This window comes from Phascolarctos cinereus, unplaced genomic scaffold, assembly GCF_003287225.1.
Source record: "Phascolarctos cinereus isolate Bilbo 61053 unplaced genomic scaffold, phaCin_HiC Scaffold_1;HRSCAF=81, whole genome shotgun sequence".
NCBI lineage: Eukaryota > Metazoa > Chordata > Mammalia > Diprotodontia > Phascolarctidae > Phascolarctos > Phascolarctos cinereus.
The window spans coordinates 41432497-41499423 of NW_027555514.1; the positions used below are offsets into that span (position 1 = coordinate 41432497).

The window sequence follows — 66927 nt, forward strand, 5'->3', positions numbered from 1 at the left end:
CTAAGGAGGGAAGGGGAAGTGTGTCTTATCATCTGTTGTCATTTGTAATTAAGCCGATTCTGGCAGCCTTTTAATGTAGTAAACCTTTTTTTAGCTGCTCTAGAAAAGAAGCATGGGGGGGGGAATGTGTGTGTGGGGTGTGTGTACATGCATTTAAAAAAAAAAACTTCATGTAAGCACTTACTGCTGGGTGGTTTGGCCAGAGTATAATAAGGTTGTTAACAGGTTTTCTGTGTTCTGCCCTTTGTCCCCAGCTGCTACACTGGCTTCCTAGCTGCTCATGCATGAGAGGAATGGGGAACCTGAGGCCTTGAGGCCACATGTGTGGCCTTCTAGGTCCTCAAGTGCCACCCTTTGACCAAGTCCGAGTTTTACAAAACAAATCTTTTTACTAAGGGAATTTGTTCTGGGAGGTCTGGATTCAGTCAAAGGGCTGCACTTGATCTTAGAGGGCCACGTGTGGCCTGGAAGCAGCAGGTTCCCCACCCCAGCCACGACACTCTTCTGGGTTGGTCAGGTGTACATCATTTACATGTGGTTTGCATGTTTTCTCCCCCATTAGATTGTGAGATCCTTGGAAGCAGAACCTTTTTTTTTTTGGTCATTTTTTTACACCCCTAGTGTTTTAGCACAGTGCCTCACACACAGGAGGTGCCTGATAAATGCTTGGTTAATAATGACAGCACATTTTTCTGTGATACCTGCCAAGACCTCTACAATTATTATTCTCATTCGATCCTCACAACTCTGCCAGGTGGGTGCTCTTACCACCTCCATTTTACAGATGAGGAAATTGAGGCAAACAGGGTGACTTGCCCAGGGTCACACAGCTAGCAAGTGTCTGAGGCAGATTTGAACTTGGTTCTCCCTGACTTTGGGATCAGCCCTCTGTCTTGCCTCCCGTACCTTGTTGCCTGTTAACTACTGACTACTCAGGTCCCAGTACCCATAGAAGCCTGCCTGCAGTGGGAGGACTTGTCCCCACTGAGAGACCCTCCCCTCTGTCCCTGGCTGCCCGAGACAAAGGCCCAGCAGCCCTTTCTGTCCTCTTGGCCCCTTGTCAGAACTCCGTGCCTTCATCTGCTGCTGTCACTGAACTGTGTCTTTCATGGGTGTCCCCCTTCCCCCAGGCACAGCTTGAGTTTCTCAGACAGGAACGTCGTCCTCTTTGTATCTCTTGTCCTTGGCACATAGAAGGGCTTCTTTCATTCACTTCACCGTCTCCCTCCTCTACCCACCATCAGACTAAACTTTTGTAAGCTCTTCACTGAGCGCCCCTGTCTTCATTATTTCTCTATTGGAAGAGGCAAATGTAGGCTCGCTGTAAATATTTTCTAACACTTAGGGCTGTAGGCAAAGAAAATGGACTGTGATGGCTGTGACTGGTAGGTTCACTTGACTGGAGATTTCCAAAATTTCTACATACATTGTTGGGCAACAGGGGTCCTCTAGTCTCTTCCAACTCTTGAGAACTTGTGACTCTGTAAACCTTGATGAACACAGAAAGCATTTGTGGGTAACAACATCCAAAGAATTTATATTTTCCCTTGTTTTCTAGATGCTTCATTTCTCTTGATTTTATTTTTTACCTTGAGAATTTCTAGCTCCATTAACAAGCTGTCTTGTGATGTATTCTGCTTACGTCCTGCATTTACTTGGTAATTTAACTGCCTATTTAAGTGCTTTGATCAAGGGAAGAAAAGAGAAAATGAATGAACTGAAATTACTGTTCTTTACTTGTGAGTGGTTCTGGTCAGCAGTATTGTTAGGAAGAAGAATCAGTGAGTGTTAGCCTACAGTTCCTACCTTTAAGGAGTTTATGATATTTTTGTGAAGATCTAAGGCAAGGGAGTGAGAGCGTTATATTTGCACCAGAAAATATAAATTAATTCATGGAAACATGTTTAGGATGTTGTAATTAAAGGTGAGTCAATTGGAATCTGTGATATATAGTTTAATTGCCACTGGATGAAAATGGGGCTGGTAAGTAGCTCTATTCTAACATGTTTGTAGTCAGTAGGGCCTAGTAAGTGGAGAGATGGCCAGAGGACCTGGGTTCAAGCTGTACGCCCCTGTTGTAATGGATGAAATAAATGACAGTCTTTATAAAGAGGCCTGGGTTTGTTGTAAGCTGCCTTTATCTGCTCATTGCCCAGTCCCTTGCTGAATGGTTAACAGGACAGTGAGCGTTTTACCTCCCCAGGTAAGGGCGCCACCTTGTGGCACAATGGGGGACAGTTAGAGACGGCTGAGCAGGCCTTTGTTCAGATGCATCATTTCCACCACATTAGAATGTTCATTTCTGGTATGATTTTTTTCCTGTCCTATCTAACCTATCCTAAAAGGGCCAGCTATAAACTCCTTAAGAGAAGGGACCGCATCCTACACAGCTAGTTTCTCACAGAAGAGCTCTTTCAATGACTTACAACCTACAATATAGTCAGTAGTTGGAAAAGAAAAGCATTAAAACTACAACTTTCTGGGGGGTGGTGTGCTATAGTCTTATAACTTTATAAATTTCTACTAACTTTGCTGAAAATCTTACTAGGATGTGCTAAATTAACTTACCTAACTTAGTGCCTTAAAGAAAATCTCCTTCATCAAACATCAATAACCACTGAATACTAGAGATGTTAAATGAATATGGGATTGAATTAAAACCTGAAGATTATAGCAGATACACAGGACTTATTAATTTGTACAGTTCTCAGCTGTGGCTTAGCTCAGTGCTGATATTTAAATTTCTGATAATTATACTAAAATGAACTATTCTGTTTTTTGCTACTGGTTGCTGCCTGCATTTCTACAAATCCTGACTTAAAACAGTGTTGTATACAGGTATTTTGGTTTCTTCCCTAAAATGAGGCAAATATTTTTGGAAGCGTATATTAATTACAATTTAACATGTTACATCTTTATGCCTTTACTATCAAAACAAATTCCATGTAGAAATAAATATCAGATGAGTCTTCCTGACTCCAAGCCAGGCACTCTATCTACTGTGCCACTTATAAAGTAAAAAAAGAACTTATGTAATAGATTCATGATGGCATATAAAAATGTAGGCCCAATGACTTTGATTATACCTGTTGCTGATGAAACTCAGCACAAGGATAACTAAAAGTTTTATCCAGACTTCTTTTAATCACCACACAAATTCATGAAATTAACATTGCAAATTTTAATTTTCAAAATATTTCACATTAGCTAAAAGAGCAGACCCAAGTTAGTGTATTCTCGGTCGCTTGAATTTATTTATTTCTGTAGGAGTTTTTCTCTTCTGTGATAATCCTGTCCCAGTTTCCTTATTATTTTGGAGAAATGAGACTGCTTCAGGTAGAGAATAATTCTCTAACGATGGAGGAGATTCCTGTAAAACAAAAAATATTCTGTTTTCCCTCCCTAGCTCTCAAAATGCCACACAGTGATTTTCTGATTAGGAAGCATAAAAAAAGGGAAAGATACAAAATTTTTTAAACTCCAGGGAAAAACAGGTTCTTAAATTTTTAACAATGGAAAAGATACTCTGATCTTGGTGAGGGATATTATAAAACTAAATAGAAAAAGACCTCATCAGAAAGATGGAGATGTGTTAGCCCAAGGGTGGAGGCAATCATTCCGATGAGGTATGTATTATAGAAGAGGATATCACTAAGCACTAGAGAGCACGGATAATGCCTTTTTTGAGTAGTTAACTGCAGCAGAAAGCACTAAATCAAAAAACAGTCCCACCAACCTGCATCAGGTAATCTGCAATGTATTCTGGCTTCAAGCAGTTCACTTTCTGGGCAGCAGCTTCTGGTATGTTAACTCTGGTGTCGTCTGGTTTCAGCTTACTGAAGTCAGCAAAAAGGTGTGTGGCTTCTTTGAACAGAGACACAGAATGACCAGGCAGCACCTAGTAGTGAAACAAGCAGGATCACAGTCATTGACTGGGTCAGGGTAGATCAACTCCTGATCACCATCTCAGAAAGCATGAGAAAAAGGTTAATCTCATCCAAAAAAAAAATTCAAGTAAAAAATCTCGGTAAAGCGATTTGATACAATTTAGTTCATCTTGGATCAACAAACCTTTGCTCCTCCAGACTGAAGAAGACGTCGAAATCCTGCTTCTCTGGACTGATCGACATTCAAAATCACCTTCCACCCACTAAAAGCCCCCTACAACAAAAGAAAGGCAAGTGTTTAAATCAATTAGAAAGGAGAATCTTCTCCTTAACCTCAAAACCAGTGCTAGAAACTGACACTGATAATAAAAAAGCACTGTGACCCAGTGTCTTTTTAAGGCAAGAGGTAAATTTTTAAGGGCCTGAGGACCCTTCCCTGTTCTATTTTGGAACTTTCCTAACTATTGCTTAAGAGCTACATGGAACCATGTTCTGAAGGAAAAAATATAGAGGCAAACAATTATTTGGAGAAAATACAAAAATAAATACATTAAGAGGTTTTTCAAAAAGTTGGTTAGTTGAAAACTAAGGAAAGTTAGGTGGAATAAAAAAAAAAGTGGCCACACGCCAAAAGGAATTGTTTGGAGTGATGCAGATATCAACAGGAATTGCTGTCTTTTCACATTACTATCAATTATACTGATTTTATTTAATATTCTAAGAAGACCAAGAACTAAATATATGAAAATGTTCTGTACAAATTAAAAAAGGTGATAGGGAGCACTAGATGCCATGAATACAGAGGAAAATGTAATAATCCCCACCCTTCAGATGCTTAGATTCTACTAGGTTGATAGTATGTACATTATATATGCACATATACTATACACACATGTAGGTATACATATGTGAATAAACGGATATTACTTAATGTTTAACAAAATAAAAGTACAATGTAAAGTAATGTTAATTTGTGGTTTTTTAAGCCATCCTGCAGTCAGCAGTGATGAAGTTGCAAAGGTGCACCAACTTTGACAGAGGTAGCCTATACTGAGAAGATCCCAGGTCTACTAAGTGTATGAATACGTGCTTACGGTTTATTTGTACTAAACATAAATGCATGGACATATGCACACACAAATACATACCTCAACAATGCCCTCCTCTTGTTTTTTCTGAATCCTTTTCCTCCATCTCATTGCAGCAAGTGCTAGTTTCCTCTGCTGTACATTGATTCCAGTCAAAACATCAAGGATGGAACTACTTCCCCATTCATATTCTTCTTCCTAGAAAATGTTAGCCTCAGTAAAGACTCTTTCTGGCTTTTAATAAAATTGTAGCCGGAAATATCTGATTCAGAATCATCAAATAATAACCACCAGGATAAACAGCACTTTTTAAGACTTAAGAACTCAGCACTCATCGCTACCTCTTACTAACTTCTCACACGCCTAAGAGGGTTCTCCTCTTAACTACAAAAAAACAAAACCACCAGGAACCTTTCTTTTCTTTTCTTTCTTTTCTTTTCTTTTCTTTTCTTTTCTTTCTTTCTTTCTTTCCTTCCTTCCTTCCTTTCTTTCTTTCTTTCTTTCTTTCTGGCAACGGGGTGAAGTGACTTGCCCAAGATCACACAGGTAGTAAGTGTCAAGTGTCTGAGTTCAAATTTGAACTCAGGTCTTCCTGACTCCAGGGCCGGTGCTCTATCCTCTGCGCCACCTAGCTGCCTCCTTCCAGGAACCTTTCACAGCCCTATGCTGAAGATGAATTTAGAGGATAGACAAGGAAGTCCTAAATTCTTTATGATATAAGGCAGTTAATGTGAATAATACTTTGCAATCTGAGATTTTTAATTCTTCTAATGAAAGAGAAAGTTTTAAGCTCAATGTCCTACCATAAACCATATCAGTGAGAACTCAAGGCTGGCAAACAAAACATTCACTTTCTAAATATATGGAATACAAATTAATAAAAATCTGTTGTTATACTTTTTTTTTTTTTTAGGCAACTGGGGTTAAGTGACTTGCCCAGGATCACACAGCTAGTTAAGTGTCAACTGTTTGGTCTGAGGTCACATTTGAACTCAGGTCCTCCTGACTTCAGGGCCAGTGCTCTATCCACTGCGCCACCCAGCTGCCCCCTGTTGTTATACTATTAAGCTCTGTTGAATGTATGGAGAACAAAGATATGTTCAAATTCAAGTAATTAAAATTTAAAAAGGCATCTGGTTATTTGAACTCTTCCTATTACTTTGCTTTGCTAAGCTATTAACATTTTTAAACTTCTGGTGCCATGGGATGAGTTGTGATTCAGTGACTTTAGTGAGATGAGCTGTTAGTGTTCTCTTCAGTTCTCTCGTCCTTCTTCATTCTGGATAATGTTAACGTACCTGAAGACCAATAATGACCTTAAGAAAAACTATGACTACATACCTGGACAAAGCGTCCAGCTGCTCTGCAAGCCTCAAGGTAGGAGCGATGAAGTATCCACTTTCCAGCAGCCATTGAAGCCAAATACTTCTCATTCCGAAGAGGATGTCCCACAATGATGTGTGTACAGCTTGGATCAAAGCACTGTTTCTCTAGCACAAGGCCACCTAAAGGAGAGAGTAATTAGTTATACATTTAAAATGGATTCATTTCAAGGCAATTTTTCCTAACAAGAAAATTCTTATTGACTAGAAATCACCCCATATAAAAAAAATCTTATTTTATAAGCTTTTCACTATACAGACTAAACATAACAATGAAAATAGTGAAATAATCACCTGTGATAAAAGACAAATGTAGTCACTAATTGAAAAAGAACTTTTCAGTGTTAAAGAGAAAATTCTTAGAGAATATAAGTAAGCGAAGGTGAAGGAAACAAACCATTACATGGGCTTGAGAGAAGGTAAAGGGAGGAAAAAGCTGAAGCTATCATCATACATTGTTGCTTGTCCTTCATTTTCAAAGACAACGATATGGTGGGGTGAACACCAGAAAACAGTGGATGAGTGAACTGGATTTAAGGGAGGCAGAGCTGTGTGAAGCCGGCAGCCTCACTCTGGTGACAGTCATCTGAAGTCCTGTGGTAAGACCGAAGTCAAGATAGCTGCAGAGGGCCCAGGATGCAGCGGGTGACCTTGGTGTTTTTCAATGTCTCACCAAGGTCTAAGTGCTCCACAGTTTCTGCTCCAGTCATCCCCCTAACTCACCCTCAACCTGTTTCAGCCTGTCTGTCAAGACAGGCTCACCAGGATGTAGCCACTGCGTACGCTACAGCTTCTTGGAGCCACGGGCGAGAGCTGGGTGATGGGTAAATACCACAAGGTGGATGAACAGCCTGAAAAAGGCTGGCAAGCCCTCACACAAGAGGGGCTAGACCTCCTTGAGCACCCATATATCACATACACCTACATGTCAAAGGAAGGACAAAAATTTAGGTGTGGTTGCAAAAGAAGGAAAAATGAAAGCTCCAACTTAAACCATTTCTTTTAGGCTTTATGTGTTAATATGCTTAATGGTCAGTCCTCAGGTTGTATTGTTTAACCTTAAAGATATCAGACCAATCATTCAAAGCTTATGATTTAAACATAATAATAATAGTTAACATTTATATAGCACTACTATGTGCTAAGCACTTTACAATTATAACCTCATCTGATCCTCATTCACTCTGGGAGTTAGGTGCTCTCATTATCCCCATTTTACAGATGAGGAAATTGAGGCAGGGCTTAAGTGATTTGCCCCAAATCACAGTAAGCTTCTGAAGCTGGTCTTCCAGACATACCAGCTCAGATACCAATATGAATATGGTATACTTTCTTTTGTTATATCTCACTCAATAGAGCATACATCAAACACTATTTAAGTGGAATCATAGTGTTAGATCTTGAAAAGGCCTTAAAGATCATCTGGTTACAAATGAGTAAACTGAAGGTCAGAGACATGACTTGGCCATGCATCACAAAACTAAGGACAGACCTAAGACTCAAACCTAGGTCTTCAAAATCCCAATCCAACATTCCTTCCACCACAAAGTCTTCTCCTGGGAATACAATAAAATCTCTGGTCTTTAGAAGATGCTGTCCTTTTGGTAAAGTACTTATTCATTCACTAAGACTAATTTCATTTTCTTCAAATACTATTTTCCAAATTGGGGAGGGAAGGTTGAAGAAGGACATAAGATGGAAAAAATACTTTCTCACAGCTGATATTTGGACTATTTGGGCCTACAAAATGCTATGAATTTGGTCAGATCAGAAAAGAGAAATCTGTGTGGAGATCAGAGATTTAGAAGGTTAGCAAACTACCAAGCACCTCAGCTTCTCTCTATTCCAAAGACGCTTGCGGACTGTGTCAGATCTGCTGACTGTACTTTACAATGTTTTCAAATATGGGAAAGCTTCAAAATGTATGGTTTTGAACAGTGGCATCAAGGTCAAATAGAAATCGATCCCTGGAAGCCCATATTGACCTAGAAAACCACAAGTTAACATTATTTATGTTGTATTTTTATGTCTCTTGTTAAACATTTTCTAATTACATTTAATCTGGCTTGAGCTACACTAGAGAGTTTTGCTGCCTGACACCTCTGGTTTTGAGTATTTCAAGTGTCTCGACAATTCAACAAATTAGGGAGAACTTCAGACGAAACAAGAGCAGCAATCCTGAAGTGTTCTCTACTGGAAATACTTTAGGGTTGCTCTATTTGAAGGCAGCTCTAGAATTTTTTCCCTGTGATATAACAGCTTTCACCCTCTTGTACATCATGGTCTTGGAAACAGGAAACATTAGTTTTGTATGTTGTCCATTATTCTTCCTACTGCTTGCAAATACAGTGTGCATTTAACATAGTATATGCTTTCTGTACAGTGGAGCAACAAACTTGCAAAAAATTAGGTAATTCTGAGGCATAGTAGTCACAACCCAGTTTTTTGGCATTACTGAGCACTATAATCCAATAGACCTATGATTTCCTCAATGTGATTCTATCCTCCAAGGAAACAGTATAAACCATCTTTGTCTGTCCATCCTGTAACTATTGTTTATGTCCTTTAATAAATCCATTACAGGAGGCCAACCCAACAAGCTGGAGACATTCCTTGAATCCCAGTGGAGCCTGTGGCTGTCCCTCACTCTTGCTACAAAACTGGCCCACCCTTTTTTCTGATATCCTTTAAACCACTTCTGATTCATTCTTTGTTTGTAATGTGTCTGCAGGCTCTATGAAGTTTTTCAATTGCCCTTTGGGTGATCCTCAACTTCAGTTCTTCATAGACTGTGGAATTCCAGGACTCGGCCATCTAGCATCACAGAACAAACTACTTTTAGAAATGGGCCTTTGTTTCAGGGAGAAGCTTGAGGTCATTAAAATAGTTTTGCTGTTTGCCAGAGACAATCCAGTCTACTCACCTCCTGTTCCATTCTGGACCACTGATTGTCCACTCACAGTGTGTGTCCGAGATGTATGTACTGACAGAACAGTTCTTCAGGTTATCTGCCCAAATGTGTAACAGTCATTCCTTAAGCACTTGGTTTTTCCTATGTGATTACTTGGTCCTAAGTCTTCTGAATGATCTAAGGTTTGATATAATTAGCTTGTCATTTACAAATGTGAGCATCTGGACCTATAGAGAATTCCTCTAATTTGGACTGTGTATTTGGACCTCTTCCATGATAGTGACAGACATCTTTAGTAAGCATCAATCTCCGTTTTATGCCTTATAATCAGAGGATAAATCTTCCAAGGAATCCTGTATGATTCTGACATTGATGGGCGATCCTTTATTAGAGGAAAATATTTCAGGTGGCATTTTGTTCTACCAAATGAAATCCTTTTTTACAATCAATACTCAGCACAGAGGGATCTTTTATTCTCTATCAGTCAATTCTGTGATGGTAAAGATGTATTTTTTGGTAGAACACTGCTTGTTCTCTTCTGATACTGTCATCAAGGACATAGCATTTCTGTACAGATAAGGAGGTAGACGGGTTCGTATGCATCCTCCTTTCAGTATTAACAAGGTTGGAGATTTTTTTCCAAGTTGCTGCTACAGCCCTACTTCACGTCCCTTGAGAAACGACTCTTTAGTGCCTCATACATGGCAGCCCTCTTCTCTATTTTTGGTGCAGCTCCCATATTTTTTTTCCTTTCAGAGTTATTTCTCTGAGACAGTAGGACATCTGAGACAAAGGTCCCTCCAGGTATCAAACTATGATCCAAAACTGGTCATGTGCCTGGACACAAACGTGACTCCCATACCAATTATGAAGCATAAGATCATAAATTTAGTGCCAGAAGATCACTTAAGAGGCCATCTAGTCCAATATCTCTCATTTTGCAAGCCCAGAAGGGTTAAGTGACTTTTCCATGATAGTAAGTGACAGAAGTGGGATTATCTTGTCCATAAGAATGCAACCAGGCTCATTTTTTGTAATGTTAGTCAGCACTCATCAGATGTGGCACTTCCTAATGCTTTTCAGGATGTACATATATGAGACTTCTACAGAAGTCTACATGCCTTTTGCTTACCCCTAATTTCTGAATATTTTCAAACATCCCCCCCCCACCATTTTCTCCTCTACCCACCTGAAATGATGACAATGAATATGAATACATAAATTCATTTAACTGGAGCATCTTAACAAGCTCTTTGTAGAATTATCTATTTCCTTATCTTCTAATTGGTATTGATGCAATTATTTTTGTGGCAGTTTTTTTTGGGGGGGGCAAGGGGGAGAATGCAAATACTTATCATGAACACTAAAATTTAAGATGATTAAATATCCCATGAAATGTTTCTTGCTGCCTTTGGATGCACAATAAAACCAAGTCAGCCAATTCCTTTATTTGAATCTCCAAGGAGAACCTGTGAATTTACTCCATTTACTGTAATTCCTTTTGTCTTTGGTTTCATTTACAGAAAGAATGACAACATTCAGTTCTTCATGGAGCATGTCTTCTGGATAAAGACCTCACATTTAGAGTGCCAAAAGCTGGGTTCAAAAAGTTAAAAAAGATGGGTTCAGAATAGTGATTTTTAATGTTCTGTGCCACCACTCTGCCACCATGACTACAGAAGCAGAAAAGATCTGCACAAGATTGAGGGATATTGTCTTTTTTCTTTTTTTTAGTTTTGTGGGTTGCCATGGCCAAAGAATTCATTGCTAGCATACTGGGTATGAGTCTTTTCTTCTTTAACAAGGTAGCTCCTTAGAAATCACACAATCCTGTTACCAGAACTGCACCTAAAGACTTTTCAACATGGATTCTTGCATCCAGAGAAAGAACACACGGTGCCCCCCCCCCCCCGATGCTAGCCATCTCAGAGCGGGTAAATTACAACAATTTTTGGTGACTTTGCCAGTGGAACACAAACTCTACCATGCTGTAACTTTATTGTGGATTTAAAAGGAATTAAATAAGAAAAAAAATGCCAAAACCTTTTGGCTTTAAACACTTTTGGTAGGAATCTTCCTAAAATGCACTACAGATTTCCCTACTTATTTCAAAGTGGGATATGGAACAGAGTTTAACTTTTTTATGACTTGAAACTCAACTTGGCACTCACCACTTCAAGACAATCCTTTTATTCCTGTCCCTTAACTGATTCTCTATGCCACTTTCCCCAGAGGTTGTTTCGAACTTGTTTTCTTTAAGTCTTGCGCACCATTCCGTCCCCCAGCTGAAAGCCCCTTGATACTGTCCTTCATTCTTTCTTCCTTTACTCCTGTCTCTGATGAACAGATGAGCCTTCGTGTCACAGCCAATCCTTCTGTGTCTACCAATGGTCCTGTATCCTTTCCTTCCCATTTTAACCAGCAGATTGCACACATTCATTCCCCTTTCCATTTTAATCTGCAGTCTCTCCCTCTTGACTCGTTCCTTTCCTACTGCCTACAGACAAACCTGAGTCCTCCTTATCTCTTTAAGCTGTCACACTATCTCTATCATCCTTTTCCCTGCCAACTCCTAGAAAAAGCTATCTACTCCAGTAGCCTCTATTTCTCTTCTCATCCATTTGCAATCTGACTCTCAACCTTATCACGCAATCAAGACTGCTCTCTCCAAAGTTACTGATATGAACTGCCTGATCTTTAGCTTTTTTAACATCACATCCTCCATGAACTCCCAGTAGCACTCGATGTCACTTCCTCTCTCCTGGATATTCTGTCTTGTGCTGCTGCTCTCTCTTGGTTGTCTTGAGAGCTCAGCAGCCTCCTTTAATCAGCTGATGCCCCGTCACTGTGGGTGTACTCTTAATGTTTTGGCCTGAGCCTTTTTCTCTTCACTTTCCATATATTCTTACTTGTGTTTAATTACACCACCACTATGCAAATCCTTCCCAAATCTATACACCAAGTCTTAGTTTCTCTCCCGAGTCACATACTTCTCACTGCCTCCTGATTATTTCAAAAAAGATGTCTGAGCAGCCATCTCAATCTCAGCAGTTCAAAATAACTCATAATCCTCCCTACCTAAGCTACTCCACCTGTGAATTTACATATTTCTGTTCAGGATAACACTATCCTTCCAATCACCCAGGGTAGTCTTACCTACACTGCTGGTGTTATCCTCTGACTTCTCCCTATCCATCACCCCTCATATCCAATACTTTGCCAGATCTCGTTATTTCTACCTTCACAACATTTTTTACTAACCATCCTTTCCCTTTCTTCTTTACTCACATAGCCACCACCCTAGTTTGGCCCTTATCACCTCTGGCCCTTCCCTGCCTCTCTTCTTCTAAAGTGAACATCTGACCATGTCACTCCTACTCAAAGGCTCCAACCTTTCCTTCAAATATGACCTCTTCTGGCTTTTAAATTCCTTTACAACTAGCCTGCAACCTGCCTTTTCTACCTCACTTTACATTATTTCCCTTCCTACATTGTACAATCCAGCCAAACTGGCCTTCTTGCTGGTCCTTATGTGACCTTTAATCTCCCACCTCTGTATTTTCACAATGGCTGTTCCCCATCCTCTTAACTACAGTCCTACGACTTCACCTTTGCCTCTTGGAATTACTCGTTTCCTTCAAAATCCTATTTAAACACCATCTCCTCCATGAAGTCTTTCTTCATTGCCCATTAGACACTACAGCCCTCCCATTTTTTTTAAAACTTTATGTAAATACATTTGAATGTAACCTCCTGGAAGGCAAGTGCCATTTGATCTTTGTCACTGTACCCTAGAGCCTAGCACGGTGCCTGGCACGTAGTGAGCACTTAACAAAAGCTTCCTGAACGACTCACTCCAGACTGTCACTCTAGACACCATTACTCTAATTCGCAGTTTGCCTCATTGCCTGCTGGTAAGTTTTCAGCTCCTCCCTCAAAAATCAGACTGTCAGCTTTTGCTGTTTCTCTAGTATCACTACCTCCTCCCCCCACTCATTCTACTTTGCAGTTTCTAAACTGATGTGGCCTGGGAGACCTGATGACTAAGCCTGTTCAAGAATTATGTTAAAAACAGTCAAAGTCTAAAGCTTTACTACCGGGACTTTGAAGCTGTTATTTCAAGTTCTCTAGAAAGCTGAGGTTGCTAAGTGGCTATTATTGTAAAATTAAATTAATTAAAAGGTTACTCTACTTCTAGTGAAAGTCTACTTCAACCTCAGTTTTATGCAAGAGTTAAAAACAAGGAACATCCACCAAACACATGAGGTCCGAAAATCTTAAATGTAAACCTTGATAGATTAAATTATTAGTACTTTAACATCATGACCCAGTGGACTAGTTAAATAGATTCTGGTCCTAGCTATGATGTTGACTATATGACATACAGCAAGTTTATTATCACATCCATCCCAGTTTTTCTGGCTAAAAAAGGTTAGCAACATTTAACTACCTAACAAAGCTACTATGTAGGCTTTTACGGTTTAACGAAAAGTATTGTTACCTAATTCCTCAATTAGATGACAATAATCAATTCGCTCCTGAGGATTAAGAGAAGATAGTTGAAATCGGTACTGTTTTTCTAATTCTTCATGTGTCTCCTCTGCCTGTACTGTCTGGAATGAAACAGAATTTCAGATTTAGAAAATATTCACATTTTAAGTATATGTACATTTAGCACATTTCTTTAAAAATGACCGACAGCTTACTCAGTATTTAAAACAAACCACATTATTATACTGGAAACATATTTTTTAGCTTTACCTTTTCTTTGGGGTGAGGAGCAACAGGTGGGTTGGCTAGGGGGAAAGCAATGCTAGGGGCTTGTGGCGTAGGGATGAGATGACTGTCTTTCATCGTACTTTCCAGGTCTTCACAAATGGGCTGTTTTGGTACCTCAGTTACACACACACGTCTAGGATCACAGACAGCTGAGGGGAAATAAAATGCAGCAGCTGGATATTTTAATACAACTAGAAATACACATTCTGAAAAATATATTCAATTTAATACTATGGGGAGCTAAAAATACACGCAAAAGATGTTGTTGCCTTGTCTCAGGGATCAAAAAAAACTGTCCATTTTAAAGGGACATGGTTTCTTTTTTTCTATAAATCTCTTTCATTGTTGTAGAATAATTCCAGTCTGAAAAAAGGGAAAGGAATTTGCACTGAGAACATTAGTATTAAAGAAAAATACTACATATGATATAAAAAAGCATTACAGGAGGAAAATATAAAGCAAAGCTCTTCAGTTAAAGAAACAAACTGAAATCAAGATGATAAAAAAGTAGAGATGACATGAAGAATGTAAAGAGGGTGTTGAGAGATGAATCAATTTGTTTTCATCAATGTAGGAAGTAGAGAATCACCAAGGACTAGGTATCCATCAGACACCAATTTTGGGAGGGAGGATAATTGTGCTTGGGATGTTCTGGGGCTTTAGTAATGACTCAAAACTGAATCTGCATTTGGATATGGTAGCTTCAGGTGGTAACAGCACTTTAATTTTGTCTCTATTGTCAGGATTGTTCTCCAGTTCAGTTTGCCTGAGATTTAGATGAGGCTTTCTGCTCAAGACTCCAGAAATTTATGAATATGTATTTCTTACATGTTATTTGTCAAAAATAAAACCCCTTATTGAAGCAGCTTAACTGGAGCAACACTAAATAATGGCTATCTCCAAATATGATATTTTAGAGCAATTTCAAAAGATAAAAAACCATATTATAATTAGGGATCTTTGTAGCTAATTTTAAACTTTTATATTGTAACAGATAAAAAGAAGCTTAAGTAAAATAAGAATATCAGACAAGGGCATATAATATTGAGAGGAAAGGCAAGGACAAAGATCAAATCAACAAAATGAACTATCATTCTTATGAAATATCTCAAATTTATGAATTATTTCTAAGCTTAAAGCTGCAGAATAAACATAAAAGGCTTTTCATTTCCTTTTAAATTCCATATTACTACCATAAACTGATTTTTTTTGTTTTCTCTAGTGTCTTTTTTTTTTTTTAAGAATTAATTTATTTTTAGTTTTTCAACATTCACTTCCATAAGATTTGGAGTTTTAAATTTTCTCCCTCTCCTTTTTCTCCCCCCTCCCCAAGATGGTGTGCAATCTGATATAGGCTCTACTTATACATTCACATTAAGCATATTTTCCCATTAGTCATGACTATCTGATATTTTTAATAAGCAGAAACCACCCTCATTAAACTAATTAATATATTTCTCTTTCACTACCATGTTCAGCAATTGCAGAATCATGCAAAGATTCCTGGAAGGGCGAGTCTTCCAAATTCTTTACGTTAGTTTGAAGCTCAGAATATTGTGTAGGACAGATGGGCCACTGTAGGTTGCTGGCCAGCCTCGCTCTCTCCTCCCGTGCTGTAGGGTCATCCCAAATGATCTGTTCACTCTGGGAGGGCTCTGTGTTGATATCAGCAAGAGCTTGACGAGACTGCCTAAGGAACACATGGAGAAGGTGATGTTCAAACTACCTTTGTGATAGAGAAACCCATCTTGTCAAAATTCCTAATTCTCATGAAGATTAGCTCCTGTTGGAATTTTATTTCCTGAACTTGTTCTATTCAAATAACAGTATTAAACAAAATTTGTTCCAGTGTCTTAGGAAGAGCTAGTATATGCCCTATAAGTAATTTATTTTTAAAAAAAGCATTTTACTGAGTGTTTAGACTTTACATGACTGACAGGTTTCTTTGTCTTTGGGGAGGGAGGGGGGAAGAGAAGGAGCACCTCTTTCCTTGGTGCACCTCCCCTGCTCCCTTCTCTTGTGACCAAAACACAAAACCCCAAACAATGAAGAAAAAAACCTGTCAGTTATATTGAAATCTGATCACGTCTATAATACTATCTGTCCTAGAAGTGCCCCACAGGTAATTTTTTAGTAAACTGCAGTAGTTACTCTACCAATAATGTTGTGCATTCAGATTACCGGTATAAATTATCTGAACAATAACAATTTAATCCAAGCATTTATGTATTTATTTATTGCTTTTTGGTGAGGCAATCGGGGTTAAATGACTTGCCCAGGGTCACATAGCTAGTACGTGTCAAGTGTTTGGTCCGAGGCTGGATTTGAACTCAGGTCCTCCCGACTCCAGGGCTGGTGCTCTATCCACTGTGTCACCTAGCTGTCCCCCAAGCATTTATTAAGTACCTAGGTGTCAAGGACTGTGCTAGGTACCAGGGACACAGACAAAAAAAGAAATCATTTTTTTCCCTCAAGGAGTTTACGTTCTAGCAAATGAAAAAAACACGTACATGGATAAGTAAAGACAAAATACATTTACTTTTAGGCAGAGGGAAGAGAATAGAAGAGGCTACACTGATAACAACTGGGGAATGAGAAAAGGTCTCTTTCAGGAAGTGGTATTTGAGCAGAACCTTGAGGAGAGCCAGAGAAGAGCATTTCAGGCATGGGGGTAAACTGTCAAAACCAGGCCAGTCTGCGTGGTACACAGAATGGGTGAGGGAGAGCAACACTTATCTTAATGCCATCTGGAGCATCCCACAATGAGAATACTTTATAAATCAAATTGTTACAGGGAATAGCTAAAGCTCCTTGAGGATCCAAGATAGGTTATTCACAACAAAATATACTCTATGGTATTAGAAAGTGGTTTTATTCCTATCTATACCAAAGGTATATTTCCTCTTTAGCTGTTGCACAGTAAGCATAATTTTCTCTAACTACATCTATAGGGTCCTAGATTAAGAAAACTACCATCCATTTACTATGAGTCCTGAAAGTTTTAGTTTTCCTCACAGGCACAGGAATGCTGAGAAGCTATTCATTCTGACTCACCCCACCAGAATAATTATTGAATGGCATTAGAATTAATTTTTAAACAGGACTCGTTCTATTTAGTTTAGCTATCATTATTTAGTCCCTGACATGCCAATCATGATAAGACACTGATAATGCTGACTAGAGTAAATTTTAAAAAATTTCTAAATAATATAACGTTGAACACTAATAATAGTAAATATATATAGTGTTTTAAGTTTTTTGTGTTTAAATGTCTCAAAGTTCTATGATGCTTGCCGCTCTTAATATGCATTATTATCTTATTCTGCCATCAGAACAATCCATTGAAGTAGGTACCATTTTTTACAGATGAAATGGAGGTGAGATGACTTGCCCAGTGTCACACAGATAGTGTCTGAGGCAGTATTCTAACTCAGGTCTTTGCAACTCCGACTCCAACTATTTACTACACCATGCTGCCTCCTTAAAGGTGCTAACACATAAAACAGATGGGGGAAAAAAAAACCAACCAGTGTCTGGGTCTCCTCTGTCCCTTCCCCCCTGGACCTCCCCTCATGAGCCAGATACCGTAATGCTTCCAGGACTCGACTGCGGCCACTGCGTGCAGACCAAGCGTTGTCAGGAGTTGAAGAAGAGCTGTCGCAACCACTTCTGGAAAGGGAATTCCTTTGTCCTTGGAGTTTTACTACTGATGTGGCAGACATTATTTCCTGCAGCTGCTTTTGGAAGCTCTTCCTCATTTCCAGGGTCTGTGTTAGAGCTTGGAATAACAACAGAATCGCCATCTAAGGTTCATGTTTTATTTCCTTTTTTCTTTTTCTCAAATGGGGTTTGGAATGCATTTCCATTCAGGCTCTGGCTAAGCACAAATTCATTTATTCAGCATTTCATCAGCATCCACCTCATAGTATCATAGAATTAAGCCTGGATGAAACCAGGAAGATCATTCTTTTAGCCCCTTCATTTACAGATGCAGAAGCCTGTTCAATGACTGGCTCCACATCACACCAGATTCCAAACCAGGAATGCTCATTTCACTACCATATGGCATTAAGTGCTGGGATAACAAAAGCAGCAGAAACTCTTGCCTTTTGGGGTCTTTACATCCATTGAAAGCACATATAACACATGTGTAATAATCACAACACATAATAAGGTATAGGGATCACTCCCCTTCCTTTGAAATCTCATTCCATTTCTCTCTTCTCTGTTAAATAGGGACATTTCATCCCCCCAGTTCTGTGAAGACAAGAATAATGCTACCTCTAGCACCCAGCATGGCAGCTACTCTATTAAGAATTGTGGGACGGTGTGATGAGAGGATGGATAAATGATAGGTTAGTCCAAAGTAAAGACTGAGGTAACCCAATAATAAGTAGGTGTTAGCCTATTTAAGCCAGGTCATCAACAGTAGGGATCATTATGGATTTAGAGCTGGCAAAGGACTCAAGGTCAACTCATCAAACCCCCTCATCTTCTAACGGGGGAATCTGAGGCTCCAAGAGGTGATGTAACCTGGCCAAACAAGTGGCACAGCCAGGACTTGAACCCATGGCTTCTGACTCTAAATCTAGCATTTTTTCCATTTCTTTTTTCCCCCACTGAATGGACATTTTATTTAATTTTTGTACGTCCCTCAACACTTAAAATTTTTTTTTTTCAATCTGGGCAGGCCCATAGGTAGGTCTAATCTAATCTGTAGGACTAATACAGTACCATGAGGAATGACGCACCTAAAAATGTTTCTTTTTCAAAGTAACTCAAATTTTTAAAAAGAACTTTAAGTTTTGTCTTAAAGTCCTTTCCTCAAAACAACCCTGTGAGGTAGGTAGTACAAAGAGTATTAGCCTCATTCTACAGATGAAGAAACAGGCACTGAGAAGTTAAGTGACTTGACGGTGGAAATAAAGTTAGTTCCTTACAGTGGCATTTGAACCTCAGTACCTTGACTCCAGTACAGCACTGAATCTAATACTCAAACTGTGTCCTCGGTACACATTTGGCCAAAGGTCTGCAGATATATTTGGCAATATGGAGAAAAGATGGCCATTAGGTATTCGTGGAAAGAAGGCACTTTGTATTAAACATTTATATCATCTTTACATTGCTCTAATACTTCAAGGATTTCTGCTTTTCTCTGAGTATTCCCTTCAACAACATAGATCATGGACAGTCTTTTAAAAGTTACTGTGGCCAAAAAATTCATTATCTGGCAGACATCCTGGTAATTCTTTACATAAAAACAAAATAAAAAAGGTGTCTTTGTAAACTTACTTAGCTTTAGGCTATGACTATAGTTGGGAAACATGAAAATTTTACCTCCTTTGGGAATATTTGGTATTTCTCCATTTGTACTTGCCACTTCCTTCTGATCAATGGTCATATCTTCATTGTTTCCTTCCAAAGATAAATGGAGAAGAGGCTATTGGGGGAAAAAATACAATTTCTCAAAAGGGACCATTATTACATATATATATATATATATATCTATATTATATATATATACACACACACACACACACACACACACACACACACACACACACACACACACACTACATTATACATTCATCTTAGGTGTTAAATGTGTAGTCTACATTAAATACCTCATCATCATCTTTTGCCATTTTACTAGTTGATGGTGACCGACTGGTACAAAATCTGCTGTCTGGCACTGCACTTATATCCAGGCTCATTTTTGGATTGTAAGTATGTGGATAAAGAGATTCAGGAAGACGCCTGTATTCTTGGGCACTCTGCAATACAAACACAATCCTAACAATGCTGAAAAATTATATCAGACCCACAATGTTATAGAAGATACGGATAATCTAAATACTTCGTGTCTAAAATTAGAACAAAAAACTTCTACAAGCCTATAGTCTTGAAAGCTTACATGAAAATGTCTCCATGATGAAAGTAAATTTAACTGTTCTTCCTTTTTAAAAGGAAAAGTATACACTTAAGTACTAAATCTAATTCCAATGCTATGTTACTGTCACTGACACGGGAGTGCTTCTCTATATCAAACTAATATGCTGAACCAATTCTCAACAAACTACTAGAGAACAAATTTTTTCATCTGTGCCTCTTTTAATTTGTGAGAAGAACCTCAGGTAAAAGGGAATCTACCACTGAAGAACTAAATATTTAAGAAATAAGATTTAAGCTTATGACTCCATTAAATGAAAGAATAAAATGATTAATAATAATTAATATGCTCATTAAGCATCTACTCTGTGCCAAGCACTGTGCTATAATGCTAGATGAGCTTCAAAACTTAGATAAGAACATGGTTCCTGCTTTCACAGAGTTTATAGTCCACCATAAATACTATGATATATATTGCTATAATATGAACTATAGAATGAAATGCAGAGAATATGAGATCAGGCAAGAAAACTATGGCAGTGTCAGACTGTTGGGACATTAAATGTAAGCAGAACAGCATGTATTTAATCTCAGAGATGCTCAGAGTTGGAGAAGTCAAATTCCAATGAATCATTCCCCCTACAATACTGCCCTCTGTTTTCCCCTCAGTAGTTTCTTGAGAGCAAGAACTGTTTTTTGCCTTTCTTTGGTTCTCCAGCACAGTATGTGGCACACAGCAGGCACTTAACAAATGGCCGTAACTTGATGAATGACAGGGAGGACTCTTTACTTCCTTAGGCAGCCCAACTGACTTCTGGAGAGCCCTAATTGTTAGAAAGCTTTCTTATTACATTGAAGCTTAAATTTGCCTCTTTGAAACATCTACCCTTTGCTTGGAAGAAAATGGGGAACTCCTGATTTTCGTGCACAGAAGATGAATTTATGAATGAAAAAAAAAAAAAGGATGGACTTAAAAATCAGGAAAACTTGTGAAGAGTTTACTACCACACCTCAGGTGGGTGGTCAAGTCTGTAGTGGAGTGGTGGCAATAAGAATCAAAAAGGTGTGAGATGTTGTAGGTGGAGGATGTGCCTGTTTAGGGAAGGGAAGGCAAAGCAAGAGAAGAGTCAAAGAGAACACCAAAGTTACAGACAAGGGACATTGGATGGTCAGTGGCAGCAGGATTAGGGAGAAAGATAAGCTTTCTAGGGGACCAGAGTTTTATAATGTCAAAGAATTGCTCATGATAATCATAAAAGCTTATCATCAAACACATTTATATTTAATTGAAGTTTGCTGTTACTTTGGAACAAGTTTTGTTTATATTTTCATTTAACAGAAAGGGAGAAAAATGTTACCTACTTCTAAAAGCCAGTGCTCTGAAACAATGTGAATTCCTCTTTCTTTAACAGCCTTATATTCTCGATTAGTGTCATTTTGTCGCCCTTGATAGATGAAATGAGTCACAGTTTCATCAAAACTCCATCTATGATACAGGCAAATGAAATATAACTAAAAGAAGATACATAAATCAGTTTAATACCATTGCTGCTTGGAATAAGAATGCTTTTACATTCCAGAAACAAAGAAAATTTAACAACTATATAAAAAAAGTCTCTAAACAACTTAAGTGAATTGACTGCTATTCCCTTTTAACTTCTGACTTGAAGAAAAATCCTTGAAAAGTGTGGCAGGTCTACTTATAAAAGTTCAAATATATCAAAGAAAAAAGAGGGGAACGTTTAAAATTATTGAAAACAAGAAAATTTTTTCCATCACGGATGCCTAATAATAATATTTTCCTTCATTTCCTTTAGGTTTACCTAACAAGGGAACATCCATTAAGTAGCCATTTTTTCCTTAAAAGTTACAGGATTCTCCCTGTAACTTCCATTATAAGTTATCTGCATATTGCATATCAAGATGAAAACACAAATTTAAATTGTTCACACGAGTCACCAAAACAAAAGAATACAATTTGTGTTCTGTAATTGTCTGGAAAATTCACCTCAATTCCTTACCCTACCATTGCAAAAAGAAGGCTGTAGAATCTCTGTTTTAAAGTAGAGATTACTTTCTCAAACATGTCAAACTGTCTCATATGCCTAGAATTCACTCCTTCCTTACCTCTACTTCCTAGAGTCCCTCTCTTCCTTTTGGAAACAGTTCACTCGTCATCTTCTTTATGAAACCCTTTCCTGTTTCCCCAACTACTAATGTTCTCACTTCCAAACTACCTTGAATTTAACTACTTTGTATATATTCATATTTATTAACTTTATATTTATGTTATATATGTTTTAATATATAACTCTTGTCTCCTCCACTAGAACCTAAGCCTCTTGCAAGTAGAAAGTAGAAAGCCCAGTAGCACATTTCAGATACTTAATAAACACCTGTAGATTTGACTGACTGGTTCAAACATTTCCTTGCCTCAAGGCAAGGGTCTGGAGCAGATCATCTCTTACAGCCTCTTCAAATCTATGCTTCTAAATCATAAAATACTACAGAATGTTGGATAGGCAGAGATAGATACGGAAACAATTCTAACTCTTTAAGTGAGTAAACTGCCTATTTTGGGAACTCATAACCAACTTCCATGAAAGGCCCTTTGTCCATATTTCTGTTTAGATATTTTTCTAAGGCTAAGAAAAAACATTATATTAAGTATGACAAAAGCTACCTCAGGAAAACAGGGGACCAAGATGGTACAGTAGAAGGAAATTAAACAAGACTATAACTAAACAACTCATCCATTTGATGATCAGGAAATAAGATATAGATCCTTTTAGGGATGAAAGTGAAAGGCTTCAGACTCAACATAAAAGTGAAAGAAAAGCTATTCCTCACTGGTCTCAGCAGGAAGAAATTCTTCAACTGAAACCAACAGACTTCCAGGCTAAAATTAAAACAAACAAAACCCTCAAAACTCAAGCACTAAGAAAAAAAATCCATGTTGGTATAGGGGAAAAAAACCTCCAAAAACCAAACTACTGTTTTTGCTGATAATTAAAAAAGAAAGATTATGAAAGAAAAGGACCTCACTTCTTTCCTCCTCCCAGAAAAGACCTCCATTAGGCCTTTCCCATCAGAGAGGAGGGCATTCTTGGCTTTGACTGAAGATTAAAGAAAAGGCTTCTCTTCTTTCTCCTCATAAAAAGGAAAGGATTTCAACTAAAGCTGATGACAGTAGACGAGTATGTATGGGGAAGGAAAAGGCCTAAAAGACCATAAGGAAAGGAAAAGTCCTCAACTTCATTAACCCTCAGAGTACGGGACACCTAAAATTGAAATCCTAAGGCATGATAAGCACAAAAACAAGTAAAGAAAAAAAGGATTTTCATAAAGCCAGATGAAGGATTAAATTTGTGTATGACTATACCAGAATGCAGTCATAAAGGAAAATAATTTGTGTTGACCCACAGGGCTGCAAAACAGAAAAAGGAGGCAAAAGAGTTGCTGATAAACTGCAAGACTTTGTATAGAACTCTGGACATTCTCAAAAACAGAGTGTCTTCAGGATAAGAAAAGGACTTAAGTTGCAATTATGTCAACTGGGAAAAAATGTTTGGTAAAGAGAAAAAGCTATAGTTGTTTGAGCAAGGGTATGAAAACTGGGGCAATTTAGGGGAAATTTAGTAGTCTCTTGCAGGCTGCCTATGCATGTACATTCAGAGGATTCTTACGACAAAATTCCTTAATAAAACTTTTATCTTTTCTCCTCACTTTATTATTCCCATTAAATCTCCCCTTTCTCAAATTTTCCTATTTCTGTTGAAGGCACCAACAATTCAATTTTTTGACCCATCACAGAGATGACCAAAACATAAACCTGGACGAGGATAATAACTCAAAAATACCCATAATCAAAACCTCAAAGAAAAGGAAAAAAAACCAAAACAGTGTACTCACAAGAACAATTTAAATTTTTGGAGAATTGATGAAGGAATTTGATAAAAAATATAAAAGAAATGAAAGCTATGGAAGAAAGAACTGGTAAAGGATCAACAGCCTAATAGAAGAGTTAGTATAAAACCTTATCCTAGTGATAAATTCCCTAAAAATCAGAATAGTCCAAATGGAAATTAATGACTTCAGGAGACAAGAATTGTTAAACCAAGTCAAAAGAATGAGGAAACAGAAGGAAACTTAAGATTTCTCATATCAAAAACAATTGATCTGCAAAGATTAAGGAGAACTTAAGAATCATAATAGTACCCAAATCCTATGACAAAACTGCTCAGAAATATTAAAACAAGGGGGCAATGTAAAAAGGGAAAAAATCCAGTAAATCTCCTGAAAGAAACCTCAAAATGAAAATTCCCCAGAATGTCACTGCCAAAATCTTAAATTTCCAATGAGATGCTAGGGAAGTAGAAATAAGAACTGGCAGCTCACTGGATAGTGGGGTGAAGAACGAGAAGTCCTGGATAATACTCATCTTGCTAACCAGGAGAGTAGAAGAATGGTGGTGCCTTCAAGAGAAACAGGAAAATCTGGGAAAGGGGAGACTTAATGGGGAAAGATAATCAGTAAAGTTTTGGATATCTTAAGTTGAAGATGTCTCTTGGACATTCAGCTTGACATGTCCAAAAGGCAACTGGCAATCTCAGACTGAAACTCAGGGGAAAGACCTGGAGGCATGTATAAAGAGATGACCATTAAACCCATGGGAATTGATAACTTCTTGAGAAAGAGAGCAGAGGGAGATGAGAAAAGTGTCTAGAACAGGAAAAGGAGAACACCTACAGTTAGGGAGCAAGCTGTGGATGATGAATCAGCTGAGGAGACTGAAAGTGAACTCCAAGAGAGCAACGTCACAGGATATCCAGCAAAAGACAGTGGACAATAACATAAAATGAAGCAGATACAGCAAGAAGGGTTACAACTGAGAAAAGGCCATCAGATCTGGCAATTAAGAGGTCACAGATCACTTTGAGGAAGTCAGAAGCTGATTGCCAAGGGGTGAGGAGTAAGCAGAGGATGACAGCTTGAGGGAGGGAACAGGGTCCAGTGAAGGCCTTCCAAGAGTGGAGGAGACCCGGGCATATTTGAAGATAGCAGGAAAGAAAGAAGTTGATAGGGGGAGATTAAGGATTTGAGAATGAGGAAGGGTGACTGAGGATGCAATCTGTGAAAGAAGTCAGGAGGGCACGGGATGTATTATGAAATAAACACAAACCTGTAATCCGCCCCCGAGGGATGCTGCAATAGTATTTAGTTCACTCTGTTTCTTACTGAGTTTTTTACTAACACATAGAACTACGTGGTGAAGTGGTTTGGGGTCTTCCTCCTGTATGTAGGGGAAAAGAAAGATCAACCATAAATAATGTCTCAAATCACATTATTATATAACATCCCGTCCACTGTTAAGTAACCAATTCTACCTTCTCTGCTTGGGTATCCTTCAGCACAGGGCTGGCATTAAGAGCTACTGTGTGGCGAGTGCTATTTGCCAAAGCAAGTTTCAAGTTCTTGCCAATAACTTCAGAAAGGGGGGTACTCATTCTTCTGCATCGCTGACTGGGACCTAATGGAGTTTCCAAGGCTGCCAGTGCATCCTATTGATAAAGGAAACAGATTAATTTAGCTATCTCGTCACCTGGTTGTTTTACACCCCAGATTTTTTACTTAGCCTGAAATAAATAAAAATTCTACATATGACAAAGGGGGAAAAATTCTGATTTTGTGGCAGTCTTGTTTGAAGTACTATACCAGACTGTTTAAAAATCAAGCCTGCTTTAAAAAAAATTTTTTAACTCTTAAAAAAACCCCTCAACCCTCAAATAAATAAACAAACAAAAAGACAAATAAAAAAAGCCTGCAAAAATTTTACCAGGCTCTGCCATATTTATATTCACCAGGGCCCCAGAATGAAGTAACTGAAATAGGAAATATGTAATTATCACTTGCTTACTGCATGAATTAATATAAATCCCATTAGCCAAAAAAACTATAAGAGAAGCTCTCTATAGCACTGTGCAGTTTACAATATATCTTCATCACAACAACCTTTGCAGTAGAGCATTATTACCCCCATTTTAGATGAAACAGGCTCAGAGAAGTCAAATGACTTTTACAAGGCCCCATAGCTAGTAAATATTTTAGTATTTTGAAACCCTGGTCTCAGGTGCTCTAATGCATCAAGTTGCCTGCTTCTGAATATATTAGGAAAGGATACATATAAAAAATGGAAGGATGAATATAATAAGAATAGTCACAACTCATGTTAGACTGTGCTTTAAGGTTCACAAAAGAATTGGTTGTATAAGTATCAGTATCCCCATTTTACAGATGAGGAAACCGGGGCCAGAAATTTTAAGTCCCTTGTCTGTGGTCTCAAAGTTAGTAAGAAGTAGAGCTGGGATTCAAACCCAGGTCTCCTGAATCTAAGTCCAGCATTCTTTTCACTGTTATTTAACATAAGGGTAGTTAAAGTGAGCTAAAATGAGCCGAGGTTTGTGAAAAATGCTAGACATTAAAAAGGTTTTACTTTTAAAAAAATGATGAACAAGGCAGGTAAACTAGGAAATATGGCATATTTTTAAACAATAACAGAAAGGAGGCAGAATGACTCCTGTTTTGTCCCCATTTTCTTCATTGTGCGGAGAGAACTGATGAGAAACTGAGGCAAAGAGGTGGCAAGAAAATAGAGACCTCCCTCAACTTCAGGTCAGTCACATGCAAAAGCCCCTCTAGGAGCCACTGCTGGCCACGCTGGTTCTTGCATAGCACAGTGCCTGGCACAGAGGAGACTCTATTGGTGCTAACTGACTGACTGACAGATTTGTATGATCACAGAACTCCTGCTGGTTATATCTAAGACGTCTTGGAGAAAAAGAGAGTAATTCCAAGACCCAAAAGGGAAGAAAAGGGCACAGTTAAAATCTGGATAAATACGCTTGATGTCATTCAAAATGTAGACGAAACAGATAAAAGGTCATCACAAAAAGCAAGCACAAGCTCACTTTGAATGGGTCATCCAAAATGAATTTCCTTTTTATTTAGCATCTCTGGACTACACACAGACTGGGAGAAATTACAGATACAGGACTTCTTAATTTCAACAAGGCACTTGACAATTTCTTACAGTATTCTTTAAGCTGGTTGGGAATATAGGCCATCTCCAACTGGTGCTTATGTAGATTTGATTACTTATTTTGACAGGAAAAAGCACTCCAAATTCCAATGTTAGAAATAGTAGCTAGGTTCCTAAATCAATCCTCCCAAAGTCTGTTTAACATATTACTATTTCTGAAGTATACTAGTGGTAGAGAACCTAACCACCATGTACAATAATGATTCTTTAGGTAAATATATTTAGAATTCAAATTTGCATTTCCAGTAACGAGGGTCGGATCTCTCTCCCTTCTTGGTTTTAGGCACAGGGGTTGACTACGTAGTTAGGTGAATTTCTAACTGTCTGAACACACATGCCAAAACAAGACATTTGTGTGCCCCAGGTTATTAGGTTTGAAAATTGTGGCACTATACATTATAATCCATTGGAAGTTTTAGACCACCATTCCAGCAGATCTGAATTGACTTCTAAAAAAAATACTGATGGCTTACGGAGAACGAAGTTTTCTGACATTAAAAATCTGTTTTTAAAAACACAAGTATTCCTTGCTGGGCTTTTCTTGATGCTCTTCTCTAAGAAGCCAACTATTTTGACATCTTCAGGACCAGCTCTTTCTTTTTTTGTTTTGTGAGAGTATTTTTTATTTAAATATATAAATGTATTTATTTTTAGTTTTCAACATTTACCTCCACAAGATTTTGAATTCCATATTTTCACCCCATCTTGCCCCTCCCCCCACCCCAAGATGGCATGCATTCTGAATACCCCTTCCCCTAGTCTGCCCTCCCTTCTATCTCTCCCCCCGCCTTCTCTTATCCCCTTCCCCTTCTATTTTCTTGTAGGGCAGGATAGACTGTACTTCATTTCCTGTATTTCTTATTTCCCAGTTGCATGTGAAACATTTTTTTTAAACATGTGTTTTTAAAACTTTGGGTTCCAAATTTTCTCCCTTCCTCCCACCCCACCCACCCTCATTGAAAAGGCAAGCAACTCAATATAGGTTGTACATGTGCAGTTATGCAAAACACTTCCATATTAGACATGTTGTGAAAAACTAACTCTGTTTCCCTTAATCCTATCCTGCCCCCCATTTATTCTATTCTTTCTTTTGACCCTGTCCCTCCTCAGAAGTACTTCCTTCTGATTACCCCTTTCCCAATCTGCCCTTCTCTCTATCATCCCCCTCCTCCCCTATTTTCCTATAGGGTAAGACAGATTTCCATACCCAATTTAGTGTGTATGTTCTTCCCTCCTTAAGCCAAATCCTATGAGAATAAGATTCCTCATTCCTCTCACCTTCCCTGTTTCCCCTCCACTGTAAGAACTTTTCTTGTCTGTTTTGTGAGATAATTACCCCATTCTACCTCTCCCTTTCTCTTCTCCTAGTATAATCCCTCTCACCCTTAATTTTATTCTCCAGATACCCCTTCATCTTCAACTCACCCTGTGCCTCTATCTATCTACTATACATATAATTTTTCCTCCACTACCCTAATACTGACAAAGGTCTCATGAGTTATAAATATCATCTTTCCATGCAGGAATGTAAACAGTTCAGCCTTAATAAGTCTCTTATGACTTGTCTTTCCTGTTTACCTCTTCATGTTCCACTGGAGTCTTGTATTTGAAAGTCAAATTTTCTATTCAGCTCTGGTCTTTTCATCAGAATGCTTGAAAGTCCTCTATTTCACTGAATGACCATTTTTTCCCCTGAAGGATTATACTCAGTTTTGCTGGGTAGGTGATTCTTGGTTGTAATCCTATCTCCTTTGCCCTCTGGAATATTATATTCCATGCCCTGCGTCCTTAATGTAGAAGCTGCTAAATCTTGTGTTATCCTGATTGTGTTTCCACATACTTGAATTGTTTCTTTCTGGCTGCTTGCAATATTTTCTCCTTGACCTGGGAACTCTGGAATTTGGCTACAATATTCCTAGGAGTTTTCCTTTGGGGATCTCTTTCAGGGGAGATCGTGGATTCTTTCAATTTCTATTTTGCCCTCTGGTTCTAAATATCAGGGCAGTTTTCCTTGATAATTTCTTGAAAGATGATGTCTAGGCTCTTTTTTTGATCATGGCTTTCAGATAGTCCAATAATTTTTAAATTCTCTCCTGGATCTATTTTCCAGGTCAGTTGTTTTTCCAATGAGATATTTCACATTGTTTTCTAATTTTTCATTCTTTTGGATTTGTTCTACATGTGTGATTTCTCATAAAGTCACTATCTTCCAATTGCTCTATTCTAATTTTTAAGGAAGTATTTTCTTCAGTAAGCTTTTGGACTTCCTTTTCCATTTGGCCAATTTTTCTTTTTAGGGCATTCTTCTCCTCATTGGCTTTTTGGACCTCTTTTGCCATTTGGGTTAGGCTTTTTTTAAGGTGTTATTTTCTTCAGTATTTTTTTGGGTCTCCTTTAGCAAGCTGTTGACTTGTTTTTCATGATTTTCTTGCATCACTCTTCAGTTTTTCCTCTACTTCTCTTACTTGCTTCTCAAAATCCCTTTTGAGCTCTTCCAAGGCCTGGGACTGATTCATATTTTTCTTGGAGGCTTTGGATGTAGGAGCTTTGACTTTTTGTCTTCTTCTGGTTGTATTTTGATCTTCTTTGTCACCAAAGTAAGATAATATAGTCTGACTCTTTTTGCAGTGCTTGCTCATGATCCCAGCCAACTACTTGAGTTTTAAACTCTTTGTTAAGGTAAAGTCTGCTTCCAATGTGGAGAATGTACTGTCCCAAGCTTGGGGTTTGTATAGCTGTTTTCAGAGATACTTGTAGGGACCTGTAAATTTTCAGTTCTTCCAAGGTGGTATGATAAGGGTCGAGGTGTTTACTCTTTTCCTGGCCTGGCTTGGTCTTTAGTGACCACAAGCAGTCTTTCTCTCTTGGAACTGTGAGGAGGTTTCCTCTCCACAGCCACTACAAGCTCCACCACGCCAGCGCCCCTCTTCACCCCAGGACTACCACCCAGAACTGTGACCCAGATCCAAACACGGGCAAAGCAAGAGATTCCTGCCTCAGCACCAGCAAAGAGATCCCTGCAGTCCCCCTCTGATCAGCCACTTGATTCCCCCTCAGTCTGTGGGGCGGAAGCTCAGGACGCAGCCACCACCCCGGTGCCCACGCTGTGCTCTCTGAGCTCTGGAACTGGCTCTGAACTAGCTCTTCTCTCACCACAAGAACAGACTTTTCCCACTGACCTTCTAAGTTGTCTTTGGCGTTCGTGGATTGAGGAGTCTGGAAGCCGCTACAGCTGCCTGTGATTCAGTCCTCTGAGGCCTGCTCTAGGTTCACTGCAGCCTGTGCACCCACTCTGAACTGCATTCCTCTCCCCACCCGGCGAGATATGCCTTTCCAATCAACCATCCAGGCTGTCTTGGGCTGCAAATTTGTTTTACTCTGTCTTTTTGTGGGTTCTGCTGCTTCAGAATTTGTTTAGAGCCATTTTTTTGTGGGTATTTGGAGGTGTTTGGGGGAGAGCTCAAGTAAGTCACTGCTTTCACGCCACCATCTTGGCTCTGCCCCCAGGACCAGTTCTTTCTTAAAAGAATGATAATCAAAATCAATCAATACAAAGGGCTTTGCCCTTACTTGTTTTTCCAATATTTTTCTCAATAACTTGAAGACATAAACATGCCAAATGTGTATATGATACAATATCAAGCACAAAATTTTTTGTATTTAGTACTATGGACGACTCAAAAAATCAAAATTATCTGAACAAAAATTATCTAAACATTAGAATCATGAGCTGAAAACAGTGAGATGAACTCTAAAAAAGTGCCAGCACTTAAAATTGACTGAATAAGTATTGGATGGGTAAAAAAAAAACCTGGCTTAATATCATAGGGAAAAATTCATGCAGAAAAGGTCTAGGGAGTTTGAATCACTACTGTCATACACTTGTAAAAAAATAAACTAAATTATTGCATTACTAAATTAATGCAACATCCAGATTAAGAAGGTTAAATAGTTACACTGGATTCGGGATTGTTAGAGAACATTTGAAGTATTGTGGCTCTTGCCTGACAAACACTGGTTTTTTTATAAAGATCTTTTAGCTCAATATAAAGAACTTTTTTTTGGCTGTCCAAAAACAGAATGGGGTACTTTGTGAAGCAGTAAGTACCCAATTGTTAGAAGCATTCTCCCAGAGGTGCTACATGGCTACAAATCATGAAACACCTTGACCTCAGAAAAATAAGAACTGCAGGTAACCTAGAGGGAAATGGAAAAACACATGGTATTTAGAAGGCCACAGCATGTTTTCAAAAATGACTTGTGACAGAACTGTTGTAAAGACATTATCAAGGAAATTTATGACAAAAAAATGGCAGGCTAATCATGTAAAAACAAGAGACGATAGATGGGAAACCCCAGGAGTGTCACCCCTGAGATAAGCAGAGCTAAGATTTTTTTTTTAAATCAAAGAAAGACCTCTAGATGGCAGAGTAAAGGCAAGAGACTCATCTGAGCTCTCCCCCAAACCCCTCCAAATACCTTTTAAAAATGACTCTAAACAAATTCTAGAACAGCAGAACCCACAAAAAGACTGAAACCAATTTCCAGCCAAAGACAACTTGGAAGGTCAGCTGGAAAGGTCTACTGCACCTGGGTGAGAGTGAAGCGCAGTCCATCGTAGGCCATGCCAGCATAGCCCCGGCCACAGCAAACCAGGAGCAGGCCCCCAGATAAATGCATCAGTAGTGGGAGCGGCAGCTTCTGGAGCTCTCAGCCCACAGACAATAAGGAAAATGAACAGCTGGTCAGAAGAAGACTACAGAGGTCTTTTTGCCAGCACCGGGGCAGGACTCTGTTGCTTTGCCCATACCTGGATCCAGGTTGCAGTCCTGCATGGCAGTTCCAGGGTGAGAAGGAGCACAGCAGAGCTCGTGGCCACAGTGGAGGGGTGACCCCTCATAGTTTCAGGACAGAAAAGAGTGCTTGTGGTCGCACACAGACCAGAGCACAGGCCAGGAAAGGAGCAAACACACGTCTCCTTAGATCATATCACCTTGGAAGAACTGAAATTTACAGGTCCCTAGAAGTATCTCTGAAAACAGCTACACAAAAGTCTTGAAGCTTGGGACAGTTCGCCCTCCACCCTAGAAGCAGAGCCCTATTCTGACAAAGTTAAAAATCAAGTAACAGGCTGGGAAACAAACAATGAAAAAAACTCTGACTACAGAAAGTTATTATGATGACAAGGAAGATCAAAACATACACTCAGAAGAAGACAACAAAGTCAAGGCTCCTATATCCAAAGCCTCTAAGAAAAATATGAATTGGTCTCAGGCCACGGAAGAGCTCCAAAGGGATTTTGAAAATCAAGTAAGGGAAGCAGAGGAAAAATTGGGAAGATAAATGAGAGTAATGCAACAAAATCATGAGAAACAAGTCAACTGCCAAGGTAAAGGAGACACAAAAAATACTGAAAAAAATAACATCTTAAAAAACAGACTAGGCCAAATGGTAAAAGAGGTCCAAAAAACCAGTGAGGAGAAGAATGCCTTAGAAAGCGGAATTAGGCAAATGGAAAAAGAGGTCCAAAAGCTTACTGAAGAAAATAATTCCTTAAACATTAGAATTGAGGAAATGGAAGCTAATGACTTTATAAGAAATCAAGAAACAATCAACCAAACCAAAAGAATGAAAAAAATAGAAGACAATGTGAAATACCTCACTGGAAAGACAACTGACCTGGAAAATTGATCCAGGAGAAATAATTTAAAAATTATTGGACAACCTGAAGGCCATGATCAAAAAAAGAGCCTAGACACTATCTTACAAGAAATTATCAAGGAAAATCGCCCTGATATTCTAGAACCAGGGGGTAAAATAGAAATTGAAAGAATCTACTTATCACCTCCTGAAAGAGATCCCAAAATGCAAAATCTCAGGAATATTATAGCCAAATTCCAGAGTTACCAGGTCAAGGAGAAAATACTATAAGCAGCCAGAAAGAAATAATTCCAAGTACCATGAAGCCATAATCAGGATAACACAAGATTTAGCAGCCTCTACATTAAAGGATCAGAGGACTTGGAATATGATATTCCAGAAAGCAAAGGAGCTAGGATTACAACCAAGAATCACCTACCCAGCAAAACTGAGTATAATCCTTCAGGGGAAAAATGGACATTCATTGAGACAGAGGAATTTCAAGCATTCTTGAGAAAAGACCAGAGTGGAACAGAAAATCTGATTTTCAAATACAAGACTCAAGAGAAGCATAAAAAGGTAAACAGGAAAGAGATATCATAAGAGATTAATAAAGTTAAAATGTTTACATTCCTACATGGGAAGATATTTGTAACACATCTTTTCTCATTATTAGAATAGTTAGAAGGAGGATACACAGACAGAGGGCACAGGTATAAGTTGAAAATGAAGGGATAATATCTAAAAAATAAAATTACAGGGTGCGAGAGGAATGTATTTGGAGAAAGAAAGGGAGGTAGAATGAGGTAAATTATCTCACATAAAAGAGTCAAGAAAAAGCTTTTACAGTGGAGGGAAAAGAGATAGAGGTGAGGGGGAATGACTGAACTTTACTCTCATCAGAATTGGCTCAAAGAGGGAATACATACCTAAGTGGGTATAGAAATCTAATCTACCCTACAGGAAAGTAGGGGGGAAGGGGAGAAGAGAAGGGGGGGATGACAGAAGGGAGGGCAGATTGGGGGAGGGGAAGTTAGAAGCAAAGCACTTTTGAGGAAGGACAGGATGAAAGGAGAGAGAGGATAGAATAAATGGGGGGGGCTCTGATAAAGGCTATGTTTTCTTTCACAACATGACTATTATGGAAGTGTTTTGCATGACTGCACATGTATAACCTATATCAAATTGCTTGCCTTCTCGATGGGAGGGGATGGGGAGGGAAGAGGTGAGAAAATTTGGAACTCAAAGAGTTTTAAAAACGTGTGTTAAAAATTATTTTTACATGTAACTGGGGAAAAATAAAACTAAAAAACAAACAAACTGAGCTTCAAAAAAAAAAGACCTCTAGTGTATAAGGTAGATTTTCTACATGGACAAGAATTGCATAGAATAAGAAGGCATAAAAAGATTATGATCTGAATGGTATAGGAACATTGACACTCTGGAACTCATAAATTCAAAAAAATTAAACTAGAGGGACCCCAGAGGAACACAAACGGATTTGGAAATAAAATATTTACAAAGGTTAAAAGATGAGGATGTAACTCTAGAAAAGCAAAAACTTAGAGAAGCATTGAGTATACCATCTTCAAATACTCAAACACCTGTCATAACACAGCATATATGCTTTATGTATAAGGTATTAGTTAACAACTTTAGTTTTACACACACACACACACACACACAGCTTTACTTAATAACTCACATTTAAAAAGTGCCATCCTCACAGAAATCTATCATATCAGATAGGTTTTATTATCTCCATTACAAATGAAGAAATCAAGGATCTGAAAGGAGATTAAATACTTGACCTTATAATGATAACACAGCTGGTAAGAGTCTGAGGCAGGATTTAAATTCAAGTGTCTTGACTCCAAGTCCAATGGTCTACCTACTATGCAACACTGCCTCTCTATAAGGCAGTACTATGAAAAATGGGTGGAAGCTGTTACAGGGAAGTAGATAATGGCTCAGAATAAAAGAAAACTTCCTTTGTTTGTCTAACAATGGAATGAGGTACCTGGTGAATTGGGGAATTGCCCATTACTGGAATTGTACAAAAAGTAGCTGGAGGATGACAAGTCAGGGATATGGTAGAAGGGATTCCTTCATTAGACTAAATGACTGGAGCAGATGATGTCTAAGGTCTCTTCCATCTCCAAAATTGTATGATTCCATATTATGTATGGTATAGGTAGGTCATCATTGCAATTTTTAATTAAAATCCTGATTTTCCCATAGTATTGTTTCTTATGACTTTACCCTATTTTTTAAAAACAGGGTTCTTGGGTCCATGACTGGAAAGGGGAACTTTCTTCTATCAAAAGCCACTGACCAACAGGGAAAAAAAAAATTGAGGCACATTAGTAAAAAGCAATTTTAATTTAGTAGTGTTTTTTGTCTTTTCTAAACAGAAATGTCAAATGTTTCACTCACTTTAAAATTTAAGGAGTATAAAATATAAAATTCTATTAAAAATGTATAACAAATAATTTTTAATATAGAGTATGTCAGCCATCTAAAGATTGGCTAGTCATCCAGAGCCCCTAGACTTCCAGAACTGCTCTCAACTTAGAGGTAGCTGAACAAAGAAATAAGACCCAAAGATTATATTTTATACCCAGACTTGTTGGTTTACTGAATAGAAGATGGTATATGTTCAAAAGCCCAGTTTTTTTATAATAAAGGATGAGAAAAAAAGACAAAACAGAAAGACAAAAAACATGTGAAGGAAAAGAGGTAAGAGCTGCAAAGATCTGCAATGATGAGTATGAAATATTTTAATAGCAGAAAGAGGCCACTGACTAATACAAAAGAAATAATAATTTTGCATTAGTGAAATACAAGAGTGAAAATTATATTCACTTCAATACAGTGCCCTTGAAGGTCTTCATTATAGTCCTACCTTCAAGATAGGACACTACTACCTTGTGTGCCCAGAAATACCCACTTGTGCCTTAATAAAATGGCCATAAGTATTAATGATAGCTTACCTTCACATGGTACTTTAAAATTTGCAAAACACCTCGTACATTCATTAACTCATTTGATAAGACACCTCAACTATGTAAGTGTATGAACAGATAGCTCTTGTCTAACAACACACAGCCTTTAGCAGTGGAGCCAGAATTCAGAATCAGGGCTAGAACTGACCTGAATAATCATGTGGTTCAATCTCTTCATGTTATAGACGAGGAAACTGATTTAGAAAAGTGAAATGATCTGCTTCAAAAACCACACAGAAGACGTGGGATTAGAACCCAGGTCTCCCGACTGATGAGCTTTTCAGTAGTCCATCACAATTACTCCTTACTGCTACTATTCTGAAAGTTTACTACTTTTGAAGCTGTAATGTACTATGGACTATCTAAAAACTATAATGTACTAGAAGCTAAATCAACAACATTTTTTATCTTCTCTTGTCTTGTTCAGATAGTGTTAATAATCCAAATTCACTTGCTAACACTTTTGGGAACATCTATGGCACTACATAAGGAGTAATGGAGCATTTGGTGTTAACCATTCAAACTAAAAGGCTGACGATATTAACCAATGAATTCTTACCTTTACATCAAAAGAAGGTTTGAAGAGTTTGTCTTTGGACAGAAATTTAGATGGCGTGTCAAGGTGCAGTGAAGGCTCTTTCTGAAGTGGCTGTACTTCAATAGGGGGACCCGAGGACTTTCTAGTGTGTTGTGAGATCACAGTATGAAAAGTTTTACTCCGGAATCTGTTTACATCTAAAGGTGTAACAGCTGCTCTTCTTTCGGGTTCCAGGACTGTACTAGAATTCTCTGAAGTATCTGAATAAGTCTTGTCTACTGTCATCTGAGTTTCAAAACTTTCATCTGCAGGATTGAAAGAAATAATACAAACATGAACCAATAATGCCCTCAACCCCAACCCCCAGTCTAAAACCTAAAATTCTATCAAATACATCAACCTTAAGTACGGCCCATCTATTTTCTTTTTTCCTTGCCATCTTTTGTTTTTGTATACATTATTTCTGGATATAACAGCCTCATCTGCCCCTTATAACAGTTAAGCCAAGCTCAGTGACATCTGATAATGGATGCAACATTCCACACCCACAGTGACCAACACCCTTCCATGGAAAGGAGGGAAGTACATTACACTTATTTTATTACACCCTTACAATAACAGGGTAGCTTGCAGTAAATGAATGTGTATTGGAACAGGCTCACATCTACATCACTGAAAAGTTATTTCAGAAATTGTGTTGGCTCAATCCATCTCTAGGAAAAAAAAAAAGGAGAGTACTCTTTCAGTAACATTCTTTAGCAATTTGTATATAATTTGTATACAATTTACAATACAATTATATACAAAATACAATTTGTACTGTATAATTTGTATTTAATTAATATAATTTATACATCTTTCTATAACTAAAGTCCAAAATATAGTGTGCTCTCTTTTACTCAACTTCTTTTCATTATTATTATGCCTGAATGATACTCACAAGATGTCTCATGCCTGCAGGTAAAGTGTTAAATGTCTGCAAGTCATTCGCAGAATCAAATATTTAGCTAAGGTTGCTGCATATTTATGACTACAGAGGATGAAAGCATGGGTTGCTTATGTTTTTGGAGAAACAATGAAAGCTTAATAATTTGATCAAAATTATTATGTCCTCATGTCATATTTGTTGAATTTCCCGACAACTGTCTTGGGAAATGTGTCCTGTTAAGACAGCTATTCCTAGCACTTTTCTCAAACTCTGACTTTTCAAATAACACCATTGAGGAGATGTTACAGAGCAAGGATTCTTAACCTGGGGTCTGTGAACTTAAAAATAAATTTTCTTCTATTTTAATATAATTGTTTTCTCAAGTAAGCCTATGTTTTTTACTTTAAGCATTTAAATTATTCTGAGAATAGGTCCATAGGCCACGGGCATCAGCAGACAACCAAAGGTATCCACGACGCTAAAAGTAGAAGACTTCTAACAGAGAGGGTTCCCATTCCATTTTATTTATTTATTTTTTGCTAGGCAATGGGGTTAAGTGACTTGCCCAGGGTCACACAGCTAGTAAGTGTTATGTGTCTGAGGCCGGATTTGAACTCAGGTCCTCCTGAATCCAGGGCCAGTGCTGTATCCACTGCACCACCTAGCTGCCCCCCATTCTATTTTAATTGCATGATGGCAACACTAAATAGAACCCAGACCTTCCATTCTTACCACCTGTTCTACGTTTCTAACACAGCAATTTAAAAATTCTTTTGAGAGACTATGGAAACATCCTAAGTTGTTGTGTATCTTGGGGGTTACATTATGAAAATTATCTGCACTATATTTCCAACCCCAAAGAAAATTTAAAAGAGTAACCTATTAGGCTTTAACTGGACTTTAAAATACAAGTGCTGCAAAAGCAAAAATCAAAGCTATTTCCTAGGACAGAGGCCCAGTATACCTCAGGATCCCTCCCACCAAGTTGTTCTGCTCCAGCAATAGAATGTAAGATCTATGGGAACAGTGGCTGTTTTCATTTTTGTTTTTTGAGTACCTTGCACATAGTCATTTGATAAATCAATGCTGCTTTGAGTGAGTTTCATTTGTAAAATAAGAGGGTCTGAATTAGTACATCTATGATCCCATGAATCAACTTATCACAGAAATATTCATAACAAAATAAAGTCAAATTGGCAACCTTGTCTGCGTAGATTTCCAACCATGAACTTGCATTCATCTGCTCTCTTTCCCAACTTAGCAGTCTCCAATATCCAAGCCATAGACACTGCAGGTAATCCCCACTTTTCTGCAGCGTGATATTTAGAACCATCTGGTTGTTTCACTACAAGATGAGTACTGGCAAACATGTCATTCTTTTCACTGTCCTTGCGCACAAAGAATTCTTGAACTCTGAAATTGTTAAGAGTATACATTCAGACATTTAATAATCTGACTTGCCTAATACAATAATTTGTCTAGGCTGGAAACAAACAATAAGGGATGCTGCTGAACAAGATATAATTAAGTTCCTCTAACTAAAAAACAAAAACTAAAATGCTACAAAAATTATTAATAAAGACAATCACTGTCACTAAAAAAAAGAAAATGCAAATGTTCCCACAAGTAATAAATTTTTTTTTAACTTATGCACTGATCCACCTACTTACCTTCACTCTTCTAGCCAAAGGCACATGAAAAGCAAGCAGAACAGAGAGCAATAATAATTTATTAATAGACTAACAATAATATTTCCTATCCATGAAGCTGTTCTCAACTTTTCCAAGAGCTTTCACATACAAATCCCATTTGATCTTCACAACAAGGCAGTGGTAGGGTAGGAAAGAATTTATCACCATTTTACAGGTGAGAAAACTGAGGCAGACTGATGTTAGGGACTTACCTACTGACAAAATGAGAACTGGGTAGAAGAGAAATAAGGTAGTGGGATGGGAGCAGCAGGATGCCTTTGTGCTAGGACACCCAAATGTGCAGAAAGCTTGGAAGCATACAGACAAGAGAACAAACAAAATACAAGCACACCCAAATTGCTTTATGCCTATCTGAAATAGGAAAATGAATACTGGATGGGAGTGTTCAGATTATCTGCCTGAGAAAATGTGAACAGTTACCTAAAAAGCTCACATTTTCTCTTCACGTTCCCATCTGGGGCTAGGAAAAGCATATTCTGAAGTAATTTTCCAAATTAGTCTGATAACCATGTAGCAGCTTACTGAAAGGCAACGTGGTCTACAGAAAGAAATGTAAAAGCCTGGATGGAAGTCCCAATGCTACCACACACTGAACCTGTACAACCACAGTCAAATCATCCCTGTGCCTTGTTTTCTTCATCTCTAAAATGTCAATACTATCTGCTTTTGAGAAGTTTTTCTTCCATGAAGTAATTATTAATCCATTTTTTGGGTTTGTTTTCCACATCACTTTCATTTCCAAAGACATTCCTGCTCCCTCCCTTATCTGGCTAGCAAGTTCTTATAAGGAAGATAGAAGAAAATGGGGGGGGGGGAACCAGTTCAGCAAAACGTCATGTTCCCAGTATCCAACAGTATGTAATAATATTCTACACTCAGAGTTCCCCCAACTCTGCAAAGAAGGAAGGGAGCTGCATGTTTTCATCTCTCCCCTGGAGTAGAGCTGAAGCCATTCTAACTGCAAAACTTTCATTTTCTTTTTCTTTCTTTCTTTTAAGGCTGCAGTCATTGTGGGGACACTGTTTTCCTGGTTCTGCTTCCTTCATCTCTGCATCACTTTGCATAAATCTTCCCAAGATGTTAACATTTTACTGGGGAAAGGGCAGAGAGGGGCAGACAGGGAAAGGACACAGGTAAGTAAAAAACACAGTAGGGACAGACAAGAGAGGCAAAGGAGAGATCTAGACAAAGCTTAATAGGATGAAGAGTGGGTGAGAGAAACCAGGGAAGGACACCTAGAGGAGGGGAGGGGAGCTGAATACTAAAGAAAAACCCTCAACGATGGAGGTAAGAAAGGACAGCAAGTAAGGCACAGGGATCACAGGGCTGGAATGCACTGTGGCAGAATGGCAGATCCAGCTTGGGAGAGAAGAAGAATGTGTAAGAGGGAGTGTTAGGACCTAAGGTCACAAAAGAAAACTTGGAAGTTGAATGAGAAGCACCTTAAATGCCAGGCTAAGGATCTTGTATTTTATACTACAGAGGGAACTGGGAGTCACTGAAGGTTTCTGAGCCACTGAGTGAGTGACAGACTCAGATCTGTGCTTCAGAGACATTATTCTTGCAGCTGAGTGAAGGACAGATTGAAGAGGGAAGAGCCTGGAGTTAGGGAGGCTGAATGGGGGCTATTACAATGGTTCAGAAGAGTAGGTAATCAAAGCCTAAACTAGGGTAGTAGCAATATGACTGGAGGAAAAGAATGAGCAAAAAGCACTATGGTAGGAGCTGAGAATCTAAACAGAAAGGTGGGACAGTTCCTGCCTCAAGAAGCTCCCATTCTAATTAGAGGAGACAAAGTTTGTTCTAGAAAATCATAAGAATGGTGACTGGTACCATCACTAGGGCTGTCTATGCCCTTCTAGAATTACTAGCACTAGCAGAGGAGAGCACTATGTTAGCTGGCATAATATGCAAGATAGATGGAAGAGAAGTATAGTCTTGGAGTAGCTACAGAGTGTAAGTTAGATGGATTTGCTCTCATTCACACCAATCAGGATAGCACTAGTCCTGGACTGGGTTCCAAAGGTGAGGAGAGAGTGTGGAGGAGCAGGGTAGATGACAACATTTCTGAGGAGAGATGAATATGAAGGGGACAGATGCAAAAGCTGTTGTAAAGAAAGACTTGGTAAGTTGCAGGAATGATTAGATATGGAGAGCTGAGAGAGAAGATGCCTTTGGAGTTTCAAATCTCGGTGCCTGGGAAAATCATGAAGCCACCAGCAGAAACAGGAGTTTTAGAGGTGGGGCAGGTTTGAGGGTGGTTAACCCTAATTTCCATTCAGTTTTGGACATGTAAAATTTGAGGTGCAAATAAGACATTCATTCAGGTGGAGATAAGGTAGCCTGGAATGGAGCACAAGCATAGGTCAAATTCAGTGATTCATACCATAGTTTATGCGGCTTGTTCAAACAGCATTCCCTTTATGTCCTTACTTTACACATGTATATTGTATTCATGGACAAAGACAAATTCTACTTTGCAGGTTTTAGAGTACACCAAGGATACATGCTAATGGGAAGACATACCTTGCTCCAAGCAGGCTTGCTAAGTATACCAAGGAATCTTTCTCTGCTCCAACAAACTGGCTGAATGAAAGAACACAATTTTCTAAAGGATTACCACTTCCTTCCAATACTGGTACTGGTGTGAAGAGTGGATTTGATTCCGGGTCAAAAAGATTTTGTTTTTCAACACAAGTAATCTTACAAGAGAGAAAACAAAAATAGGAATAAGGTATCATGGTGAAATGCAGGTTCAGTTAAAAAATTCTTGTCTAGATGGGAACCATTAATTATATCTTAGTGCAAAATATGATTTTATTTATTCTCAATAAAATTTTAATCTATATGTATTCACACATACATATACATACAAACACACACACCTTTACTGAGAATAAATAAGGAAAAAACTTCAATTAAGAAGTAAACAAGCATAGTAGATAGAGAGCAAGCCTTGGAGTCAGAAAAACCTGGGTTCAAGTTCTGCCTCTGATATCTAATGCCTGGGTAACCCTGGGCCAATCACTTAACTTCTGAGAATCTTAGATGTTAATAAAGGGAGTTTCCTAATTAGAAGTTCACTAGAGCAATGAAATAACAGGTCTGATTAAAAAAAAAATTCCCTCCAGCACACAGAATAAAGAATATTAAAGCTAGTTCATTAGATGAGAATATTAACAATCATCAGATTGGCCCTCATTTTAGGTCACCAAACCATGCTTTACAATTGCATCTCTCTGCACCTCCTTCTCCCCCAAAGAATGGTCACTTTTTAAACCAATTTCTTCTTAAATTAGAATATCTGCTTTGCTTCTGAATTCTAACTCAAGTGCTCAGCATAAAATCTATCACTTTACTACACCAGAACTATAGATGCAAAAACAATCAATAACCAATGTGTTCATGGGCTATCCTTCAATCACAAATTCTGATCATTGTCTATTTCTAACAATGTTACTTGCTGATGTTTCAACTGCTACAGTTTCCTCTTACCAGCCATGTATTTGTAACAACTTCTCCTACAGTTGACTCCACTTCACACCCCAGTAAAGGAACCACAGCATAGTCAGCAATAGTTCTGCTTTGGAGGGGCAGAATTTTTCCAGCATTTTCTTTAATAACGTTGACAACGCAAGATTCATCTTCTTCACTAAAACCCACAACAAGGAACTTCTTCCGGCTAAACAAACCTTCAATAATTGTAGAAGTCTCAGGCAGTGAATTGTGGCTGAGGAAAGACAGGTTATCCCCTTGTACAGTAGAATGAGTGGAATCATTAAAGACCCCAGTTTCCGACTTCTCACCTTCATCTGAAAAGAGAGAGGAAAAAATTTTATCAATGGGATCAAATTCAAATTTCTACTATAATTTGCTGCTGAAGTTACATAACTGTTACATTAATAGTCACATAACTGGTTTTTTTCAGGCACTCTCACAAGCATTCTGAAGGCCAGTAATATTCAGTTAAGGAGTGATAGCACCAAAGAGAAAAAGAAAATAATTTTAAACGGCATATTTGGCAATGAACAATAACAGAACCACACTACATTTGGACATCTCAATTCTCAATGTGCACACACCCCTGCCCTGCTCACTCTCTCAGAAGAAATGTCCAATGAGATGAATTAGAGCTGGATCAGGTCAAGCACACATCAAGAAATCCATGATGGAAGTGATATGGTTTTGAAAAAACTGAGGGACTGATTTTTAAGATATCCTAAAAAAGGGAAAATATTGAACTGGGTGGAAAAAAATTACAGATTATGGTATTATACTTCCATCTCCCTCCCCCCCATAGCAACTGACAAGATCAACATGGAATCAAAACCCCTAGAACTAGATGCCTCATTTTATAAAGAAATAAAGTGTGACCCAGGACTTAAATGACTTGCTTAAAAATCACACAAACAGAAAGAAGCAATGCTGGGAACTCAGGCCCTCTGACTCCAAATTCTGGACACCCCCCCTTTTTTTTTTTCTAAGTCATGCTTGCTTCTGAGGACCTTCTCAAAAAGATATGCGAACCTTCAAAAGATATTAACAATCTACAGAGAAAAATAGATGAAGAATGTCTATTGTCCAGATTATGGCCTACAGTTACATGTTAGTCTCTTAATATGTTTATACTGTATATATATGTATATAATGGGCAGGAACTGCAGATAAATAGAAAGTTGCTCCTAGGATAAAAAAAGAGTAAGAAGTCAGACTAATTAGCATACTGTAAAAACTGTCTAGTACTTTCAACAATTCCAATATGTTTCCCAAGCTTTTTAACACTAATATTCTCCCAATGATGTCCATGTGGATACAAATCTTGTAAGGATCAAAATCTCTGGAAATTCAAAGAAACTTAAAAGGACAATGGATAAATGAAGACTATTATTATCAAGGAAGCCTATGATAGAGGTTGAGGAATTAAAAAAAAATTGAGAAATTTGTAATTGGAAAAGGAGGGACAACACTGATAGAATGCTGAAGTTATATGTTGGTACCTGTGTAATTTTTTAAAAGTTAGTAATATTTTTGTTTTTGTAGCATGTACCATTTCCCACATTCTTTCCTCAAGCCCTTTTCAGAGGGCAATGCTTTCATAATAAAAAAAGAGGATGAAATAAAAAGTTCCCAAAACTAATAAAGAGACCTAAAAAGTCTCTTAAAAGTTAAAAGTCATATTCCAAACACATGAACACCCACTCCTAAAAAGAAAGAGGAAGGGGGCAGCTAGGTGGCACAGTGGATAGAACACTGGCCCTGGTGTCAGGAGGACTTGAGTTCAAATCCAGCTTCAGACACTTGACGCTCACTCACTAGCTGTGTGACTCTGGGCAAGTCACTTAACCCCAATTGCCTCACCAAAAACACCAAACAAACAACAACATCAACAACAACAACAAAAAAACCCAAACCACAAGAGGAAGGAGGTATCTTTTCATACACCTCCTTTAGGGCCAAACTTGCTCAGTCATTATAATTTTGGAGCATTTAGATTCACTTCTTTTGTTGTAGTTCTTCCCATTTACTGTGTTGTAATCACTGAGGCAGCTGGTAGAGCAATGGACAGAGCATTGAACCTGGAGTCATAAAGACCTGAGTTCAAATCTGGCCTCAGACACTTACTAATTGTATATCCCTGGGCAAGCCCTTAACTTGTCTCCCTCCGGTTCCTCATCTGTAAAATGGAGATAATCACAGCACCTACCTCCCAGGGTAGTCATGAGGATCCAATGTGACCATATTTGCACAGTGCCTGGTATACAGTAAGAGTTATATGAATATCAACTCTTATTATTGTGTATATTGTCTTCCCAGTTCTGCTTATTTTCTTTCATATCAGCTCACATTATGTCTCCTCTCTATTCTCCATGTTTACTATTCCTTACATCACACTAATAATTCCATTCCATTCATGTTCCACAGTTTGTGCAGCAATTCCCTATTGCTGGGCACCTACTTTGTTTCTAATTCTTGCTGCTCCCCTGGCTACATTACCCTGGGACTTCTGAGTGACTTCCTCACTAAGGCCATCCTACAAAAGATCCTGTTAACCTTGCTTTGGCATGCCATCTCAGGTCTATCACCGGATGATGAGGCCATGCACGCCAAAACTCCCCTTAGAGAGAAAGCTCAGGCCAGACATCTCACTCAGCTGTACTACTTTGGGACTTACAGGTATTCTCCACTAGGCCCCTGTGATAAGCACCTTCTCCAGCCACCAACCACATCCCACTCCTACCCTTTGCTTTTCAGCTTCTTTTTGTGTTTTGTCCTTCCCCATTAGATTGCAAGCTCCTTGAGGGCAGGGACTATCTTTCTTTTTTGTATTTGTATCACCAATGGTTAGTTTAGTGCCTGGGGCTTAATGTTTATCTATTGACTAGTTGCCCTTATAAATATTTTTGTGTCCCTGGAACCTTTCTTTTAGTTACTAAACTCCCCTCAAGCTATATATGCTGTAGTAAAGGATATACTGGGCCAAAGGGTCCAAGGACATTTCAGTCTCTTTCTTTGCATTATTCAAAATTTCCAAAAGGTTCCACCAATCTATAGCTCCACCAATGATGCCTTTCCACAACCTTTCCAACATGGACAATTCCCATCTTTAGTCATTTTTGTCAATTTACTATATTAGCATGGAATAATAAAAAATCTAGAGAAAGGTTTCTAAAATACTGGATGAATTTCCTACAGAAGACTTATGAGAGGAAATGAATAACAATCAGTGAGAAGGCATGAATAAGATACATTAGATGGAGTGCCTACATTATGAGATTGCAAATACATTAAAGTATTGTTGTATACATGTGTATTGCTGTATACAGGGTGACAGCTACATAAACTTAAGAGGAAAACAACTCCCGAAATTATTCATTCCTTATAAATCTCAAGAGAATCAACATGGTATGATAGAAAGAATTAGCCTTGGAATCAAGAGGAGCTGGGTTCCAGTCCCACCTCTGAATCTTACTGGATGTGTGACCCTGCACAAGTGAATTAACTTTAGTAAGAACAGTTGGTGGAGGAAGTTTCCTCAATAGGAGCTCTCTACACTAATGATCACAGGTCTGAACCACAAACAAAATAAACCGCAGTACTGTTGAAATTCCTCCTTGTTTCACAATGAGGCTGCAACATCTAGATATAGTAATTGATGCAAGTAACAGTGTCAAGGATTCCCAAAAGGGTCACTCTTCAGAGTAAGGTTGAGCTGAAAAAATGGTTAATTGGACCAATGAGGTAAACGACCACAGACTATATATCTTATAAAATAAGGACATATTCTCCAAATTGCACTTAGCAACAATGAAGAACAATGCATCAAATTCCTAATTAAATCACAATATCCATGAAAGCAACAAGTTACTGTAGGAACTGTAGGAAGAAAAGTATTTTTAAGAGATTCTAGTCAGCCTGCAAGCTCTTCAAATAGGCACCATTCTTCTTTCATATCCTTAACAGGCTTTTAGCACATTTCTGTGACAGAGAAAGTACTTAAACATTTATCACATTATAATGCGTCTTTAAAATATGGCCTTCAAACTTCCCTAATGAGTAATAATTATCATTTCCCTCTCTGTGAGGATGGCTCCCAAATCTGTATACCCAGACCCAGTCTCTAGCTTGACCCCCCAGTCCATGAACTAATTAGCCAAATGGACATCCTCTCAAGGCAGATGTCCTTGAGGCATCTCCAATTCAATGTGTCCAACCCAGAACTCATCACTTTCCCCAAACCCACCCCTTCTTCCCAGCTTTCCTGTTTCTGTTGAGGGTATCACTGCCCTTCAATCATCCAGGTTTGCAAGCCTGGAGTCATCCTCAACTGGATCCACCCTCAATTCCACATATCTAATCAGGTCAAATCTTGTCATTTCCACTTCCACCACATCTCTTGTATCCACCCCCTTCTGCTCTGAATGAATGCAGAACCACATATTACATGCTTATTTTAAGTACTGTGCTAAATGATGGGGAGGCAAATACAAAAATCAGACAGTCCTTGCTCTCAAGGAACTTATATTTCAGTCAGGAGAGACAAAACAAAAGACATATGGGGAAAAGGCCCAGGGAAAGGAGTTTTTTCCTCAAGTCTCTCTTAGCTCAAATTCATGCTCTACATGGCTGTGCCCAAAAAAAAAGTGGCTGCTTTTTTTTTTTACTTTGGCAGCACAGATCAGACCGTCTCACCATTTTACCATTGCCTCTCGGATCAGCTATCAAACTCCTGTTTGGCATTTAAAGCTCTTTTCAGGCTGGCCTCATTCTCCCTCCTCCGGTCTTATGATCCATTCCCTTCCCCCCATGTACTCTATGATCCAGCCAAACTAGCCTCCTTGTGTTTCTCACATATAATGCTCCACCTCCACCTCCACAGCGATGTACCGGCTATCCAGTTTCCTAAAAGACTCAGGCCAAGCGACACCTTCTGCATGAGGCCATAACTGTTTCCCACACGGTTATTTCTTATCTGCTTTGTGTACACCTATACATGTGCACAGCGTCTTCCTCTTCCTTCAGAATCTAAGCTTCTGGACAGTGGGTCTTGTTTAGCTTTTGTCTTTTTAACCCTAGCACTCGACACATACCAGATGCTTTGAAAATTCTTGTTACAAGGTTTTTGTTTAATTGGGGGGAGGTAGGAGGGAAAGAAAAAAGCAATTTTAAAAAATACTTGTTGATTAGTTGGGGATTCAGAGGGATGGTGAGTTCGCCAACAGGGCTGTTTATTGCCAGAACTTTCAAGAAGCAACTGTAGTCAGAATCAGAAACCTATGCAATAATGGTTGCTCATTGCAGTGACCACAGCTGTCTTCAGAAGTTGTTAACAAACAAAACAAAAAAAGAAACCAATGTAAAAGCATCTTTCAGTTTAGAAACCAAAACATCAACCCATACACCTAAGGTTTTAACCTTATGGTTTTAAGTTTTAATCTGAGATGGAAATAAAATTTACTGGATACAGTACTGATGGAACTGAGAATGAGACTTGGATTTCAGCTGCAACTTAAAAAAATCTTAGTGTACGAGTTTCACAAATTACAAAGAAGAAGATAAAAGCACCCTTCTATCTCACAGGGATGTTTTAAGGACAAATAAGCTAAATAAAAATTGAAGTTGATATTTTTATCAAATAACAATAATATGACAAATAATTTTGTAAATAGTTTTAAGAAAAAGTAATAATTCTCATACCTATCATATGATCATTCATATATTGGGAAAGCAAGTCTTCATCAGCTTGCCGATGTTTCTCTGTGTTCACAAATTCTTTCTTAGAAAAACTGTTCTTTCTTTTGGAAAATGTTGATTTCATGCCTGGTTGATCTGAAACAGTTATCTCCATTGGCTGGTAATTCAAGTGGATGTACGGCTCCTCAGAAAGCAGATAACCTTTACTAAAACACTCCAGCAGCCATTTTGGTCCCACTACACGAGGCCTATGAAAACAGTAAATACAGTCATGATCTATTATTTTGAAGCATGAAAATCAGTCTTTGCTCAATGGTCTTCTACACAGAATTTCTATAGCCATGTTTACAATTTACAATAAAACCATTATCACCATGGAAACTGCTTTAAAGTAAAAACAATCAGAACCTGTGTGTCGATTTTGTCCAAAATTGTTTTAACTCATCATCATAATCTCCAACAATAACATGGGTCACATCTTCATTAAGCTGATTAAAGCGAACTCCACCACCACAATTAATAAGCCTTCTCAGTTTATCTAATTTTCTGCCACTAAAACCACAGAGGTATATCTGCAAAGAAAGAATAAGAAAATACTTGCGTTACACTAAAGTGTTTGGCACATTCACAATTCAACTCCCACATAGCCCCAAATATGCATCTCATATTATGATCATATCCTTGCTACTGGATTGGCAAAACCTACCCACAACATAACACGATAATGGCTCACATTTACACAGAACTTTAAGGTATACAAAGCATTTTCCTTACAATAATTCTGTGGAGAGAGTATATGCACAAGGACTGATAGGATATCCCCATTTTATAGCTGAGGAAACAGGAGGTTAAGCATCTTGTGCAGAATGACAAAGTTGTTAAGTGTCAGATCCATTGCTCACTCAGGTCTTCTGCTACTCTTTCCACTATGCTAAGCTGCCTCTTAAACCAAAGCCATCTGATGAACTCTCTGGTTCTCTCTGAGAATCTGATGTTCTTGCTAATTTAAAGTTGCATCAAGTCTTTAAAATTCTATCTTTTGTAGCAAAAAAGAAATGTTCTCTAACCCATGCCATGCCCATTCCTTCCTCCTCACTGTTGGCCATATCCTTTGCCTGCAATGTTCACCCCACTTCTCTCCTCATTAAGCTCATCCTATCCATCTTCTGAGATTCAACTCAAGTCCCAACCCCTATCTGAGCCCCTTCCCAGGAACAGTGGTTTATGGTGATTTCTTCTCTTTCTCATACCTTTTGTGTGCTCCACACTAGTAAGACATTATTATATATTCAACATGTTCACAATGGATTTCATTCTCTGTCCCCGAATTCCACCCCTCTCATTAACTTCCTTTTCCTACTGAGGGCCCACCTTCCCGCTCACCTAGGTTTGAACCCTTGGAGTCATCTTTGACTTTATTCTCCTTCACCTCCATGTCCATCAGTTGCCACATCTTGTCAATTCTGCTATCACAACATTTCACTTATTTGTCATTCTATTTTTACTGATATGATCACAATTCTAGTCTAGGTCTTTTTAATCACAGACTGCCTTGACTACTCCCACCACCTGGTCTCCTTTACTCTAGGCTTTGCCCTCTCCAAACCAATGTCCACATAGCCAACAAACTGATATTCCTTCAGCACGGGTCTTTTTTGCTTCACTCCTCAATAAGCATCAGTCCCTAATACCTCTAGGACAAAACATAAGGTCCTATTTGGCATTTTAAGCCCATCATAAGTGAAATCAAATCATATAACATTGTTCCAGGCACTATGCTAAACACTTGATAGCTGCTAGTCCCTCTCCTCAAGCTTACATTCTAATGGGGCAGTCTCCATGTAACAACTACGTACAAGCAAAATAAAAGGAACAGCCAGGAGGCCAATGTCACTGGATCACAGAGTAAGTGGAAGAGAGAAGACTAGAAAGGAAGTGAGGGTTCCGGTTATGAAAGGCTTTATAAGCATGAGAACTTTTTACTTAATCCTAGATCAAGAGAGCCACTGCAATTTATTGAATGGGGAGTGAAGGGAGGGGGTGTGTGTCACGTGAGGGTGTGTCTGTGTAAGACAGAGAGAGACAGAGACAGAGACAGACAGACAGACACATGGTCAGACCTGTGCTCTACCAAGATCAATTTGACAGCTGAACTGAGGACAGACTAGAGAAGAAAGAGGTAGGGCAAGGAGATCAACCAGGAGGCTCTTGTAATAGTCCAGTTATGAGGTGATGTAGATTTGCTCTATGGTGATGGCAGTGTCAGTGCAGGGCAGTAGACAAGAGTTGTTACAAAGGAATAAATAAGAGGACTTGGCAAAAGACTAGATATGGGGGAATGATTAGAGTGAGGAATCAAGGTTGCAAGCCTGGAACAATGGTGGTACCCTTGACAGCAGTAAGTTAGGAAGAGGGTAACAACTGGCAAAGAATAGAGTAAGTTTAGTTTTGGACATGCTGAGTATAACATGTTTACTGGACATCCATTTCAAGATGTCTGAAAATCTGGTAGAGATATGAGGCTAGAGGTCAGCAGAGAGGTTAGGTAGATTTAAGACTCTTCAATATAAAGTTGGTAATTAATTCCAAGGGAACTGATGAGATCACCAAGTGAAGTAGCATAGAGGGAGAAGAGAAAAGGGCCCAGGAAAGAATCTTGAGGAACATCTACAGTTAGAAGGAGTAATCTGGAAGAAGATCCAGGAAAGGGGACTGAGGAGTTGACTGAGCGGTAGGAAAACCAGGAGACAGTGGTGTTCTGAAAGCCTAGGAAAAAACCAAAACAAAACCAGTATCAAGAAGAGGGTGATCAACAGTGTCAGAGGCTACAGAGAGGTCAAGAAGAATAAGTATTGAGAAAAGGCCACTGATTTTGTCTTTTACTATCTCAAGGACCACAGCAGCCATTCTAAACCTTTTCATTCCTTCTCATACCTTACGTGGCACACCCTCTCCCCCTCACACTCAGCTGAGGATCTTGCCTTCAACAAAAACAATGAGATTAGTCACCTAAGAAAGCTCCCACTTTTTACCTTCTCGTTCTCCCTTCTGTGGGTTGGCTTTTGAACATCATTCAACAGAAACTACTCTCTCAAAAGACACCAACAATCTCTTGATTTTTTAACTGAATGGTCGGTCTTCTTAATACTTATCCTTCTTGTGCTCTCTGTTGCCTGTCACTGCTGACTGCCCTCTTCCGGATACCTTATCTTCTGCAGGTTTTCACTACACTGCTTACTCTCCTAGTTTTCTGTTTGACTACCTTTTCATCTCCTTCAATGGCTCTTCACTCAGGTTATGCCTACTAACCACAGGTATTCTCTAAGTCTCTATCCTGGGCCCTCTTCTCCCTCTAGACTTTTATAGCTGGTCAGGTCATTAGACCCTATTCACTCAATTATAATCTTTTTCAGATCTATTCACCCAGCCTTAACTTCTCTCCTGACCTCTAGGCTAGAATCACCAACTGCTTATTAAACATCCTGAACTAGATGCTGCATAGAAAACAAACTCTACATGTCTAGAACATAACACAGCATTTCCCTCACAAAACGCTGCCCTCACCCAAACCTGTCTATTACTATGAATGGTCCCACCATCTTCCCTGTCACTTAGGCTTCTCACTTGAATTCATCCCATACATCTCTCACATCCTTCCTCTTCTTTCCACTCACACAGCTGCCACCTGACACCCTTGTATAGAGCAGCAAGCTTGATGATTTGTCTTTCTGTCTCAAGTCTCTGCCCATTCTCATTCACCTTTTGCTTGGCTGCCAAAATGATTCTTCCTAAAGCATAAGTCTGCCCTACTTGATATACTCCAATTGCTTCCTATTAACTCTAGGACCAAACATCAAACCCTCTGCTTGACTTCTGAAGCCATTTACAACCTTATCCTGTTCCCACTTGCCCAGTTTTCTTACATTTTATTCTCCACCATGTATTCTAGGAGCAAGCATCACGGGATTTTTTGCTGTTCCTCACATAGGACATTGCCACCTCCTGACTATTTTTTCACTGAGGGTACATACCTGGAATGCTCTTCCTTCTCACCTCTAACTCAAAGCCTGTACATTTATTTCGAATCCCATGTTCTGCAAGTGACACTTCCTGTCCCAATCCTGACCCTCCACTAAAACCTTGCCTCTGAAATTACCTCCCATTCATGTGTACATCTGTATCCTGTATGGAGGTAGTTATTTGCATTTTGTCTCTCCCATTAGATTGTGAGCTTCCTGGGTGCAGGAACTGTGCTTTTGTCTTCCCTTGTATCCAGCACTTAGTGCAGTGCATGGCACATACCAAGCAATCATTAAATATCTGCTGACTGGTTGACTCAAAGGCTACAAATACAAGGCTAATGAATATTAAAATGCACTAAATATCATAAGAGTTAATGAATTTACAGACATACCCGACAGCCATCCAGTAAATCCTCAGGTGCTTGAAATGCGCTGATATCCAAGTTTTGTAGATTTTCAAGTAGAGACCCCAATTTGTTGTTCATAACTGAGTTATGTGTAGACTCATTAATGCAACTTGAATTGATGTTAGATATGTGACTGACATCTGAAAGAGTACGACCTACATATCAAAATGTAATGAAGACAAGCATTCATAAATGAAGATAAATAAATCAGGTCCTCACTGATTATGTTTTCCCCCACTGAACTTGATTTTGCAATCGAAAAGGATTTTTACTTTTCAATAAGATTCAGCATTTTAGCTAGAAGACAAAATATGAAAAGAAAAAAAAAACTAAATGGGTTATACTATAGAAAGCTAATTTCATTTAAAAGACATTATTTAGAATTCTCTCATGCTCTATAATAGAATTCACTCCCTTTCCCCCAAAGGTAAATCTGTGCTAGGTTTAAGGGCTTAGAATATTTAATTTTAAAAATTCCAACTTTTGAGATACGGTCCTCTATCAAACATAACTATTTTAAATATAACATCAACAAAAATGAAAACAACAGAAACTATAGTAAGATGTAATAATACAGAAAATTAAACAACACAAACTTCAGAAAAGATTTGAGTTCTTAAAGAATTCATTTTTTATTTTGTCAGTTGTTCAAGTTGATTTCCTCAGTCTTTCCATAGATCAACAGTGGTATAACAAATGTAGCTGTCATATACCATAAAAAAGAACTAAGACCTGAATAATTCTGACGAGCCATTTTTCCATTGTCCAATTATAAGTGAAAGAAAGAATATATCCAATTTTCTAGTAAAAAACACCTCAACAAATACTAATAAAAACAAATCCTTCCATTAAAGTAAATTGATCAATACATGGAAAAAAAATTACCTCACTAAGTTGTAGTTAGGAACTTACCACTAGCTTCACTGTTCTGGCCAGTAGGAGTAGAAGTGCCCAGTACACTCTTTGCTTCTGATCTAGGCTCTGTCTTGTACTTGGCTTCATCTTGACAGAAGCCTTTCTCAATACTGTGAAAAAACCACTGGACTGTCACACAGTGTACATTCCATCTCTTGGCACATTCATATTTCTGACCTACCACGGGCAATAAGAAAAAAAATTACAGTATGCTAAAAATTCTCTTTACAAAATTCTTTAAGTTCTCAAGAACGGGGATAAAAATCTGAATTAAAAACACAGTAATAAAAAATACTATGACACAGAGACAATATCTTGTAATACTGATAAGTGACTTTTCTGGGCATATTTGGTTCGAATTATAATATTATAACATACATTTATATGCATGAGAAAAATATATTTATGTCAAAGTGCAAAACTAACAAAACTCAGTACTTCAAAAAGCAAAACTACTCTAATATCAAACTGATTCAAATTAGAATCAATTCTACACATAACTATTCTTTTCTCCAAGTATTTTAATTCTTTATTTATTCAGTGCACTTGATACCATGGATGTAGAGAAAATGGGATCAAGAAGAACAAAGTGACCAAATCAGAATCCCACTTCTGATGTTCTTGAAAACCAGGAGTTGCTGAATGTCCAACAGCATCAGCAAAGTGAATAATCATCTAATTACGATCTTTATATCACACTCATTTCAGACTTCGCTTTACATTCATGGTCCTGAGTGAACACATCTCTTCCACCAAGGCAGCTCAGCAAACACAAGCAAAGATAATAAAAAGGAAGCACAGTAGCAAAGTCCTTCCCTCAAGTCCATTTGTACAGATATTGAAGAGCTTAGAAGACATTTACTGGAATCCCACATACAGGGTCTTTATCTTAGTGAGAAACAGCATAGGGAAAGAAAAGAGCGTGGACTCGGGATCATAAGACATAAGTTGTGGATTCAGAATCTGTGACCCTCACTCTCGGTGCTGACCACAGGCAAGTCATTTAACTTTTCTGCACCTCAGCTTCCTCATCTCTAAAATGTGGATAAGAATACTTATACTATCTACCTGGGAGGATTGCCATGATGAAGAAAAAGCTTTGTCAACTCCCAATATGAAAGTGAGAACCTATTACTCTTTTAGCAAACTACTAGAGAGCCCAAGCTATCTCATGACATTTTTTCAGATTCTTTGCTATTAACAGCAAGCATATCCTCCATGGTCTTCCTCTGGTCCCTGGCTCATCATTCTTGGGAAGCACCCAGGCATACAAAACAAATAGCCTACCCAATCATTCAGTGACTGGACTGACTCTTAAAGCAGAACAAGGATTAATTACCCAATTTAGTAAAGTAACCAATGTTCCAGAGTAACAGAAAATTAGCCAATTTAGTTCTAAAAAGAGAAAAAACTTTAGTAACACAGAGAACCATAAGATTTGGTAAAGGACTGAAAATGCTACCTAATGGTTTTTAATATCACTGATGGCATGATAGTGTGTTACAAAGGAAACTTCCAAGCAAACCATGTTTCCCATTTTTTTCTTGGCTTTCTTGGCATACTGAAATGGTTTGGCATTTCCTTCTCCAGCTCATTTTACAGATAAGGAAACTGAGGAAAACAGGGTTAAGTGACTTGCCCAGAAGTATCTGGGGCCTGATTTGAACCCAGGAAGATGAGTCCATCCACTGTCCCACCTAGCTGCTCGCAAAGCGTAAGTGGCTTTGAACTCAGGTCTTCCTGACTTTAGGCCCACCACTTTACCCACTGCATCATCTAACCGCCCTCAACAGACATCAGTAGCAACAGTTTTGGGGTTTATCTTTCTGGAAACATTTTTACCTTTTGGTTCATGAACAATGAGGTGTGTGCATTCATTCATTTTCAGTTGTCCCATATATCGACCTCCGTTCTCAACAGTGAGTCGCTGAACTGCCCTTCTATCCAAGCTACATAAACCAGTCACACAAATAGTACAGCCAAAAAATAAAGGGCATTTGAAATCTTCCATATTTATATCTGTTAACTGTGTCATACATCTGAGGAAAATCAAAATAGCAGAAGGAAAGCATTTGCTATACAATAAAAATTAGATAAAAACCTCTTAAAATATAGGCTACGACAAATTTTACTTGTGCTAGAAGCAGCTTATATTTTATCCATCATTTTCTTTTCTCACACTTCAGATTTACTGCAACATATTCAAAGTCACAAGAGTGGACTGAGAAACGCTCAAAAAAATCTGAATCCAAATTTTCTTAGGAAAAAGAAAAAAAAAGACTGTTATACTCTACAACCTGTCTCTAAATACATGGTCCGAAAATTCCAAATCTCACCCCAAGTGTTTTTATCCAAAGTCTTATGTTACAGGCTTCAATTTAAAAGGTTGAGATTACCCTCAAGTGAACAGTTATTTTGTTAGGAATGCTTTGTTAATTCTGAATGGCAATTTATACTCAACATAGCCTACTTTCTCTTTGAACCTGATGCACATGTGGGCAATTCTGGAGACAGACCGATCCATAGCAAACTAAATGGCGAGGTGCAGATATCATCTAATACACCTCTTCGTTTTACAGATAAGGAAATGGGAGCCGCAGAGAGGTGAACTGATTAGCCTAACACTCAGATACATTCCAATTAACACAGGCACTCATCATCATTCTATGCCTAAGAAACTTTCATCCTTCTGGGTTTGGAAAAGAGAATGGTGTCGAACCTGTTTAGGTCACTGAGTGAGTAAGGAGAGAAGACACTCACAAAACTTTCTTCAGGGAACCTGTGGGATTGGCTTACACAATCTTATACGTAATTTTAAAGTCATAATAAACAACTTACTTCTCTTGTGACTGCTTCCATAGCTCTTTTACCCAAGAAGGAAGCATAATAGGTTTCCCTAGATTTGCAGCCACTAAATATTTTTTGCTGCCGACTTCTCCAGCAATAAGGTGAGTTACTGATATACTCAAGTCTCTGCAAACTCGTCCACCCATCATTTGTACATATTTATGAACTTCTTTCTGGAGTGCCAAAGGAAGAGATAGGAAATACATTAATCTATGATCATTGTCATCGATTTTCTAAGGCATCCATTTTATTGTGTCCACAACGAATTCATATTCATTTAATCACTATAGCTATGTTAGAAAGAAAAATGTAATTCTTCAAATGGTTAATGAGTCTATTGGAAGATACTAAAAGCATAATTCATTAAGTCTTTTTTTTTTCATTTAAAACCCTAACTCTAACCAATTTTACAGAGAGCACTTAGAGGAACATAACATGATAAAGAGAGAAACAATGCTTTGGAACGAGGGCTCATGATCACCTTGCAAGAGTGGCTGAGGCAAGACCCAGCATCTATGAACTGAAGGGAGATGAAGTAGGTATCAGGGCAGAAATTATGGAGTATAAAACTGCAGTCCTGTGGCTGGACCAATTGAGGTTACAAATTGTTTGCATGATATTAATATGCAGGGCTTTGGTTATATTGCATTAACAAAATTATTATGAAACACCATTGGTTAGGACAACTTGTACTGGGTACAATTCAATTTGAAGATCACCTTTTTGCCTTTTATATTGCTAGGTCATAAACTTCTACTCTGTGGCATGTGAAATAAAATTCACAACATTTCAGAGCACAGCTTAACCAATGAGAAAAAAATTCATATAAAAAAGTACATATTGATGTTATTATTCTACTAAAACATCTTACCCTTGTTTCTTTGTCAAGGCTTGTGCAAGAAATAGTTATGTCTGCCATAATCATATTATAAACTGGATACTCTGCTTTTGGGACACATCGTTGGTGCTGCATACAAAATGTGACTACTTGTGGGCCAACAATTCTACAGCCAAGCTACAGAAGAGAAAATACGTGGTTTATGTTATTTGAACAGAAAAAAAGATGATTTTCCTTAAGATGTTCCCTTATTGAAAACTACATTATTTACCAGTATTTATACCTATTTCTTCAAAAATGTTTTTTTCAGTAGTCTGAGTACTCATATCATAGCCCTGTTTCACTTAGCAGATGGTATTGTAAGAGTTATTGCAGGGGGCAAATTCATCATCACACGGCCCTCCTCTATTTATATTTTGCATTTTATCTAAACCTAGTCAACAAAGAAATAACAGATACTGGGATTAGGAACAGAAAGTCCTCAGGAAAATACCAAAGGGCAACGCACCTTTTTGAGATGTTCAAAAACAATGCCACTAAAAGGGTCACAGATATAAAGTGATCTGTCATTTTTTTTAATATTCAATGCCTCTTCTTCTGTAATAGTTTGAAGATATTTTTCTGACTGGAATTCTTTCATAGACTGTAGGAAAAGTGAAATATGAGAGTATTTTAATTATTCAGACTTTCTTAGGCTACATAATTAATCAGAAAGCTAAGGAACCAAAAACTGCACTGTACTTGAAGAAACTTTTTAACAATGAACCAGAAACTGTTCAAGAGAAAAACATCGTAAAGTACAAGATGTTATTTGGTTAAATCACACTTCACAAAAGCATGGAGTTCTAGCAGACAAAAAGGAGTGATCTGCTCTCTCCAGGGCTGCACATCAAATACATCCGATAGCAAGGACGACTGAAACAGAACTCCCTGACAGGCAACGCCTAACACCAATAAATGGTAGGATCGCGGAAACACCGCAGCGCAGTCACTCACAAATCCGCTCTCCTTCCATGGAAACATTTCGGCGATCCAGACAACACAAACGGCCGACTCGCTTACCTCAAGCGCTGTAAAGAAAAACTCCGAGTTGCCCTGCGCCTTCACGAACTTCACGTAATACGGCTCCCGGTCACTTCCGGACATGCTGACCTAAAACAACAGTACGCGGTCACCAACGAGGCCTTCCGCGGGAGCTGCTCCGGGGAGACGCGGGCCCGAGGCGCGGCCCTCGCGGCTCCCCCGGGACCAGGCCGCCGGACGGCCGAAGGACCGGAGCCTTCCAAGGCGCCGGGGCCGCCCGAGGACAGGGGAGGAGAGGGGAGGGGAGGGGGCGGGGCCGGCCGGGGCCTCAGGGGATTAGGGCTCGAACCCGGCTCCCGCTGCCTCGGCTGGCAGAGCCCGGAGCCCTGCCAGGCAGCGGGGCCGCCGGACCAACGGGCAGCGCCGTCCACCCCGCCGCTCGGGCCCAGGCCCCTCCAGCCTCCGGCCCCGCCCTACCCCGCCGCTCGGGCCCGGGGCGGCCGCATAACGGTCGCTGCCGACGCTGCCCGTCGCCTTCACTCACCAGCCTCAGGGCTCCGACGTCCTGAGGCGGCAGCGGCTGCAGTCCAGAGCGAGGCGGACGACGCGGCGTGAGGAAAGCCGGATCGCGCGACGGGGGCGGGAGGAGGAGGAGGGGGGGGGTGGGGGACCAGCCGGCTCCGAGCCTCAGCGCCGAGTTTCGCGCCAACTTCAGGGCTTCCCCTTCCGCCACCTGGCGGAGGTGACGCCAAGGAGCAGCGCGGAAGGGGAGGAGTTTCCATGGCCGTTCCCCACCAGGCGGAAGTGGTGCGAGTGACAGCTTCCGGGAAGGGGAGAAGGCCTGGGCTTGGGCTTGTCTTGTGCCTCGGGCCCTTGGGGTCTGAGGCTTGTTTTTCTAGCCCCAGTCCGGGCCGGGGCTCAGCCGGGAGTGTAGGAGGCAGCCCCGGGGATCTGGAGTCACGTAGAAGTGAACGGGCCGCTGAGGCCTTTGCGGCCCAGGCCTTTCATTTGACGTAAGAAGATCGAGAGCGTCAGTAACTGGCTCTAAGTCGCACAGGAAACGGCCGAGCCGGGACTCGAACTCTTCCCCCGCCGGCTTTGCCCTCTGTGCCGCTCCCCCTGTTGACTTTACAGCTCGGGGGACAGAGGCAGGGGAAGCCGGGACCTCGGCCGGACCAGAGGCAGCGCCCGTTGAAGGCTCCTTGTCGGACTCTGCCGGACTGCGCCAGGCAGCCCTTCCCTTCTCCCGTCCTTGTTCCGTGGCTCCAGGTGCGACCCCAGGGTCACGGCTAGGAGGTGTCCGAGGCCGGCTTGGCACTCCATCCCCTGGGCCACCCGGCCGCTCCTTTCCTCATGCTAGGCTACAAAGAGATTCAGCCCTTCTGCTTACTCTGGCACTAGCTATGTGTATGTAGAGCCTTCTTCCTCCCGTACCCCTTCTCCATATTTCTGGAATACCCGTTAATTTCTGTGTGATTAAAGAACCACAAGTAGGAGCTTAAGTGATGCATACCTATTGGGAAGCAGCATATAGGGAGAGGTCAAGGAAATGATAGGAAGATACCCAAGGATTCGCTGATATGTACTGCTGCCAATCAAAACCAGCAGCCTGCAGAGATCTGGGAGGCAAACCAGATTTACTACACGCCAAGCAGACTCTGAATTCCCTAAATGACCACTGAGCACCAGATAAAGTCTTCTTAAGACTTATATAGTTTCTAGTTACATCCAAGGGAAAGAAGAAACAATTAGTATTTACAGATGCCAAAAAGGGAAATGTAAGATTTACCATTTCAAAGATACGTAAGCTTTACGTATTTATACAAGATTGTAAGATTTATAGTAGGCTAAAGAAGAGGAAGGAGGATTATACGTCAAAAGATAAGAAAAGGAGAGAATTGCTTTAAGTCAAGTTGTAAATCGAACAGCAAACACTGAGTAGTTTAGATGTTACAACTAGCAAATGATTATTTTTTATCTCTACCCAGTTGTCTTGAGTTAAATTATTGAAAATCTCAGCTAAATTCCATACTATAAGAAAAACTCCAGCCAGATTTTCCTTATAAATAAAATGCTCATGCTGGAGCCAAATAAAAGGAAGATTACAAATGTATGACAGAAGGAACCTACAAGCTAATGGGGGAGGAGGTGCAGGTACTGAAAATTTAAAGAGGTATGCAATGAGTTTTAGTGGTTAGTTTTAACAGCTAGGTGGTACAGAGGATAGAGAGCACAGGACTTGGAATTAAGAAGACTTGAGCTAGAATCTTGCCTGAGATTCTAAATGTGTGCAAGTCACTTAACCTCTGTGTACCTAAGTTTCCTGCTCTGTAAAAATGGGGAAGAAAACAATAGGACTTACCTTTGCAGGGTTGTTGTGGATCTAATGCAAAGCACTATATAAATGCTAGCTATTATTTATTATCAATAGCAGTTTAGAGAGGGGGGCAGAGTCCAGAGAAGGCTTTAGAGTATAGCTTGCCCACCACATCTCCTTGATGAAGATCTAGAATATGCAGCAGATCTAATTCTGATCAAGAAAGCAAAGAAAAATCATACTCAGTCATTTTTCCAGTCCAGAGTTGCTCTGGATACTGAGGACCAAGTCTGCCTTAAGCATGCATAACGGAACATTCCAACCCCTAGGGAATGAAAGAGGGCAAGACAGGGTACCAGGGCAGGAAGCACTGAAGCAAAAAAGAGATCCCAGGAGACCCTCAACAAACACTGGGTGAACTGTCATCCACTACCCAGTTCGGGGTCACAGATGCAGGGTAGAGAGAAACAGTTGTGAGCAAGGGCCCTAGTTTCTCTGACCCTGCATTGCTTCCCAGCAGTCCAGTAGTGCCTGAGTTAAGCAAAAATATACTGAAAATTTCAACTAGAAATAAGCCAATAGACCACAAACCTGAGTCAGGGCTTTGCAGAGCTTAGATAAGGAAGGCAGTGAACAGATCAGCCCCTGGATCACACCACTAGGGGGGCATTGAAAACTTGCAGGCCTCCAGCTGGAGCTATGAAATCAGCAGAAGGCTGTAAGAAGACAGAAACTCAGGCTAGACATCCTCCCCACAAATATGCAGAGCTCAGCACTAATACAAAATCTAGATTAAAGAAGTATGCTGGAAGAATGAGCAAACAAAACAAAATAATCCAACCATCAGGAACTATTATGGTGATATTTAAGCTTGAGATACAAACACAGGAGAGAATGACTGCAGAACATTTAAAAGCAAAGCCTTAAAAGAAAGTGCAGGTTGGCTACAAGTCAAAAAAAGAATTCCTAGAAGAATTAAATCAAATGTTAAAGAAAGAGCTCAAAATTTATTTTAAAAACCAAGGAAGGAGATTCTGGGCAGGCTCTCCTTAATCTCCCCACAAACAATATAAAATAATGACTCAGAGTGAACTTTGAGTGGCAAAAATAATTTAAAGTTGGGTAAAGCACTTGTCCACATAAAACAGCTTCAAAGGATGTGAGGAAAGACCCCATCTCCCTGGGTAGTTGTTTGACCTGATTGTAACACAGACAACTGTGGACAGGTATTGCTGAATCAAACAACAAGCTATGGGGGCAGCTGTGTTGGGTGGCATCCTCAGCTTCAGGAACTTTCACCCCACAGATGGTAGTTGGGGTTGGACATTAGGTGAGGGGAAGATTGCAAGGCCCTCTGCTAGTGCTGGATGCTGGACCCCAGGTGCACTGACCTGATACATTCTAGGGCTGTGGCTGTGGGTGAAGAGGAAGGTACAGACTGGGTGAGTGTAGTCACAGAGGGATTCGAACTCTCCTGAGGGTGCTGAGGACCCTATTGACTATGGACACTTGTGGAGTCCTTGGTTTTGGTTTCAGGGCAGAGGGGTGAGCTGAAGCTTACAGCTGCAGGAGGTACCACAGGGAACAAAAGCGTTTGAGGTGACAACATTGAAGGGGGCACTGATTGTGGCTCAGGGAATGAGAGTTCCCTGATATAGTTAGTTCCCTGAATACAGCTCAGAAAAAAACAGCACAAAAACCCTAAATTCTAAGATATTATCCCCCATACCTTGGGACTAGAGCCTGATTTTAACACAAAGTTAACAGACAAGAAATAAGCTGCTAAAAAAAAATGAAATAATAAGTGAAAAAGAAAGAACCCAACCATACATAGTTATTGTGGTGATAGAGAAGATCTAGGTTCAAATGCAGAAGATAGTGAAGTTAAAATAGCTACTTCTACCTCAAAGAAAAAAGCAAAATGGTCACAAGCCCAGAAAGGGTTTTTGGAAGAGCTTAAAAAGGACTTTGAAAATCAAATAGAGAGAGGTTGAGGAAAAATTAGGAAAAAATAAGAGTAATGCAAGAAAATCAAGAATATTATGAAAAGAAATTCAACCAATTGGAAAAAGAGATCCAGGAGAAAATAACCCCTTAGAAATTAGAATGGGGCAAGGGAAAGCTAATGACTTCAAAAGACACCAAGAAATAATAAAATAAAATCAAAAGAATGAAAAAAATAGAATGTAAAACATCTCATTAGAAAAACTGACCTGGAGAATAGATTGAAGAGAGGTAACATAAGAATTGTTGCACTATATGAAAGTTATGACCAGAAAAGGTCTAGATACTATACTTCAAGAGATTAAGGAGAATTGCCCCAAAGTTTTAAAATGAGAGGGTAAAATAAAAATAGAAAAAAATCCACCAATCACCACCTGAAAAATCCCTAGATGAAAACTCACAGGAATATCATAGCTAAGTTTTGAAGCTCCTAGGTCAAGGAGAAAATAACTACAAACAACGAGGGGAAAAAAACTGATTTAAATATTGTGGAGGTACAGTCGGGATAATACAAGACTTAGCAGGTTCTAAAAGGCTAAAGGTCATGGAGCAATATATTCTGAATAGCAAAGGAGCTGGGCTTGCAACCAAGAATAACTTGCCAGCAAAGCCCTGTTATCCTGAATGGTAAAAAATGAGCATATAATGAACAAAAGGATTTTCAGGTATTTGTGAAGATCAGAACTAAATAGAAAATGTGACCTAGTAGATTCAGGAGAAATATAAGAAGGTAAACATTAAAGACCAATTATTAAGGACTTAAAAAGGTCAAAATCTTTATTTCTTATACGGGAAAACATGATCTGTAAGTCGAAGAATGTTATCATTTGAGCAGGAGAATTTCAGAAGAACCTGGAAAGACTTACATGAAATGATGCAAAGTGAAGTGAGCAGAACCAGGAGAATGTTGTACAAAGTAATAGCAATACCATAGAATGATCAACTGTGAATGACGTAGCTATTCTCAACAATACAATGATTCAAGACAATTCCAAAGGACTTATGATGAAACAATGCTATCCACCTCCAGAGAATGAACTGATGCAGTCTGAATGCAGATTAAAGCATACTATTTTTCACTTTCTGTATTTTTTGTGGGTTTTCCCCCTCTTTTGGATCTGTGTCTTTTTTCACACCATAACTAATATGGATAATGTTTTGTATGATTGAACATGCCTAACTTATAACAAATTACTTTTTCAGGGAGGGAGAAAGTTGGGAACTCAAAAGTTAAAAAAAAATGTTAAAAATTGTCTTTACATGTAACTGGAGGGAAATAAATTTTTTTTTCAGTTGCTAAGATTTATTGTGGATAAAATAATTTCATAAAATACCACGAAGTAGACCAGCTCTCCCACCTATACTCCAACAGATGTTTTATTATTTTAATTTTTTTTTGCAATGACTTGCGTAGAAGGGGTGATGTTTCCATTTCTTTTTTTTTTTTTAGTATTTTATTTTTCCCCCCAGGTACATGTAAAAGCAATTTTAATATTCATCTTCAAGACTCTGAGTTCCAAATTGTCTCACATCCTCCCTATCCCACCCGCCTCATTGAGAAGGCAAGCAGTTTGATATAGGTTATACATGTGTAGTCATGCAAAACACATCCATGACAGTCATGTTGTGAAAGAAAACATCGACCAAAAAACCCTCAAGAAAAATAAAGTTTAAAAGAAAGTATGCGTCATTCTGTATTCAGACACCATCAATTTTTAATCTGGGGATGGATAGCATTTTTAATCATAAGCCCTTCAGAGTTGTCTTGGATCATTGTATTGCTGAGAACAGCTAAGTCATTCACAGCTGACCTGTTACTTTGTACATAGTACATTTCACTTTGCATCGGCCCATGAAAGTCTTTCCAGGTTTTTCTGAGAGCATCCTGCTCGTTATTTCTTATAGTACAATAGTATTCCATCATAATCACATGCCACAACTTGTTCAGCAATTCCTCAATCGATGGGCATCCCCTCAATTTCTAACTCTTTGCCTCCCAGAAAAGAGCTGCTATAAATATATGTACACACATATATATATATATATGTTCTTTTCCTTTTTGTTTTTTTATATCTTTTGGGATACAGACCTAGTAGTGGTATTGCTAGGTCAAAGGGTATTCATGGTTTTATAACCCTTTGGGCACAGTTCCAAAATAGCTCTAAAGAATGGTTCAATCAGTTCACAACTCCACCAACAGTGCATTAATGTCTCATTTTTCCTACATCCCCTCCAACATTTGTCATTCATCTTTTCTGTCCTATTAGCCAATCTAATAGGTATGAAGTAGTACCTCAGCAGTTTTAATTTGCATTTCTCCAATCAGTAGTGCATTAGAGTATTTTTCATATGGCTATAGATGGCTTTGATTACTTCATCTGAAAACTGATTATATCTTTTGATCATTTATCATTTGGGGAATGGCTCTTATTTTTATAAATTTTACTGTTCTCAGTTTGAGAAATGAGTCCTTTATCAGAGAAACTTGCTTCAATTTTTCAGTTACTACTGCTATTTCCCTCCATCCCATCCTTCCCCCTCCATTCTTTCTCTTTTTCACCCTGTCCCTCCTCAAAAGTGTTTTGCTTCTGACTACCCCCTCCCCCAATCTGCTCTCCAGTCTATCACCCCCTCCTTCTTTTATCTCTTTCCCCTCCTACTTTCCTGTAGGGTAAGATAGATTTCTATGCCCACTTGCGTGTGTATGTTATTCCTTCTTTGAGCCAATTCTGATGATAGCAAGGTTCACTTAATTCTCTTCACCTTCCCCCTCCTCCTCTCTACTGTAAAAGCTTTTTCTTGCCTCTTTTATGTGAGATAATTTACCTCATTCTACTTCTCCCTTTCCCTTTCTCCTAGTACATTCTACTCTCTCACCCCTTAATTTTATCTTTTAGATATCATCCCTTCATATTCAACTCACACCTGTGCCCTCTGTCTATATATACTCCTTCTAACTACACTAATAATGAGAGAGGTATTATGAGGTACAAATATCATCTTCCCCTGTAGGAATGTAAACAGCCCAACCTTATTAAATCCCTTATGATTTCCCTTTCCTGTTTACTTTTTATGCTTTTCTTGAGTCTTGTATGTGAAAGTCAAATTTTCTATTTAGCTCTGGTCTTTAAAAATGCTTGAAAGTCTTCTATCTCACCAAATATCCATTTTTCTCCCTGAAGGACTATACTGTTTTTTTCTGGGTAGGTGATTCTTGATTGTAATCCTAGCACCTTTGCCCTCCCAAGTATCATATGCCAAGCCTTCTGATCCTTTAATGTAGAAGCTGCTGAATCTTGTGTTATCCTGACTGGGACTCCAACATACTTGAATTATTTCTTTCTGGCTGCTTGCAATATTTTTCCTTTCACCTGGGAGGTCTAGAATTTGGCTACAATATTCCTGGGAGCTTTCTTTTTGGGATCTCTTTTAGGTAATCTTTCAATTTCTATTTTACCCTCTGATTCTTCAGTACTTTTTTGTGTCTCCTTTACCAAGCTGTTGACTCATTTGTCATGATTTTCTTGCATCACTCTCATTTCTCTTCCCAATTTTTCCTCTACCTCTCTTACTTGATTTTCAAAATCCTTTTTGAGCTGTTCCATGGCCTAAGACCAATTCATATTTTTCTTGGATGTATGAACTTTGACTTTGTTGTCTTCTTCTGTGTTTTGATCTTCTTTGTCACCATAGTAACTTTATTTAGTCGAGTTTTTTTGTTGTTGTTGTTTGCTCATTTTTCTAACCTGTTACTTGACTTTTAACTTTTTGTCAAAGTAGGGCTCTACTTCCAGGGTGGTGGGCACTCTATCCCAAGCTTCAAGTTGTTTTCAGAGATACTTCTAGGGATCTGAAGTTTTCAGTTCTTCCAAAGTGGTATGATCTAAGGAGAGGTGTGTTTACTCCTTTCCTGGCCTGTGCTCTGGTCTGTGAGCGACCATAAGCACTCTATTTTCTGCTCTGGAAGTGTGAAGGGTCCCCCCTCCACTGTGGCCACAAGCTTTGCTGTGCTAGTGCTTCTCCTTGCCCTGGCACTACCGCCTCAGACTGTGACCCAGATCTGAGTATGGGCAAAGTAACAGAGTCCTGCTCCAGTGGTAGCACAAAGACTCCTGTAATCTTCTGTTTGACCTCTTACTGTCTGTGGACTGAGAGTTCTGGAAGAAGCTACTACTGCTGCTGATTCAATCACTCCCAAGACCTGCTCCTGTTTGCTGTGGGTAGGACTGTGCTGGTGAGGCCTACTCCTCTCTCACCCTAGTGCAAGAGACCTTTCCTGACAATCTTCCAAGTTGTCTTGGGCTGGAAATTTGTTTCAGTCTTTTTGTGGGTTCTGCTGCTCTAGAATTTTAGTCTTTTTAAAAAAATTTAAATTTTATTACTTTTTTTTGGGGGGGGGCATTCAGGCAGTGGGGTTAAGTGACTTGCCTAGGGTCACATAGCTAGTAAGTGTTATGTGTCTGAGGCTGGTCCTCCCGAATGCAAGGCCGGTGCTGTATCCACT

The 66927-nt window shown here is 39.0% G+C and overlaps 1 protein-coding gene across 1 annotated transcript; it reads right to left on the reverse strand.

Annotated features, from left to right (window-relative positions):
- Window positions 1–3166: 3166 nt before the first annotated feature.
- On the reverse strand, window positions 3167–58780 carry TOPBP1 (DNA topoisomerase II binding protein 1). Its single transcript, XM_020987297.2, has 28 exons — window positions 58647–58780; window positions 58142–58231; window positions 57588–57722; window positions 57113–57256; window positions 56233–56414; window positions 55237–55433; window positions 53392–53571; window positions 52465–52634; window positions 48459–48622; window positions 48054–48298; window positions 42354–42670; window positions 41385–41560; window positions 38348–38559; window positions 36240–36523; window positions 25324–25497; window positions 25124–25229; window positions 21299–21426; window positions 19672–19821; window positions 19385–19487; window positions 17633–17825; window positions 15517–15737; window positions 14030–14196; window positions 13770–13881; window positions 6317–6480; window positions 5036–5173; window positions 4072–4161; window positions 3737–3898; window positions 3167–3370 (listed from the first exon to the last, which is right to left on the reverse strand). The coding sequence occupies exons 2-28, from the start codon at window positions 58223–58225 to the stop codon at window positions 3227–3229; spliced, it is 4542 nt and encodes a 1513-aa protein (XP_020842956.1). The 5' UTR covers window positions 58226–58231; window positions 58647–58780; the 3' UTR covers window positions 3167–3226.
- Between the last annotated feature and the right edge of the window lie 8147 nt (window positions 58781–66927).

Coding starts and splice junctions, on each gene's coding strand:
- TOPBP1 (XM_020987297.2), bottom strand. CDS start 58,225: ATGTCCGGAAGTGACCGGGAGCCGTATTACGTGAAGTTCGTGAAGGCG. Junction 57,257..57,587: donor TTTTTGAACATCTCAAAAAG/GTGCGTTGCCCT, acceptor TCTCTTCTGTAG/CTTGGCTGTAGAATTGTTGG. Junction 25,230..25,323: donor AGGATACCCAAGCAGAGAAG/GTAGAATTGGTT, acceptor CCCTACATACAG/GAGGAAGACCCCAAACCACT.